Genomic DNA, 69,413 nt, shown 5'->3' on the forward strand with positions numbered 1-69,413 from the left:
GGTGCACGGCGCTGTGAAAGAAAACAGAGAAGTGAAAGGCAGTCCTTTCTCTAAGGAGGTAAAAGAAAAGCTTTCTACTCCCCGTCAGGGAATCGAACCCTGGTCTCCCGCGTGACAGGCGGGGATACTCGCCACTATACTAACGAGGAAGACACCGCACTCTCCGATCCTCGGCATCGTGTCCCGACCCAGCGTGCTGGAAGGCGACGCGTGCTGTGATTCCTTTACGGAACAGAAATGACAACCGAGGAGCCGAGAGATCATGTCAGCATTTCGCGTCTGAACGGAAAACACAAACGACCAACTCGGAATGACTTGCTTTTGACGCTTTTCAAAGCGTTCTTTGTGCACGACGACTGCGCCGCCTAGCAGATACAGATGGGTTGTACAACTCTGAACTAGCAAATGGAAGAGGGCTAAGCCCCCTCTCTTTTAGCCCAGGTTCGATCTGTCTCCCAGAATCACCAGGGCGCACGCACACACACCCGTGCCGTTGAAGTGCTCTGCCTCATTTCTAAGGGCAACTCAACATTCACTCCTACCCCGAGAACAGAAAAGACAGCGTCCGCAGCAACAACAGCTCAGGTCTCTGCACAGGAGCTAAGCTGCCCCCATCTCCTCTGCTCTGCGGCTCCTGCGGAGTGGAGTCGGCCTGGAGCCGTGTTTGCAGGCAGCGGCTCCCCGCGCTCTGTCTGTGCGTCCAAGAGCTCCTGGGAGGAAGAGAGAGCCCTCCCACTCGGGGGCTTTTCCACGGTCTGTGTGAGGAGGGGCGGGTGTGTCCAGTAGCTTATCGAGCGGAAGCCTGGGGCGGCGGAGAGCTGTGATCGTGCAGACCTTGAGGTGTCACCTCTTTGTCTGCTTTCCCGCCCCCCCTCCGCCCAAGCTCTGCTCCAGAGTAGCCCGGCAACCCCTCACACCTGCACGTGTCACAACCTAAGGTGTAGTCATGAGACACCCATGGGGTGCTGCTCTGTTCTTGCTAATTGTTTCCTGCCCGTCGCAGGCAGGAGTCCATGCGAGAAAGATGCGCTGGACAGAGCTCAGAGGGCACAGCTGGGTGGCTTTCCTTCTGAGTGACGTTCCTGCAACACTCTCCCGCTCCTCTTGGTGCGCTCATGCCCCAACACAGGAAGGCTGGAGCAGGTGGCTGTGGGCTCTGCGCACTGCCGAAACAGGTCAGTTGGGAGAGCGTTAGACTGAAGATCTAAAAGTCCCTGGTTTGATCCCGGGTTTCGGCATTTTGTTTCATCGCGCCCTTTGTTCCTCTCTCCAGCGCCCCCTGCCTAAAGTGACGCTTCCCTTTCTCAGCCCGAAACGCAAGCGAGACACCAGCAGCGGTCCCTGCAGGTTTCCGTAGTGTAGCGGCTATCACGTTCGCCTAACACGCGAAAGGTCCCCGGTTCGAGACCGGGCGGAAACAGCCTCTTTTCGCACGCTCCTGTACTTCACAGAGGTCTTGAGCGACCGGTCATTTGTTCCCAATGTATTTCCGGTGCCTTCATGCACTCTTGTACCAAACGCACGTTCCTGCTGTACGCGGAGCCGATCATTTGCAATTGGGCTGTGCCGACAGACCAGGACGAGCTCTGTCGGCTCAAAAGCAGCGCAGGACCTGCAACAACAACAGAAAGATTAGCATCCAGCGGGGGCCTCTTAGTGAGCCCAAGATCTCATCAAGAATCGGCTCCAGCAACAGGGCTGGGCGCATTGTTCCATTCTCCGACCACTCTCGGTGTAAACAAGTCCCTCCTGGTCTCTGCTTGAAATGCACTTTCCTGCGTTTGCTTTGGTGTAACTGGCTTCCCCTGCATGGGCGAATGTGAAGAAGATCCTTAGTAAGTCATTGAAGAAAACCGAGAAGAGGTCAGAGTGGCCTCTGTCGATCATCAACGATCCAGTCAGGCAGTACTCCTCTGTAAAGCGCCGTTCGTTCACATCGATTGGCTTTTTTTTGCCTTCATTCGCGCAAGTAGTAAAAGCAGACGCCCCTATTCTGCCGTGACCCGGATTCGAACCGGGGTTGTTGCGGCCACAACGCAAAGTACTGACCACTATACGATCACGGCGAGTTACCGATACCCACGTGGCAGGGCGGAAAAGGCTGTGCTCTCTTCGTGTGACCTAATTCGGAAAAGTCCTGACGTTGCATTTCAACTGAGCCCCAGTATACATCGACCCTTCGACACTCTGAGTGACAACTCTCTTGCGCGTTTTCTCATATTTATGTAGTTTGCTTGCATGATGCCCGGAACAGCAGGGGTGTATGCTCCCATATGGTCTAGCGGTTAGGATTCCTGGTTTTCACCCAGGCGGCCCGGGTTCGACTCCCGGTATGGGAACCTGTCAGTTTTGCCTCCTGCTTTCCAAAAGATCAGCACCGTGTACGAAGGAGCCGCATTAAAACCACTCGAACGTGCAAAACGCGCGAGAAGAGGGGGCGCTTGTTTCCAACCGAAGACTTCTCGCGTGTGAGACGAGCTGATCATCCCTGCAGGAGGTGGGAGGGTTACTCTGGTAGACAGGGCTGACCTTCGGCAATAGGGTTTATACTCTCCAAGATGATATTTGCACTTTCTGGAGAGGCGATTTTCTCCACTTCAGTAGCCCGATTTCGTCGATTGCGTGGAGAGGGCTGTAGAATGTGGCGCCGCCTTTCCTGCTCCGTCCATGACAGGCGTGCTGGTCTCTGGAGAGAGAGCACGGTCCATCAGCGCACTCCAATAAAGGCACTGGAAGCAGCTGAATCGCATTGGCGAAGCTCAGCGCTGGGCCGCTGGGCAGGGATTGCCACCGTTTCCGTAGTGTAGTGGTTATCACGTTCGCCTCACACGCGAAAGGTCCCCGGCCCGAAACCGGGCGGAAACAGACCGGCTTCCTTTGTCGGCACGCACAAAAGGGGATTGGGGATTCGCCTAGCGCTGTGATCGAACAGACCCACTCACCTCTTAGTGTGGCGGGATCTGCACAGTGCATGTCGCAGCGCATCCTGCTTTCACTTCAATGCGCGTCCTGATGTACCCCAGTCTCCCGCGTGACAGGTGCGGATAATCACCACTATACTAACGAGGAAGACATCGCTCTCTCCGACCCCCGGCATCGTGTCCCGACCCACCGTGCTGGAAGCCGACGCGTGCTGTGATTCCTTTACGGAGCAGAAATGACAACCGAGGAGCCGAGAGATCATTTCAGCATTTCGCGTCTGAACAGAAAACACAAACGACCAACTCGGAATGACTTGCCTTTGATGCTTTCAAAGCGTTCTTTGTGCATCGAACAGACCCACTCACCTCTTAGTGTGGCGGGATGTGCACAGTGCATGTCGCAGCGCTTCCTGCTTTCACTTCAATGTGCTTCCTGATGTCGAGTCGTGTGCCGTGCGGAGGCTCTGAAAGCGAGAGCAATGAAAAGGTGCACGGCGCTGTGAAAGAAAACAGAGAAGTGAAAGGCAGTCCTTTCTCTAAGGAGGTAAAAGAAAAGCTTTCTACTCCCCGTCAGGGAATCGAACCCTGGTCTCCCGCGTGACAGGCGGGGATACTCGCCACTATACTAACGAGGAAGACACCGCACTCTCCGATCCTCGGCATCGTGTCCCGACCCAGCGTGCTGGAAGGCGACGCGTGCTGTGATTCCTTTACGGAACAGAAATGACAACCGAGGAGCCGAGAGATCATGTCAGCATTTCGCGTCTGAACGGAAAACACAAACGACCAACTCGGAATGACTTGCTTTTGACGCTTTTCAAAGCGTTCTTTGTGCACGACGACTGCGCCGCCTAGCAGATACAGATGGGTTGTACAACTCTGAACTAGCAAATGGAAGAGGGCTAAGCCCCCTCTCTTTTAGCCCAGGTTCGATCTGTCTCCCAGAATCACCAGGGCGCACGCACACACACCCGTGCCGTTGAAGTGCTCTGCCTCATTTCTAAGGGCAACTCAACATTCACTCCTACCCCGAGAACAGAAAAGACAGCGTCCGCAGCAACAACAGCTCAGGTCTCTGCACAGGAGCTAAGCTGCCCCCATCTCCTCTGCTCTGCGGCTCCTGCGGAGTGGAGTCGGCCTGGAGCCGTGTTTGCAGGCGGCGGCTCCCCGCGCTCTGTCTGTGCGTCCAAGAGCTCCTGGGAGGAAGAGAGAGCCCTCCCACTCGGGGGCTTTTCCACGGTCTGTGTGAGGAGGGGCGGGTGTGTCCAGTAGCTTATCGAGCGGAAGCCTGGGGCGGCGGAGAGCTGTGATCGTGCAGACCTTGAGGTGTCACCTCTTTGTCTGCTTTCCCGCCCCCCCTCCGCCCAAGCTCTGCTCCAGAGTAGCCCGGCAACCCCTCACACCTGCACGTGTCACAACCTAAGGTGTAGTCATGAGACACCCATGGGGTGCTGCTCTGTTCTTGCTAATTGTTTCCTGCCCGTCGCAGGCAGGAGTCCATGCGAGAAAGATGCGCTGGACAGAGCTCAGAGGGCACAGCTGGGTGGCTTTCCTTCTGAGTGACGTTCCTGCAACACTCTCCCGCTCCTCTTGGTGCGCTCATGCCCCAACACAGGAAGGCTGGAGCAGGTGGCTGTGGGCTCTGCGCACTGCCGAAACAGGTCAGTTGGGAGAGCGTTAGACTGAAGATCTAAAAGTCCCTGGTTTGATCCCGGGTTTCGGCATTTTGTTTCATCGCGCCCTTTGTTCCTCTCTCCAGCGCCCCCTGCCTAAAGTGACGCTTCCCTTTCTCAGCCCGAAACGCAAGCGAGACACCAGCAGCGGTCCCTGCAGGTTTCCGTAGTGTAGCGGCTATCACGTTCGCCTAACACGCGAAAGGTCCCCGGTTCGAGACCGGGCGGAAACAGCCTCTTTTCGCACGCTCCTGTACTTCACAGAGGTCTTGAGCGACCGGTCATTTGTTCCCAATGTATTTCCGGTGCCTTCATGCACTCTTGTACCAAACGCACGTTCCTGCTGTACGCGGAGCCGATCATTTGCAATTGGGCTGTGCCGACAGACCAGGACGAGCTCTGTCGGCTCAAAAGCAGCGCAGGACCTGCAACAACAACAGAAAGATTAGCATCCAGCGGGGGCCTCTTAGTGAGCCCAAGATCTCATCAAGAATCGGCTCCAGCAACAGGGCTGGGCGCATTGTTCCATTCTCCGACCACTCTCGGTGTAAACAAGTCCCTCCTGGTCTCTGCTTGAAATGCACTTTCCTGCGTTTGCTTTGGTGTAACTGGCTTCCCCTGCATGGGCGAATGTGAAGAAGATCCTTAGTAAGTCATTGAAGAAAACCGAGAAGAGGTCAGAGTGGCCTCTGTCGATCATCAACGATCCAGTCAGGCAGTACTCCTCTGTAAAGCGCCGTTCGTTCACATCGATTGGCTTTTTTTTGCCTTCATTCGCGCAAGTAGTAAAAGCAGACGCCCCTATTCTGCCGTGACCCGGATTCGAACCGGGGTTGTTGCGGCCACAACGCAAAGTACTGACCACTATACGATCACGGCGAGTTACCGATACCCACGTGGCAGGGCGGAAAAGGCTGTGCTCTCTTCGTGTGACCTAATTCGGAAAAGTCCTGACGTTGCATTTCAACTGAGCCCCAGTATACATCGACCCTTCGACACTCTGAGTGACAACTCTCTTGCGCGTTTTCTCATATTTATGTAGTTTGCTTGCATGATGCCCGGAACAGCAGGGGTGTATGCTCCCATATGGTCTAGCGGTTAGGATTCCTGGTTTTCACCCAGGCGGCCCGGGTTCGACTCCCGGTATGGGAACCTGTCAGTTTTGCCTCCTGCTTTCCAAAAGATCAGCACCGTGTACGAAGGAGCCGCATTAAAACCACTCGAACGTGCAAAACGCGCGAGAAGAGGGGACGCTTGTTTCCAACCGAAGACTTCTCGCGTGTGAGACGAGCTGATCATCCCTGCAGGAGGTGGGAGGGTTACTCTGGTAGACAGGGCTGACCTTCGGCAATAGGGTTTATACTCTCCAAGATGATATTTGCACTTTCTGGAGAGGCGATTTTCTCCACTTCAGTAGCCCGATTTCGTCGATTGCGTGGAGAGGGCTGTAGAATGTGGCGCCGCCTTTCCTGCTCCGTCCATGACAGGCGTGCTGGTCTCTGGAGAGAGAGCACGGTCCATCAGCGCACTCCAATAAAGGCACTGGAAGCAGCTGAATCGCATTGGCGAAGCTCAGCGCTGGGCCGCTGGGCAGGGATTGCCACCGTTTCCGTAGTGTAGTGGTTATCACGTTCGCCTCACACGCGAAAGGTCCCCGGCCCGAAACCGGGCGGAAACAGACCGGCTTCCTTTGTCGGCACGCACAAAAGGGGATTGGGGATTCGCCTAGCGCTGTGATCGAACAGACCCACTCACCTCTTAGTGTGGCGGGATCTGCACAGTGCATGTCGCAGCGCATCCTGCTTTCACTTCAATGCGCGTCCTGATGTACCCCAGTCTCCCGCGTGACAGGTGCGGATAATCACCACTATACTAACGAGGAAGACATCGCTCTCTCCGACCCCCGGCATCGTGTCCCGACCCACCGTGCTGGAAGCCGACGCGTGCTGTGATTCCTTTACGGAGCAGAAATGACAACCGAGGAGCCGAGAGATCATTTCAGCATTTCGCGTCTGAACAGAAAACACAAACGACCAACTCGGAATGACTTGCCTTTGATGCTTTCAAAGCGTTCTTTGTGCATCGAACAGACCCACTCACCTCTTAGTGTGGCGGGATGTGCACAGTGCATGTCGCAGCGCTTCCTGCTTTCACTTCAATGTGCTTCCTGATGTCGAGTCGTGTGCCGTGCGGAGGCTCTGAAAGCGAGAGCAATGAAAAGGTGCACGGCGCTGTGAAAGAAAACAGAGAAGTGAAAGGCAGTCCTTTCTCTAAGGAGGTAAAAGAAAAGCTTTCTACTCCCCGTCAGGGAATCGAACCCTGGTCTCCCGCGTGACAGGCGGGGATACTCGCCACTATACTAACGAGGAAGACACCGCACTCTCCGATCCTCGGCATCGTGTCCCGACCCAGCGTGCTGGAAGGCGACGCGTGCTGTGATTCCTTTACGGAACAGAAATGACAACCGAGGAGCCGAGAGATCATGTCAGCATTTCGCGTCTGAACGGAAAACACAAACGACCAACTCGGAATGACTTGCTTTTGACGCTTTTCAAAGCGTTCTTTGTGCACGACGACTGCGCCGCCTAGCAGATACAGATGGGTTGTACAACTCTGAACTAGCAAATGGAAGAGGGCTAAGCCCCCTCTCTTTTAGCCCAGGTTCGATCTGTCTCCCAGAATCACCAGGGCGCACGCACACACACCCGTGCCGTTGAAGTGCTCTGCCTCATTTCTAAGGGCAACTCAACATTCACTCCTACCCCGAGAACAGAAAAGACAGCGTCCGCAGCAACAACAGCTCAGGTCTCTGCACAGGAGCTAAGCTGCCCCCATCTCCTCTGCTCTGCGGCTCCTGCGGAGTGGAGTCGGCCTGGAGCCGTGTTTGCAGGCGGCGGCTCCCCGCGCTCTGTCTGTGCGTCCAAGAGCTCCTGGGAGGAAGAGAGAGCCCTCCCACTCGGGGGCTTTTCCACGGTCTGTGTGAGGAGGGGCGGGTGTGTCCAGTAGCTTATCGAGCGGAAGCCTGGGGCGGCGGAGAGCTGTGATCGTGCAGACCTTGAGGTGTCACCTCTTTGTCTGCTTTCCCGCCCCCCCTCCGCCCAAGCTCTGCTCCAGAGTAGCCCGGCAACCCCTCACACCTGCACGTGTCACAACCTAAGGTGTAGTCATGAGACACCCATGGGGTGCTGCTCTGTTCTTGCTAATTGTTTCCTGCCCGTCGCAGGCAGGAGTCCATGCGAGAAAGATGCGCTGGACAGAGCTCAGAGGGCACAGCTGGGTGGCTTTCCTTCTGAGTGACGTTCCTGCAACACTCTCCCGCTCCTCTTGGTGCGCTCATGCCCCAACACAGGAAGGCTGGAGCAGGTGGCTGTGGGCTCTGCGCACTGCCGAAACAGGTCAGTTGGGAGAGCGTTAGACTGAAGATCTAAAAGTCCCTGGTTTGATCCCGGGTTTCGGCATTTTGTTTCATCGCGCCCTTTGTTCCTCTCTCCAGCGCCCCCTGCCTAAAGTGACGCTTCCCTTTCTCAGCCCGAAACGCAAGCGAGACACCAGCAGCGGTCCCTGCAGGTTTCCGTAGTGTAGCGGCTATCACGTTCGCCTAACACGCGAAAGGTCCCCGGTTCGAGACCGGGCGGAAACAGCCTCTTTTCGCACGCTCCTGTACTTCACAGAGGTCTTGAGCGACCGGTCATTTGTTCCCAATGTATTTCCGGTGCCTTCATGCACTCTTGTACCAAACGCACGTTCCTGCTGTACGCGGAGCCGATCATTTGCAATTGGGCTGTGCCGACAGACCAGGACGAGCTCTGTCGGCTCAAAAGCAGCGCAGGACCTGCAACAACAACAGAAAGATTAGCATCCAGCGGGGGCCTCTTAGTGAGCCCAAGATCTCATCAAGAATCGGCTCCAGCAACAGGGCTGGGCGCATTGTTCCATTCTCCGACCACTCTCGGTGTAAACAAGTCCCTCCTGGTCTCTGCTTGAAATGCACTTTCCTGCGTTTGCTTTGGTGTAACTGGCTTCCCCTGCATGGGCGAATGTGAAGAAGATCCTTAGTAAGTCATTGAAGAAAACCGAGAAGAGGTCAGAGTGGCCTCTGTCGATCATCAACGATCCAGTCAGGCAGTACTCCTCTGTAAAGCGCCGTTCGTTCACATCGATTGGCTTTTTTTTGCCTTCATTCGCGCAAGTAGTAAAAGCAGACGCCCCTATTCTGCCGTGACCCGGATTCGAACCGGAGTTGTTGCGGCCACAACGCAAAGTACTGACCACTATACGATCACGGCGAGTTACCGATACCCACGTGGCAGGGCGGAAAAGGCTGTGCTCTCTTCGTGTGACCTAATTCGGAAAAGTCCTGACGTTGCATTTCAACTGAGCCCCAGTATACATCGACCCTTCGACACTCTGAGTGACAACTCTCTTGCGCGTTTTCTCATATTTATGTAGTTTGCTTGCATGATGCCCGGAACAGCAGGGGTGTATGCTCCCATATGGTCTAGCGGTTAGGATTCCTGGTTTTCACCCAGGCGGCCCGGGTTCGACTCCCGGTATGGGAACCTGTCAGTTTTGCCTCCTGCTTTCCAAAAGATCAGCACCGTGTACGAAGGAGCCGCATTAAAACCACTCGAACGTGCAAAACGCGCGAGAAGAGGGGGCGCTTGTTTCCAACCGAAGACTTCTCGCGTGTGAGACGAGCTGATCATCCCTGCAGGAGGTGGGAGGGTTACTCTGGTAGACAGGGCTGACCTTCGGCAATAGGGTTTATACTCTCCAAGATGATATTTGCACTTTCTGGAGAGGCGATTTTCTCCACTTCAGTAGCCCGATTTCGTCGATTGCGTGGAGAGGGCTGTAGAATGTGGCGCCGCCTTTCCTGCTCCGTCCATGACAGGCGTGCTGGTCTCTGGAGAGAGAGCACGGTCCATCAGCGCACTCCAATAAAGGCACTGGAAGCAGCTGAATCGCATTGGCGAAGCTCAGCGCTGGGCCGCTGGGCAGGGATTGCCACCGTTTCCGTAGTGTAGTGGTTATCACGTTCGCCTCACACGCGAAAGGTCCCCGGCCCGAAACCGGGCGGAAACAGACCGGCTTCCTTTGTCGGCACGCACAAAAGGGGATTGGGGATTCGCCTAGCGCTGTGATCGAACAGACCCACTCACCTCTTAGTGTGGCGGGATCTGCACAGTGCATGTCGCAGCGCATCCTGCTTTCACTTCAATGCGCGTCCTGATGTACCCCAGTCTCCCGCGTGACAGGTGCGGATAATCACCACTATACTAACGAGGAAGACATCGCTCTCTCCGACCCCCGGCATCGTGTCCCGACCCACCGTGCTGGAAGCCGACGCGTGCTGTGATTCCTTTACGGAGCAGAAATGACAACCGAGGAGCCGAGAGATCATTTCAGCATTTCGCGTCTGAACAGAAAACACAAACGACCAACTCGGAATGACTTGCCTTTGATGCTTTCAAAGCGTTCTTTGTGCATCGAACAGACCCACTCACCTCTTAGTGTGGCGGGATGTGCACAGTGCATGTCGCAGCGCTTCCTGCTTTCACTTCAATGTGCTTCCTGATGTCGAGTCGTGTGCCGTGCGGAGGCTCTGAAAGCGAGAGCAATGAAAAGGTGCACGGCGCTGTGAAAGAAAACAGAGAAGTGAAAGGCAGTCCTTTCTCTAAGGAGGTAAAAGAAAAGCTTTCTACTCCCCGTCAGGGAATCGAACCCTGGTCTCCCGCGTGACAGGCGGGGATACTCGCCACTATACTAACGAGGAAGACACCGCACTCTCCGATCCTCGGCATCGTGTCCCGACCCAGCGTGCTGGAAGGCGACGCGTGCTGTGATTCCTTTACGGAACAGAAATGACAACCGAGGAGCCGAGAGATCATGTCAGCATTTCGCGTCTGAACGGAAAACACAAACGACCAACTCGGAATGACTTGCTTTTGACGCTTTTCAAAGCGTTCTTTGTGCACGACGACTGCGCCGCCTAGCAGATACAGATGGGTTGTACAACTCTGAACTAGCAAATGGAAGAGGGCTAAGCCCCCTCTCTTTTAGCCCAGGTTCGATCTGTCTCCCAGAATCACCAGGGCGCACGCACACACACCCGTGCCGTTGAAGTGCTCTGCCTCATTTCTAAGGGCAACTCAACATTCACTCCTACCCCGAGAACAGAAAAGACAGCGTCCGCAGCAACAACAGCTCAGGTCTCTGCACAGGAGCTAAGCTGCCCCCATCTCCTCTGCTCTGCGGCTCCTGCGGAGTGGAGTCGGCCTGGAGCCGTGTTTGCAGGCGGCGGCTCCCCGCGCTCTGTCTGTGCGTCCAAGAGCTCCTGGGAGGAAGAGAGAGCCCTCCCACTCGGGGGCTTTTCCACGGTCTGTGTGAGGAGGGGCGGGTGTGTCCAGTAGCTTATCGAGCGGAAGCCTGGGGCGGCGGAGAGCTGTGATCGTGCAGACCTTGAGGTGTCACCTCTTTGTCTGCTTTCCCGCCCCCCCTCCGCCCAAGCTCTGCTCCAGAGTAGCCCGGCAACCCCTCACACCTGCACGTGTCACAACCTAAGGTGTAGTCATGAGACACCCATGGGGTGCTGCTCTGTTCTTGCTAATTGTTTCCTGCCCGTCGCAGGCAGGAGTCCATGCGAGAAAGATGCGCTGGACAGAGCTCAGAGGGCACAGCTGGGTGGCTTTCCTTCTGAGTGACGTTCCTGCAACACTCTCCCGCTCCTCTTGGTGCGCTCATGCCGCAACACAGGAAGGCTGGAGCAGGTGGCTGTGGGCTCTGCGCACTGCCGAAACAGGTCAGTTGGGAGAGCGTTAGACTGAAGATCTAAAAGTCCCTGGTTTGATCCCGGGTTTCGGCATTTTGTTTCATCGCGCCCTTTGTTCCTCTCTCCAGCGCCCCCTGCCTAAAGTGACGCTTCCCTTTCTCAGCCCGAAACGCAAGCGAGACACCAGCAGCGGTCCCTGCAGGTTTCCGTAGTGTAGCGGTTATCACGTTCGCCTAACACGCGAAAGGTCCCCGGTTCGAGACCGGGCGGAAACAGCCTCTTTTCGCACGCTCCTGTACTTCACAGAGGTCTTGAGCGACCGGTCATTTGTTCCCAATGTATTTCCGGTGCCTTCATGCACTCTTGTACCAAACGCACGTTCCTGCTGTACGCGGAGCCGATCATTTGCAATTGGGCTGTGCCGACAGACCAGGACGAGCTCTGTCGGCTCAAAAGCAGCGCAGGACCTGCAACAACAACAGAAAGATTAGCATCCAGCGGGGGCCTCTTAGTGAGCCCAAGATCTCATCAAGAATCGGCTCCAGCAACAGGGCTGGGCGCATTGTTCCATTCTCCGACCACTCTCGGTGTAAACAAGTCCCTCCTGGTCTCTGCTTGAAATGCACTTTCCTGCGTTTGCTTTGGTGTAACTGGCTTCCCCTGCATGGGCGAATGTGAAGAAGATCCTTAGTAAGTCATTGAAGAAAACCGAGAAGAGGTCAGAGTGGCCTCTGTCGTTCATCAACGATCCAGTCAGGCAGTACTCCTCTGTAAAGCGCCGTTCGTTCACATCGATTGGCTTTTTTTTGCCTTCATTCGCGCAAGTAGTAAAAGCAGACGCCCCTATTCTGCCGTGACCCGGATTCGAACCGGGGTTGTTGCGGCCACAACGCAAAGTACTGACCACTATACGATCACGGCGAGTTACCGATACCCACGTGGCAGGGCGGAAAAGGCTGTGCTCTCTTCGTGTGACCTAATTCGGAAAAGTCCTGACGTTGCATTTCAACTGAGCCCCAGTATACATCGACCCTTCGACACTCTGAGTGACAACTCTCTTGCGCGTTTTCTCATATTTATGTAGTTTGCTTGCATGATGCCCGGAACAGCAGGGGTGTATGCTCCCATATGGTCTAGCGGTTAGGATTCCTGGTTTTCACCCAGGCGGCCCGGGTTCGACTCCCGGTATGGGAACCTGTCAGTTTTGCCTCCTGCTTTCCAAAAGATCAGCACCGTGTACAAAGGAGCCGCATTAAAACCACTCGAACGTGCAAAACGCGCGAGAAGAGGGGGCGCTTGTTTCCAACCGAAGACTTCTCGCGTGTGAGACGAGCTGATCATCCCTGCAGGAGGTGGGAGGGTTACTCTGGTAGACAGGGCTGACCTTCGGCAATAGGGTTTATACTCTCCAAGATGATATTTGCACTTTCTGGAGAGGCGATTTTCTCCACTTCAGTAGCCCGATTTCGTCGATTGCGTGGAGAGGGCTGTAGAATGTGGCGCCGCCTTTCCTGCTCCGTCCATGACAGGCGTGCTGGTCTCTGGAGAGAGAGCACGGTCCATCAGCGCACTCCAATAAAGGCACTGGAAGCAGCTGAATCGCATTGGCGAAGCTCAGCGCTGGGCCGCTGGGCAGGGATTGCCACCGTTTCCGTAGTGTAGTGGTTATCACGTTCGCCTCACACGCGAAAGGTCCCCGGCCCGAAACCGGGCGGAAACAGACCGGCTTCCTTTGTCGGCACGCACAAAAGGGGATTGGGGATTCGCCTAGCGCTGTGATCGAACAGACCCACTCACCTCTTAGTGTGGCGGGATCTGCACAGTGCATGTCGCAGCGCATCCTGCTTTCACTTCAATGCGCGTCCTGATGTACCCCAGTCTCCCGCGTGACAGGTGCGGATAATCACCACTATACTAACGAGGAAGACATCGCTCTCTCCGACCCCCGGCATCGTGTCCCGACCCACCGTGCTGGAAGCCGACGCGTGCTGTGATTCCTTTACGGAGCAGAAATGACAACCGAGGAGCCGAGAGATCATTTCAGCATTTCGCGTCTGAACAGAAAACACAAACGACCAACTCGGAATGACTTGCCTTTGATGCTTTCAAAGCGTTCTTTGTGCATCGAACAGACCCACTCACCTCTTAGTGTGGCGGGATGTGCACAGTGCATGTCGCAGCGCTTCCTGCTTTCACTTCAATGTGCTTCCTGATGTCGAGTCGTGTGCCGTGCGGAGGCTCTGAAAGCGAGAGCAATGAAAAGGTGCACGGCGCTGTGAAAGAGAACAGAGAAGTGAAAGGCAGTCCTTTCTCTAAGGAGGTAAAAGAAAAGCTTTCTACTCCCCGTCAGGGAATCGAACCCTGGTCTCCCGCGTGACAGGCGGGGATACTCGCCACTATACTAACGAGGAAGACACCGCACTCTCCGATCCTCGGCATCGTGTCCCGACCCAGCGTGCTGGAAGGCGACGCGTGCTGTGATTCCTTTACGGAACAGAAATGACAACCGAGGAGCCGAGAGATCATGTCAGCATTTCGCGTCTGAACGGAAAACACAAACGACCAACTCGGAATGACTTGCTTTTGACGCTTTTCAAAGCGTTCTTTGTGCACGACGACTGCGCCGCCTAGCAGATACAGATGGGTTGTACAACTCTGAACTAGCAAATGGAAGAGGGCTAAGCCCCCTCTCTTTTAGCCCAGGTTCGATCTGTCTCCCAGAATCACCAGGGCGCACGCACACACACCCGTGCCGTTGAAGTGCTCTGCCTCATTTCTAAGGGCAACTCAACATTCACTCCTACCCCGAGAACAGAAAAGACAGCGTCCGCAGCAACAACAGCTCAGGTCTCTGCACAGGAGCTAAGCTGCCCCCATCTCCTCTGCTCTGCGGCTCCTGCGGAGTGGAGTCGGCCTGGAGCCGTGTTTGCAGGCGGCGGCTCCCCGCGCTCTGTCTGTGCCTCCAAGAGCTCCTGGGAGGAAGAGAGAGCCCTCCCACTCGGGGGCTTTTCCACGGTCTGTGTGAAGAGGGGCGGGTGTGTCCAGTAGCTTATCGAGCGGAAGCCTGGGGCGGCGGAGAGCTGTGATCGTGCAGACCTTGAGGTGTCACCTCTTTGTCTGCTTTCCCGCCCCCCCTCCGCCCAAGCTCTGCTCCAGAGTAGCCCGGCAACCCCTCACACCTGCACGTGTCACAACCTAAGGTGTGGTCATGAGACACCCATGGGGTGCTGCTCTGTTCTTGCTAATTGTTTCCTGCCGGTCGCAGGCAGGAGTCCATGCGAGAAAGATGCGCTGGACAGAGCTCAGAGGGCACAGCTGGGTGGCTTTCCTTCTGAGTGACGTTCCTGCAACACTCTCCCGCTCCTCTTGGTGCGCTCATGCCGCAACACAGGAAGGCTGGAGCAGGTGGCTGTGGGCTCTGCGCACTGCCGAAACAGGTCAGTTGGGAGAGCGTTAGACTGAAGATCTAAAAGTCCCTGGTTTGATCCCGTGTTTCGGCATTTTGTTTCATCGCGCCCTTTGTTCCTCTCTCCAGCGCCCCCTGCCTAAAGTGACGCTTCCCTTTCTCAGCCCGAAACGCAAGCGAGACACCAGCAGCGGTCCCTGCAGGTTTCCGTAGTGTAGCGGCTATCACGTTCGCCTAACACGCGAAAGGTCCCCGGTTCGAGACCGGGCGGAAACAGCCTCTTTTCGCACGCTCCTGTACTTCACAGAGGTCTTGAGCGACCGGTCATTTGTTCCCAATGTATTTCCGGTGCCTTCATGCACTCTTGTACCAAACGCACGTTCCTGCTGTACGCGGAGCCGATCATTTGCAATTGGGCTGTGCCGACAGACCAGGACGAGCTCTGTCGGCTCAAAAGCAGCGCAGGACCTGCAACAACAACAGAAAGATTAGCATCCAGCGGGGGCCTCTTAGTGAGCCCAAGATCTCATCAAGAATCGGCTCCAGCAACAGGGCTGGGCGCATTGTTCCATTCTCCGACCACTCTCGGTGTAAACAAGTCCCTCCTGGTCTCTGCTTGAAATGCACTTTCCTGCGTTTGCTTTGGTGTAACTGGCTTCCCCTGCATGGGCGAATGTGAAGAAGATCCTTAGTAAGTCATTGAAGAAAACCGAGAAGAGGTCAGAGTGGCCTCTGTCGTTCATCAACGATCCAGTCAGGCAGTACTCCTCTGTAAAGCGCCGTTCGTTCACATCGATTGGCTTTTTTTTGCCTTCATTCGCGCAAGTAGTAAAAGCAGACGCCCCTATTCTGCCGTGACCCGGATTCGAACCGGGGTTGTTGCAGCCACAACGCAAAGTACTGACCACTATACGATCACAGCGAGTTACCGATACCCACGTGGCAGGGCGGAAAAGGCTGTGCTCTCTTCGTGTGACCTAATTCGGAAAAGTCCTGACGTTGCATTTCAACTGAGCCCCAGTATACATCGACCCTTCGACACTCTGAGTGACAACTCTCTTGCGCGTTTTCTCATATTTATGTAGTTTGCTTGCATGATGTCCGGAACAGCAGGGGTATATGGTCTAGCGGTTAGGATTCCTGGTTTTCACCCAGGCGGCCCGGGTTCGACTCCCGGTATGGGAACCTGTCAGTTTTGCCTCCTGCTTTCCAAAAGATCAGCACCGTGTACGAAGGAGCCGCATTAAAACCACTCGAACGTGCAAAACGCGCGAGAAGAGGGGGCGCTTGTTTCCAACCGAAGACTTCTCGCGTGTGAGACGAGCTGATCATCCCTGCAGGAGGTGGGAGGGTTACTCTGGTAGACAGGGCTGACCTTCGGCAATAGGGTTTATACTCTCCAAGATGATATTTGCACTTTCTGGAGAGGCGATTTTCTCCACTTCAGTAGCCCGATTTCGTCGATTGCGTGGAGAGGGCTGTAGAATGTGGCGCCGCCTTTCCTGCTCCGTCCATGACAGGCGTGCTGGTCTCTGGAGAGAGAGCACGGTCCATCAGCGCACTCCAATAAAGGCACTGGAAGCAGCTGAATCGCATTGGCGAAGCTCAGCGCTGGGCCGCTGGGCAGGGATTGCCACCGTTTCCGTAGTGTAGTGGTTATCACGTTCGCCTCACACGCGAAAGGTCCCCGGCCCGAAACCGGGCGGAAACAGACCGGCTTCCTTTGTCGGCACGCACAAAAGGGGATTGGGGATTCGCCTAGCGCTGTGATCGAACAGACCCACTCACCTCTTAGTGTGGCGGGATCTGCACAGTGCATGTCGCAGCGCATCCTGCTTTCACTTCAATGCGCGTCCTGATGTACCCCAGTCTCCCGCGTGACAGGTGCGGATAATCACCACTATACTAACGAGGAAGACATCGCTCTCTCCGACCCCCGGCATCGTGTCCCGACCCACCGTGCTGGAAGCCGACGCGTGCTGTGATTCCTTTACGGAGCAGAAATGACAACCGAGGAGCCGAGAGATCATTTCAGCATTTCGCGTCTGAACAGAAAACACAAACGACCAACTCGGAATGACTTGCCTTTGATGCTTTCAAAGCGTTCTTTGTGCATCGAACAGACCCACTCACCTCTTAGTGTGGCGGGATGTGCACAGTGCATGTCGCAGCGCTTCCTGCTTTCACTTCAATGTGCTTCCTGATGTCGAGTCGTGTGCCGTGCGGAGGCTCTGAAAGCGAGAGCAATGAAAAGGTGCACGGCGCTGTGAAAGAAAACAGAGAAGTGAAAGGCAGTCCTTTCTCTAAGGAGGTAAAAGAAAAGCTTTCTACTCCCCGTCAGGGAATCGAACCCTGGTCTCCCGCGTGACAGGCGGGGATACTCGCCACTATACTAACGAGGAAGACACCGCACTCTCCGATCCTCGGCATCGTGTCCCGACCCAGCGTGCTGGAAGGCGACGCGTGCTGTGATTCCTTTACGGAACAGAAATGACAACCGAGGAGCCGAGAGATCATGTCAGCATTTCGCGTCTGAACGGAAAACACAAACGACCAACTCGGAATGACTTGCTTTTGACGCTTTTCAAAGCGTTCTTTGTGCACGACGACTGCGCCGCCTAGCAGATACAGATGGGTTGTACAACTCTGAACTAGCAAATGGAAGAGGGCTAAGCCCCCTCTCTTTTAGCCCAGGTTCGATCTGTCTCCCAGAATCACCAGGGCGCACGCACACACACCCGTGCCGTTGAAGTGCTCTGCCTCATTTCTAAGGGCAACTCAACATTCACTCCTACCCCGAGAACAGAAAAGACAGCGTCCGCAGCAACAACAGCTCAGGTCTCTGCACAGGAGCTAAGCTGCCCCCATCTCCTCTGCTCTGCGGCTCCTGCGGAGTGGAGTCGGCCTGGAGCCGTGTTTGCAGGCGGCGGCTCCCCGCGCTCTGTCTGTGCGTCCAAGAGCTCCTGGGAGGAAGAGAGAGCCCTCCCACTCGGGGGCTTTTCCACGGTCTGTGTGAGGAGGGGCGGGTGTGTCCAGTAGCTTATCGAGCGGAAGCCTGGGGCGGCGGAGAGCTGTGATCGTGCAGACCTTGAGGTGTCACCTCTTTGTCTGCTTTCCCGCCCCCCCTCCGCCCAAGCTCTGCTCCAGAGTAGCCCGGCAACCCCTCACACCTGCACGTGTCACAACCTAAGGTGTAGTCATGAGACACCCATGGGGTGCTGCTCTGTTCTTGCTAATTGTTTCCTGCCCGTCGCAGGCAGGAGTCCATGCGAGAAAGATGCGCTGGACAGAGCTCAGAGGGCACAGCTGGGTGGCTTTCCTTCTGAGTGACGTTCCTGCAACACTCTCCCGCTCCTCTTGGTGCGCTCATGCCGCAACACAGGAAGGCTGGAGCAGGTGGCTGTGGGCTCTGCGCACTGCCGAAACAGGTCAGTTGGGAGAGCGTTAGACTGAAGATCTAAAAGTCCCTGGTTTGATCCCGGGTTTCGGCATTTTGTTTCATCGCGCCCTTTGTTCCTCTCTCCAGCGCCCCCTGCCTAAAGTGACGCTTCCCTTTCTCAGCCCGAAACGCAAGCGAGACACCAGCAGCGGTCCCTGCAGGTTTCCGTAGTGTAGCGGCTATCACGTTCGCCTAACACGCGAAAGGTCCCCGGTTCGAGACCGGGCGGAAACAGCCTCTTTTCGCACGCTCCTGTACTTCACAGAGGTCTTGAGCGACCGGTCATTTGTTCCCAATGTATTTCCGGTGCCTTCATGCACTCTTGTACCAAACGCACGTTCCTGCTGTACGCGGAGCCGATCATTTGCAATTGGGCTGTGCCGACAGACCAGGACGAGCTCTGTCGGCTCAAAAGCAGCGCAGGACCTGCAACAACAACAGAAAGATTAGCATCCAGCGGGGGCCTCTTAGTGAGCCCAAGATCTCATCAAGAATCGGCTCCAGCAACAGGGCTGGGCGCATTGTTCCATTCTCCGACCACTCTCGGTGTAAACAAGTCCCTCCTGGTCTCTGCTTGAAATGCACTTTCCTGCGTTTGCTTTGGTGTAACTGGCTTCCCCTGCATGGGCGAATGTGAAGAAGATCCTTAGTAAGTCATTGAAGAAAACCGAGAAGAGGTCAGAGTGGCCTCTGTCGTTCATCAACGATCCAGTCAGGCAGTACTCCTCTGTAAAGCGCCGTTCGTTCACATCGATTGGCTTTTTTTTGCCTTCATTCGCGCAAGTAGTAAAAGCAGACGCCCCTATTCTGCCGTGACCCGGATTCGAACCGGGGTTGTTGCGGCCACAACGCAAAGTACTGACCACTATACGATCACGGCGAGTTACCGATACCCACGTGGCAGGGCGGAAAAGGCTGTGCTCTCTTCGTGTGACCTAATTCGGAAAAGTCCTGACGTTGCATTTCAACTGAGCCCCAGTATACATCGACCCTTCGACACTCTGAGTGACAACTCTCTTGCGCGTTTTCTCATATTTATGTAGTTTGCTTGCATGATGCCCGGAACAGCAGGGGTGTATGCTCCCATATGGTCTAGCGGTTAGGATTCCTGGTTTTCACCCAGGCGGCCCGGGTTCGACTCCCGGTATGGGAACCTGTCAGTTTTGCCTCCTGCTTTCCAAAAGATCAGCACCGTGTACGAAGGAGCCGCATTAAAACCACTCGAACGTGCAAAACGCGCGAGAAGAGGGGGCGCTTGTTTCCAACCGAAGACTTCTCGCGTGTGAGACGAGCTGATCATCCCTGCAGGAGGTGGGAGGGTTACTCTGGTAGACAGGGCTGACCTTCGGCAATAGGGTTTATACTCTCCAAGATGATATTTGCACTTTCTGGAGAGGCGATTTTCTCCACTTCAGTAGCCCGATTTCGTCGATTGCGTGGAGAGGGCTGTAGAATGTGGCGCCGCCTTTCCTGCTCCGTCCATGACAGGCGTGCTGGTCTCTGGAGAGAGAGCACGGTCCATCAGCGCACTCCAATAAAGGCACTGGAAGCAGCTGAATCGCATTGGCGAAGCTCAGCGCTGGGCCGCTGGGCAGGGATTGCCACCGTTTCCGTAGTGTAGTGGTTATCACGTTCGCCTCACACGCGAAAGGTCCCCGGCCCGAAACCGGGCGGAAACAGACCGGCTTCCTTTGTCGGCACGCACAAAAGGGGATTGGGGATTCGCCTAGCGCTGTGATCGAACAGACCCACTCACCTCTTAGTGTGGCGGGATCTGCACAGTGCATGTCGCAGCGCATCCTGCTTTCACTTCAATGCGCGTCCTGATGTACCCCAGTCTCCCGCGTGACAGGTGCGGATAATCACCACTATACTAACGAGGAAGACATCGCTCTCTCCGACCCCCGGCATCGTGTCCCGACCCACCGTGCTGGAAGCCGACGCGTGCTGTGATTCCTTTACGGAGCAGAAATGACAACCGAGGAGCCGAGAGATCATTTCAGCATTTCGCGTCTGAACAGAAAACACAAACGACCAACTCGGAATGACTTGCCTTTGATGCTTTCAAAGCGTTCTTTGTGCATCGAACAGACCCACTCACCTCTTAGTGTGGCGGGATGTGCACAGTGCATGTCGCAGCGCTTCCTGCTTTCACTTCAATGTGCTTCCTGATGTCGAGTCGTGTGCCGTGCGGAGGCTCTGAAAGCGAGAGCAATGAAAAGGTGCACGGCGCTGTGAAAGAAAACAGAGAAGTGAAAGGCAGTCCTTTCTCTAAGGAGGTAAAAGAAAAGCTTTCTACTCCCCGTCAGGGAATCGAACCCTGGTCTCCCGCGTGACAGGCGGGGATACTCGCCACTATACTAACGAGGAAGACACCGCACTCTCCGATCCTCGGCATCGTGTCCCGACCCAGCGTGCTGGAAGGCGACGCGTGCTGTGATTCCTTTACGGAACAGAAATGACAACCGAGGAGCCGAGAGATCATGTCAGCATTTCGCGTCTGAACGGAAAACACAAACGACCAACTCGGAATGACTTGCTTTTGACGCTTTTCAAAGCGTTCTTTGTGCACGACGACTGCGCCGCCTAGCAGATACAGATGGGTTGTACAACTCTGAACTAGCAAATGGAAGAGGGCTAAGCCCCCTCTCTTTTAGCCCAGGTTCGATCTGTCTCCCAGAATCACCAGGGCGCACGCACACACACCCGTGCCGTTGAAGTGCTCTGCCTCATTTCTAAGGGCAACTCAACATTCACTCCTACCCCGAGAACAGAAAAGACAGCGTCCGCAGCAACAACAGCTCAGGTCTCTGCACAGGAGCTAAGCTGCCCCCATCTCCTCTGCTCTGCGGCTCCTGCGGAGTGGAGTCGGCCTGGAGCCGTGTTTGCAGGCGGCGGCTCCCCGCGCTCTGTCTGTGCGTCCAAGAGCTCCTGGGAGGAAGAGAGAGCCCTCCCACTCGGGGGCTTTTCCACGGTCTGTGTGAGGAGGGGCGGGTGTGTCCAGTAGCTTATCGAGCGGAAGCCTGGGGCGGCGGAGAGCTGTGATCGTGCAGACCTTGAGGTGTCACCTCTTTGTCTGCTTTCCCGCCCCCCCTCCGCCCAAGCTCTGCTCCAGAGTAGCCCGGCAACCCCTCACACCTGCACGTGTCACAACCTAAGGTGTGGTCATGAGACACCCATGGGGTGCTGCTCTGTTCTTGCTAATTGTTTCCTGCCCGTCGCAGGCATGAGTCCATGCGAGGAAGATGCGCTGGACAGAGCTCAGAGGGCACAGCTGGGTGGCTTTCCTTCTGAGTGACGTTCCTGCAACACTCTCCCGCTCCTCTTGGTGCGCTCATGCCGCAACACAGGAAGGCTGGAGCAGGTGGCTGTGGGCTCTGCGCACTGCCGAAACAGGTCAGTTGGGAGAGCGTTAGACTGAAGATCTAAAAGTCCCTGGTTTGATCCCGGGTTTCGGCATTTTGTTTCATCGCGCCCTTTGTTCCTCTCTCCAGCGCCCCCTGCCTAAAGTGACGCTTCCCTTTCTCAGCCCGAAACGCAAGCGAGACACCAGCAGCGGTCCCTGCAGGTTTCCGTAGTGTAGCGGCTATCACGTTCGCCTAACACGCGAAAGGTCCCCGGTTCGAGACCGGGCGGAAACAGCCTCTTTTTGCACGCTCCTGTACTTCACAGAGGTCTTGAGCGACCGGTCATTTGTTCCCAATGTATTTCCGGTGCCTTCATGCACTCTTGTACCAAACGCACGTTCCTTCTGTACGCGGAGCCGATCATTTGCAATTGGGCTGTGCCGACAGACCAGGACGAGCTCTGTCGGCTCAAAAGCAGCGCAGGACCTGCAACAACAACAGAAAGATTAGCATCCAGCGGGGGCCTCTTAGTGAGCCCAAGATCTCATCAAGAATCGGCTCCAGCAACAGGGCTGGGCGCATTGTTCCATTCTCCGACCACTCTCGGTGTAAACAAGTCCCTCCTGGTCTCTGCTTGAAATGCACTTTCCTGCGTTTGCTTTGGTGTAACTGGCTTCCCCTGCATGGGCGAATGTGAAGAAGATCCTTAGTAAGTCATTGAAGAAAACCGAGAAGAGGTCAGAGTGGCCTCTGTCGTTCATCAACGATCCAGTCAGGCAGTACTCCTCTGTAAAGCGCCGTTCGTTCACATCGATTGGCTTTTTTTTGCCTTCATTCGCGCAAGTAGTAAAAGCAGACGCCCCTATTCTGCCGTGACCCGGATTCGAACCGGGGTTGTTGCGGCCACAACGCAAAGTACTGACCACTATACGATCACGGCGAGTTACCGATACCCACGTGGCAGGGCGGAAAAGGCTGTGCTCTCTTCGTGTGACCTAATTCGGAAAAGTCCTGACGTTGCATTTCAACTGAGCCCCAGTATACATCGACCCTTCGACACTCTGAGTGACAGCTCTCTTGCGTGTTTTCTCATATTTATGTATTTGCTTGTGTAACTGGGTGGTTACGGAGTGGATATTTGAAATCAGACACTGAAATTGGTAGATGTCGCTTTAAGACACACACCTATAAGTGACGTCAGTTCGCCAGTAATTGTGGAAGTGGACATCGTAAAGTTGAGCTTTCTGTGTGACTCTGTGTGATGTGAATGCAGAGGTAAATGTTCAGAATTTCGTTGATGGTGTAGCTATCAAAAATGAAGTTTGGAAATCCTTGAAAGAGATGTATATTGTTGATATATGAGGGGAGGGTGACATATTAGTTAGACAAAATTGACTGATGTTTATGTATGAAGTGATCCCGACTCCCATGAGGTTCCAGTGCTGTGTGAGTGGGTTCGTGAGAATAATGTCCGTAACAGTAGATGGTCATACATTTTTGTTAGTTTGCATTTCTTTAACCATTGTTTGTGGAGGAAATGATTTGTTTTGTTCTTTGAGAATGACTTTATTCTGTTTAACTTGTTCAGAGCGTGTTAAAAGAAGACTGTGATATTCTGTGCGTCTTGGATTAGACAAGATTAAAGAGTGAGTACATTTGTTTTTTTCTATTTCTGTGATGTAATGGGACCAATGAAATGTGTGGCATTCAGACTAATGTGGAAGTATTTCTTTCCTTAGGGAAATTGCCACTACCGTATTTTTTCGTTGTTTTTGTTATTTTAGTAGCACTTTGTGCATCATGGTGTGTGTATATCTCCATGTATATCTATGTGAATCTTTCGGGTTAAAGGTTATACTGCATCCAATCTAAGTTCTGTAACAGAAAATAATACAACCACTCATTTTTATGATTTCATGCAGATCCAGAATAAAAAGAATCCCCATTTAAGTTTATTGTAGTACGGTGTTGTCTTTCCCGGGCTACAATAATAATAATAATTATTGCTTACACTTATATAGCGCTTTTCTGGACACTCCACTCAATGCGCTTTACAGGTAATGGGGACTCCCCTCCACCACCACCAACGTGCAGCCCCACCTGGATGATGCGACGGCAGCCATACTGCGTCAGAACGCTCACTACACATCAGCTATCAGTGGGGAGGAGAGCAGAGTAATGAAGCCAATTCATAGACGGGGATTATTAGAAGGTTATAACTGGTAAGGGCCAAAGGGAAATTTGGCCAGGGTGCCGGGGTTACACCCCTACTCTTTCGAGAGACGACCTGGGATTTTTAATGACCACAGAGTCAGGACCTCGGTTTTACGTTTCAGCCGAAGGACGGCACCTGTTTACAGTTTAGTGTCCCCGTCATTATACTGGGGCATTAGGACCCATATGGACCGCAGGGTGAGCGCCCAGCGTCAGAAACCAGACGGTACCGTGTGTCGGGCTCGGCTGCGAGCAGGACAATGACTTCACGGGGACAAAGTAGAGAAAATCAAAACGGTTCTATAAAAGACCTGTCTGCTGTCGGTTCGCAGTCTGGACTCTAAGTCCACCGATCCGATTTCAAATCTCTCTTACACCTGAGCTGCGGCTTTTTTCGAGTCGTTATTCACGAGATCATTATGTTAATCGTATAGATGAAACGTTTAATATATTCAGGTGGGTAGCTACGTCAGCATGCGTATCTGCAAAGGAACAAGTAATACTGTAGGCTTATTCCATGCTGAAAAGAGAAGAGAGAGAACAAACCTGAAGAAGGTTTCACAGCTGAAACGTTGTGTTTTCTCTCTTCTCTTTTCAGCATGGAATAAACCTATTACTTGTTCCTTTAATATATTGTGCGGTTTAATTCAAAATGCTTTACTACTACACGAGAGGATTATAGTATGGAGGATGAGACAAATTTATGATTTCTTGGAAGAAAATGTTTTTTCTTTGCATTCGAAATGAATCGAAACTTTAGCGCGACACACAAACCCTTTGTGTTTTTTAAAGATATAATATTTTTAAACAGACAGTTATAGAAAACGTTTTTTTTTACTTAGAAAGTTTGGACGGTGGCGATGTATTACTGGTAGTGGCGCTGAGGTCACTATGGGGCAGCTGAGCACCGTAAGATTAGTGCCAGTGATGTAATGTATAACGCATCTGACTTCGGATCAGAAGACTGTAGTTTGATTCCTGCCTGGCTCATGTTGCTTTCAAACCAATCAGGGTCCTCAGTAGTAGATTGCCTTTATGTAAATTAACTGCAGCTGAAAGCTATAGAAAACACGTTGGGTAAATTGCAATGAACTGTCGAACTGTTTTGTACGAAGCTGCAGACTACTTAACACGGTACTGTCTGAAGATCAGCTCCTTGTCTGAGCTCAATAGCAATGCAAAACTGTGCGTAACAAAGCTGGCGAGCAGCTGAACTTGTGCTCAGTAGTCAGTACGGTGCTGAGGGTTCAGTACTGGCGTTGTTCTAATTAGCACGAACTGCACAGGCTCTGAATCTGACTATTTCTATGGAAGCCCGTTTCCGCCAGAGAGTAAAAAAAAAACGCTATGTTATCTCAGAATTGCGACTTAGTAACTCAGTTCAATTAGTTTCTAATATCCGAGGACAGTGTGTTAAACTCTCTGTCAGACAGAGTACGGAACATGTGACACGTCCGTCCACATTTTCCTTTATCGAGGGGGCTGTTCTATCAACATGTAGGGCAATGAAAATAATTTTACTATTTTTCATGTGTAATTGCATGTCATATTAAAATGTGTAATACAAGCATTTCTTTGCTTCCCAGTAAAGAAATACTGATCAGCTTTTGACATGATCTGATAATAATTTGTCTGATTTTTCAGAGATTGCTTTTGCTTCGCAGCACTGAGACCCTATGGAAGCCCGTTTCCGCCAGGGAGTAAAAAAAAACGCACTATGGTATCACAGAATTGCGACTTAGTATCACAGAATTGCGACTTAAAAACTCATAAATCCGACTTTATATCTCGTAATTGCGACTTTATCGCTCACATTTGCGTCTTTGAAATAGGCCATATTTCATTGCCTATCCTTTTGTGATTGTAACGGATTCGGGTTCTAGGGCTTGTGCCCCTCGCCGCTCCCACCCTAGTTCGTGCCTCACTGTATTGGCTCGAACCCAGGCCTTGCTAGCTGAGCTAAAGAAGAGTTTATTTTTTAAGTAAAAAAGGACATACAATGGAAATATGTAAAAAGTATAAGTTTCAGATTTTATAATTTTGAATTCTTCTGGATGTGAAGTGTCTTTTTCTGTATCTTATTTCATATTCTGTCTCCTTTTTTGTATTTCTGGTGTTTAAACATTTTTTTTTAAAAGCCCACCATCCACTATTCCATCCGGGTACTATGGAAGCCTCACTACCGGAAATGGGATTCCTCAAAATTAGTGTAATTAATTTGATTTTTATCAGGGCACTGTACAAGACAAGTCATCAGGCCTATAGATCCTATGATCTTGTACGATTCATCAATATAGTGTAACAGAACGGCCGACATACAATTTGTAGTTCAGGTGGGTAGCTGCGTCAGCATGCGTGGGCTGCAAAGGAACAAGTAATAGGTTTATTCCATGCTAAAAAAAAGAAGAAAGAAAATATGTTTCGGCCGAAACGTACCATTAAACTTTACATTAACAATACCAGCCAACGATACATTATCAATTCACACCGGTTCTACAGGAATCTACAGCAGAGCCCTGAGTTGACTCCCAGAGTCCCACTGAGCCCATAGTATTTTACATCACCCCTCACTCCTGCATACAATCCGCTGAGAGCGCCTGTCCATAAACCACTGGATTGAGAATGGGATCAAATAATTCCCCATTTTCTTAATTCTACATCGAAGGACTGTTAAAGGTCTATTTGAAGGCATCAGATGAACGCCTGGAATAAGTTAATATTACTTTAAAAAATAAGTAGTCGTGCTACAATACTCCAGTTGAAGTCATTCAACTTCTAGCTTTGCGGTACTCTGGTGCGTCACAAATTTATGTTTGTTAACAGGTGTTATAGTGATGACATCTTTCTGTATGATCAGGACAGGAGCTGCAAGTCCACTGTGTTGTGGCTGCAGTACAATTTTAGCTTATTATTATAATACTTTTTAACAGCGACAGATTCTTAAGATCACGAGGTGTTAACGATATTATTTCAGTATTAAGCTGTTACTACATTCGGAACTGTCCCATAGGATTCAGTGTTCCATTAGCTTGGCACTAAACTGCTTAGTCTATTGCAGGAATTGTACTTAGTCTTGTCCTGTAGTGTCCTCTAGAGGGCAGCAGCTGTTTCCTTGTGCTCATTGCAATTGGGAACATTGTGATTACTGAGCAGGGGACTAAAGTCAGCAGACGAGCGCGTTGCAAATCAGTATTAATCTGGCGTACAGAGCTGCATGCTAATCTCTGGATCATCTCCAGTTAATGTGATACTGTTCTTACCTTGCAATTGACCCAATCTGACTACTGGCACCAACAACCCTGTTATTACAAATAAACTTCTTGTGTACCTACCATGATACATAAGTTTGGTGGAGAGGTTTGGCAGCCCATATTCAGTGAAAGATGTGTGTGCAGATCACTGTGATTTATAGGCATCAACAAACTGACAAATACAATATTAAATGTTTAACTGATAAAACCCAAATGAACCAAACCTGTATAAATTAGTGGTGGAAAGGAGTCTTTTTACATAGCAAAAGGTCTCTGATCCTTTGGTAAGAACGATGGGGTATATAACCCATTGTCCTCAATATTAGAAATGAATCCTCGAGCACTGGCGTTGTACCACCGTTCCATAAAAGCCTAACATTACCCTTTCTTGCATAAATTGTAGAACATGCCGTCACATTTCAGTTGCACCTCAGAAGCAGTTTGATCTATTATCACCCTATTCCCCACCTCATAACTTTCGCTCTTCTAATTCTGGTCTCCTAACTGTCCCCCAAGCCCGTCTACACTGTATGGGTGACAGGGCCTTCTCCTGTTATGCCCCCAAGCTCTGGAACCCTCTGCCCAAGGATACCAGGGTCACCTTCCCTAAAATCCTTCAAAAAGAGCCTTTACTGAACTGGTTCTATTCTTTACCCCTCTGCTTCTACTGTTCTGAGTACTGCCATCCATGGTCTCCTCTCTCTATTGGAATTTTTTTATCCTGTGTATTCTTATTGTAATTCTGTCAAGTGCTTTGAGAAGCCACCTTCGGAAGCACTATATAAAATAGTTTATTCTAAATCCTTGAAACTTTAATAGGGCACTGCAGTAGGGCTAAAAATTGACAGTGTTAGTGGGCCATCATGATTTGTGCAAATTATAGGTAGTCACAAAGGAAGACTAGGATTCACTTGTTATTCATGACTGGGACACTGAAACAGTGGAGAGGCTTTGTGTAGTAAGCGTTCAGTCTCAATCTACACAGTCTGTGCCGCTGGTAGAGGTGGTTGTGAACACCTGTCTTCCGGATCAAGTGCTGGGATCTCCAGTCTCAATCCTAATACTTCTCATGACTGTCCACTACCACTGCTGTGAAACCAACACCAGTAAGATAAGACCTCTGTGATTCTACCTGTACCATTATTCACTGATGTTTGCACACCAGTATTGTTCCTCTGCTAAGGAAGGGAAGGCCTACTTCACACCAAGCCCCTGTTGACAATTTCTTCCTTGTGTTTCTTTTAGTCAGTTTGTGCAGCCTGGAATAGGGCACCAGATCTCACTCTTACTGGGCACTACAGTAGTAACTCACACTCCATAAGCACTACCCATCTCGGAAATGGGAGGATTTCCGGTATATTGAACACCTCCGTCTCTCCCACAGTAAAAAAAGTCACACTGCCCTGCCCAAAGAATAGTGCGACCATCTTCCCTCAGTACAATGCTTTATTACTCCAGCCATTTTCAGTCCTCATTGGCAGCAGTACAGGAAGCATTCTTGAAAGTGGAACCCCCACAAATACAGTACTTCAATTTATTAATGGGTCTCACTTCCCTTGCATTCCTCCACCCCATTCAAACCTATAAACCATAAAGAAACAAGGGCAGACAGAAGGGTCTTTCACAGCTTTATTGAGATGTTGCCATTACAAGGCGAGTGGAGGCAGGAGAGTCACAAGGGCCAGGCTGGAGCCTTCATTCGAGCACCTGGGGAGGAAGAAGGAGAACAATCCAGCTGAACTGCAGGACACCCACCCCTACAGGAGCTCCTCCTGCCAGACCCTACCTGTCCACTGGCCAACATCTCCAAAGTCCTCTGCTCCCTCCACATCCTCACTGGTGCTCTCAGCATCTTCACTGGAGCTCTGAGGGTCTCCCTCCTCATCCTCAGTCCAGTCAGCTCCCACATCCAGAGGAGCTTCTACTGGTGCCACAGCCACCCGACTGCTGGTCACCAGGCTCCTGGTACCTGTGGACAAGCGGCACCCAGGAGTGAGGGATCTGCTATACCTAGAGACCCACAGTGATGCTACTCATCTAAACAGTCCCTTTGTCCAGCATGGGATCATTCCTCAGTTGTCCAAGCATGGTTGTCTCTTGGGCAGAGATGCATCCACAAGGGATAGAGAACCAGACCCACCTTCATTCCGGCTGCCAGCACACCTGGACTCACAGCAGGCACAGACCTCATGGTCACCATACAGCTCCTCCCACCTGGAGGAGAGGAGGACAGGTGAGGCCTCCACCTGGCATGTCCCAGAGCACCCTCAGCAGGCTCCTTGCAGAAGTACCTCTTAGCCTCCCTGTTGTAGGTACAGGACTTGGTCCCTGGTGTTGCTTTAGCAGGAGCCACAGCCATGACACAGTGCATGTACAGCTCAGTCACTTCATGCTGCAAGAGGGAAGGTCACAGCATTAAGGGATCAAGGCCAATAGAGGGACAGAGAAGGACCTTCTGCCATCAGTGAAGTCAAGCTGGCAGCTCTAGGCACTACAGCTGCCACAGTCTAGTTCACATCTAGATCATATCTAGATCATGGATGTGAAAGCAGACCATGGATCAGTAGAGCAAGAAGGCTGAGCAGCCTTTGAGAGCAGTACCTTCCTGGACAGCTTCTTCTGGAAGAGGAAGGCATCAATTGTGAAGCGGAGCACATCCTTCTGCTTGGAGGGGACAAACCTGGACAGGCAGCCATCTGCCTTGCTGTCCACCATGCATCTGGGGACAAGGACAAAGATGAACCCCTGCAGGCTCTCGGGGCTCCTGCCCACCTCCTCTCCCAGAAGGGGCCGTACCCCAAGTTGTCGATCACGGGGAAACGGGGCTGTGAGTGCTGGTCTGGTTTCTCCGTTACGTAACACGAGTGGATGTACAGCCTCTGCTCCACTGTGGCAAAGTAGGCAGTGGCCTGGAAGTACATGGGCTGACCCAGGAAGTACTCATCCTTAGGCGAGAGCCGGACCCAGCGGGCTGGAGAGAGAGGCAGCATTACACCTGCACACAGCGCCCCCTGCAGGCAGGAGGAGCCACTCGCTCAAGGAGCTTACAGTTGGTGGTGAGCAGCACAAAGCTGTGCTTGTTCTTCAGGTCCTTGAAGAAGGTCCTTCTCCTGGCCCACGTGGGGACATAGCCAACCTTGTAGGAGTAGTGGAACCTGCAGGACAGAGGGGATGAGGGGCTTCTGGACACTTTCCCCAGCAGCTTCTCAGCAGCAGCAGAGCCCTGCCTACCTGTTGTAGGAGCACTTGACCGGCACAGAGAAGGGAATGAAGCGATGCACAGGCGCACTGGAGGAGGGCGGGGCATAGCGGAGAGTGTTGGAGTACACCAGGTGGCCCTGGACAACCTGCAGGGTTACAGAGGAAGGGATATTCCCAGGAAAGGCAACCCCGACACTAGCCCTACAGCTCACATCGATACACTGCCTGTAGATGAAGACCCGCTTACCGATCGCTCGGTGCCGCACTCGTGAAGCCCGTAGATGAAGTAGAAGTAACGGCGTGTGGTTCGGCTGACGCTGCAGTTGCCCAAGGTCACCTCCGATGGCCGACAGCTGAAGCCGAACAGGAGCCGACTGACCCTCACGTACATCCTGCTGGAGTCGCACCACACAGCCACTCCTCGGGTGCCCCCGATAGCCGGGCGAGCCGGCTGCCGCCCTCGCTGGGGAGGAAACAGGACGCTCTTGATGTAGGCGGGTAAGGGCCGGCTGCCGGCTTCGGGCTTCATCTTCTCCTTGTCGAAGTAGGGCGAGTACGCGTCTCTGGACACGGGAAGACGGCGGAAGTCGGGAGCCAAGGGCTGCGAGTCGTTCTCGCTTGCAGACAGGTCTTCGGAGGGCGCATCTGCCAGGTTCAAGTCCTCCGACTGGGCTGCGTCTTCGAGAGCCGGGAAGTCGGCCTGGAGCGCTAATGCCCGAGAGTCCCAGCCAGCTGGCCCGGCGGAGATCAGTGCGGGGAGCCCGGCCGCTGCGCACAGGCACAGCATAAAGAGAAACGAGCGCATCGCCAAATTAACGTCCCGCTAAACTGCTACAGAAGTAAGATAAGTAAACCACCAAACTATGTTGAAGCAAAAGAGCATAAAGTGTGAACGCTGTGACTAGGTTTTTATACTGGCAGGACCTGCTACCACACACCTGGTCACACTACCGCTCAATCAACACAATCAGTTACACACAGAGACCCGGATTGTTTCAGCGTCTAATTAGAACCTGCTTCCAGTCTGAGGCGGGACTCCGTGAAGCCGCCTGCACACTTTCCCGTGTGTATCTGACCTCAGCGGAGGAGTTCCACGCAATTTCGACAGAATTAAATCACCCACACGTATAAATTTGCTCAGATTAATTTATTGTTCAATTAGTTTCTAATTTCCGAGGACAGTGTGTTACGGAACACGCGACACGTCCGTCCACACTTTCCTTTATCGAGGGGGCTTGTTCTATCAACATGTACGGCAATGAAAATAATTTTACCATTTTTCATGTGTAATTGCATGTCATATTAAAATGTGTAATATAAGCATTTCTTTGCTTCCCAGTAAAGAAATACTGATCAGCTTTTGACATGATCTGATAATAATTTGTCTGATTTTCCAGAGATTGCTTTTGCTTCGCAGCACTGAGAACCAATGGAAGCCCGTTTCCGCCAGGGAGTAAAAAAAAACGCGCTATGGTATCTCAGAATTGACTTAGAATCTCAGAATTGCGACCTAAAAACTCAGAATTGCGACTTAAAAACTCAGAATTCCGGCTTTATATCTCGTAATTGCGACTTTATCTCTCACATTTGCGTCTTCGAAATAGCCCATATTTCATTGTCTGTCCTTTTGTTATTGTAACGGATTCGGGTTCCAGGGCTTGTGCCCCTCGCCGCTCCCACCCTACTTCGTGTCTCACTGTATTGGCTCGAGCCCAGGCCTTGCTAGCTGAGCTAAAAAAGACCTTCTTTTTTAAGTAAAAAAGGACATACAATGAAAATATGTAAAAAGTATAAGTTTCAGATTTTTTAATTGTGAATTCCTCTGGATGTGAAGTGTCTATTTGTCTATCTTATATCATATTCTGTCTCCGCTTTTGTATTTCTGGTGTTTCAATATTTTTTTTTAAAAAAGCCCACCGTCCACTATTCCATCCGGGTACTATGGAAGCCTCACTGGCGGAAATGGGATTCCATAAAAAATAATGTAATTAATTTGATTTTTATCGGCTGAAACGTGTTTTCTTTCTTCCTTTTTTCAGCATGGAATAAACCTATTACTTGTTCATCTGCGACATACAATTTGTACAATCTGGTTGCAGTGTGGTGACGGCACCGCCCTCCCCTGCGCATAACAGGGATGCTGGCCGCCGGGGCTAAAGAAAGTGTTCTTTAGCTCAGCTGGCAAGACGTGGGTTCGAGCCAATGCAGTGAGGCACGAACTAGAGTGGGAGTAGCGAGGGTACAAGCCCTAGAACCCGAATCTGGCATAATAACAAAATGACACCCAATTAAATATGGGTTATTTCGAAGTTGCAAATGTGAGATATAAAGTCGGAGTTCTCAGTTACTAAGTTAAAATTCTGAGTTACTTAGTCGGAATTCTGCAATACCATAGCGCGTTTTTTTTAACTCCCTGCCGGAAACGGGCTTTCATACATTTCAATTAGTCTGATCAGTGTAGGACAAGTTAATGTAGAATCATTACTATGTCTGTCTGTCTCTTGTTTGTATATAAATGAATGTCTTTGACCACTTAATGTTAGTTTTTAATTTAGTTTTACGATGTAGGTCATGCGTTAACATATGCACGAGCATACGAAATGTCTCACTCCTGATTCAGCTCATGCTCCATAGGAGAGAAGAAATTCCTCCTGCTTCTCGTACAATCATATCAGAACAGAAGCCCGTGTCACCCAGCTCTGATTCAAGAGCGACTCGCATCTTCAGCCCTTTTTTTATTCGTGATCCTAATTTTCTTTAGTTATGATCAATATTGAACTTTTTCTAAATAAAACGACAATAACCAAACAGTTAAAAAAAAAGTTTTAGGAGCTGACAGGGTGCCCCTTTGGAATAGTTGTCAGAAAATGTGAGAAAAGGAAAGGTACGTAAGCTCTCACACACAGCATTAGAGATTGGCATCTGATTGAAAAAAAAAACTACCTGTCTCCCCAGCATTTAACGGTGCTGTTGTTTTGATTTTACGTATTGTTAGCATTTTAATGAATTTTTAAAAGATTGATACACAAATCGCTAAATAAGAAAACGTAAAAACCCTAGCTGTAAGCAATTGGCCATTCATATTCCTGAATTTTAAATCCCTGTGTTTATCTGTATCCGAATGCCTGGTGCAGCTATTTTGAAAGCATAGTCTATGATTTACTGTATTGCAGAAGCGTATTGTTGCCACCAAAGAAAAAAAATCCTGAGTTTACAGGAGAGAAAGAGGAAACAAATGCGAACACCGTTTAGAAAAAACACACGTCTCAGGCCTTAACCGTGACAAGGATGGGATTTGAACCTAGACGAGCAGAGCACAATGGATTAGCAATCCAAAAAGTGACTCCTGTTTAATTTTCTTTTTGCTTGCTCGATTTGTAGTACGCTCCTCAATCCTTACAAACGATAAACAAAACGGCTTCATGTGCCACAGCACTCTGCTGCAGGTACGGTTTGCACCGTGTATTAGGCGAACCCGAATTAAATATTTCAAATATGTGAAGAATTTCATGAAACCTGAAAAAAGATCACAGCCAATGTCAGCAATTCGGAGCCTGTAGGCAGCTTCAACAGAACAAAACGATCTGAAGCCGCAATACTTTCATAGAGTGTATTGTGACACTCTAACCACGTTGTTGCTATTACTGCTACTTCTGCTGCCGTTGCTTTAACCTCTACTCAGCGGGCAAGTAAAGTTGTACAAGGAATCTTGAAGACACGCCCTTGAAGAGCAGCTTGTAGAGCTTGTAGAGCAGCCTGTGATGATTTGTACTACAAAAGACCAAGTGCTCAGTGACGTCTGCGTTTACCGTTGAAACTTTTCTTCTCAGGTGCATAAGCAGTTGCCTTAAACATAGCTGAGTGGCACAGCGGAAGCGTGCTAAGCCTATAACCCAGAGGTCGATGGATCAGAGCCATCCTCTGCTATACACATTTTATGCACGATTGATAAGCAAACCATCAGTTTAATGAAGTGCATTGAAACTGATTTCTTCTCTCGTGTGTGCAAACTTCACACTTACGGCGCTCTTTAATCTTTACAAATACGCAGATGCCCAAATGTTTCTTTGGTTGTTCTGAGATCCTTTATAGATTCCTCAAATCCTTCAAATGAACATCCATATCAGCACAATTATGTTTATATATTTTAAAATTAAGGTACATACAACAAAAATATCAATGTACATTTGTACAATGCTCATTTAATAATGATTGTCAAGGATTGTCAAGTTCCCCAACAACTCTGTGTTATAATTTTAAAATATTTTTGCTAAGGATACACAACGGGTGTATAAGGCATTCTCCCTACAGCCAGCTGAAGATAAAATTCCACACGTGAAAATGGTTTAAAACACGCTCATTTCCTGCAAAGTTCAAGAGGGTTTTTAGCGGAGATTATGTTCACATTGAAACAATCCGAAGCGCGTCCCTGAGTGGGCTTGAACCACCAGCCTTTTGTTTAATAGCTATACAGAGACACACTCCCGTTGCTTTTCAATATTCACACGTTTGTAGTTAAAGAAAATAAAATGCTGACATTTTCCTGCCAGCCGGCAGTATTTCTTCGGCACTGACCAAGAATAACCAAGAACTTTATTTCATCTTTCGCAGGCTGTAATTTCCAAAAAAGGAAGTGAATACTTGTATTAAACTAAATCAAGCCGACGGAGATGCACTGCCGTTGTTTTGCTCCACTTTTCATTAAAAGGAGAAAAATTACCTGCTTTTTCTTGCAGTATTTCTTCTGTCCTGATAAGCAAGATTTGTATTTTATCTTTCAGAAGTTGTATGAATTTCTTGAAGTTCAGAAACAACTTGTTCCAGAAAAGAAATGAACACTTGCTTCAAAGTAAATCAAGAAGTATGTCTCTCTCGCTGTGTGTGCTCTTATCTGTCCATCTCTCTCTCCTCTTCTCTCACTCTGGCAGTCTGTGCAGAGTATCTGAAGGGGATGTAACACCACTTGGCAAAGAAGAAGAATTCTCAGAGGCAGAATAAAAAATCATTATTCTCTTCTCAGTCAGATTCACAGCTTAGACTCACACTCAGACTGACACTTAGCTCCATACTGGTCTCCATCCTGACAGTCCAGAACCAGAAGATTTTCAGACAATCAGTGCTGCTACATGAATAATATCAGACAGAACAGCCTGGACTCGGGTCACATCTCCCCCTTTTCTCCTTCCTCACAGCCGCTTAGAGACAGAGAAGAGCTCCTGGTTCTCCTCTCTGTGAACTGGGCTCAGGGGTCACTGATCTGGCAGCTGTGGGCTCTGTTCCAGGGCAGAAGCAAGAAGCTTCTATTAACCCTTTCCAGGACTTCCAACCCTTTAGTATTACTTTCTTTACTGTATATCAGCCTCCAGACATGTTCTATAAATGTTTTATAACACACGTGAGTGTGGAATTATCTTAGTATTTATGTAATTAACACCAGTAGTGACACTCTGATCAGTATATTGAGTATTAGTAGCCAATGGTCTGATGGTTGTGTCTCCAATAGTGACTAGTTGACCAGTCTGTAGCTCTGAGCAGTGGTACTCAGATCACACAGAAGAAGACCTGTCTGTGTGTGATTCCACACCAGCCCTGGGATTCAGCGTCTCCCACACATCTCTCGCAGACAGTCTTATAAATTTACAATTAAATGAAGTCTTGTAACAGTTATACAGTTAATTTCAATCATCAGACTACCTATGAAACTGAGAGCTGGCTGGAAATAAAGCCAGGATACACATTTTAACCTCCAGGATCAGGAGTCTGTTCCTCCTGGCTCCTATACTCTGATGATTCGTTTAAAACATTTAAAAGCGCTTATTACAGGGACTTGTGCTCGTTCTCTACTGCTCCACACGGGTATGCTTTGTAACACATTAATCTGCGAAGTAAACTATTTTTTTTTCCTGTTTAATGATTTTCATTCCTCGGTTTGTCGCTCTCCTTCTCCAGCTGTTATAAATCGCTTCTCTTCACAGCCCGGTGTGTTCTTTTTGGAGATGTTATATCTGTAAGAAAAGCCCCCCGGGCTCCGGACAGGAGTCTCGTCCAGCGGAGACGCGCTCTGCTCTGTCAGAAAGAGCGCTGTGACGTCACAGACACCAGCCAGAGCGCTGGGATCAGAGAACGAGACCGCGGGAGGAGCGCGGAGCGCACGGAGGAGAGTTATTGATCACTTATCTGTCGACAAACAATTAATTCACCTGAAGAACTGTAGAATAATCGATTAAATTCACCGATTGGTGACTACTGATTCTTTTCCCGTTCTTGACCCTGTTTTAAATATCTAGAAAACAGTCAATAAAGATTGTATCGATCAATTACCATAGTTCGTTTAATGTTAATAATGTTCAATCTGAAATTAAACAATGATTATTCATATTATTATTTAGGTAACTGTATCCTAGAGCTAGAAAATTATTTTCCAAGTTGATAAATGTATGTAAGTAACAGTTTACATGCATACCAAGTATGGTAACCACAGCAACAGACGTCAGGTCACTGTGCGCGTCTAGGTGTCTCGCGTTCGTCACAAAGAGTGATGTGACGTCATGGGTAGCAACTAATACTAATACTAGTGTATTCATGTTAATATTAATGAGAGTACAACTGGTAGTTTTAATGCTAGTGTTCATGTGAGTATTAATGATGATAGCGCTACTGATAGTTTTAGTTTTAATGTTCGAATTCATGTTAATATTAATTATAATTATAGTGTTACTGTTAGAGTATTAACAGTAGTAGTAGTGTTAGTTTTAATGATAGCATTACTGTTATTATTTGTAGTTTGTGTCAGTGTTAGTGATAATGATAGTGTATGTCTTAGTGATAGTGTTTCTGTTGTAATATGAGGAGTATTTGTTTTAGTGTTAGTTATTGTGTATCTGTAGATACGTGTGTATGTGGTGTCTGTGCATGTGTCTGTTAAGTGTGTGATATCTGTCTGTTTGTGGGTGTGTGTCTGTGAGTGTGTAGATGTGTGTCTGTGAGCTTGTTGTGTCTGTTAGGGTGTGAATGTGTGGGGTCTCTGAGTGTGTGGTTTCTATAAATGTGTGTCTGTGAGTATGCGTAGTGTCTCTTTGTTTCTGTAAATGCATGCCTGTGAATATGTGTGTTGGTGTGTGTCTGTGAGTGTGTGGTGTCTGTCAGTGTGTAGTTGTTTATTTGTAAGTGTATGTGTGGGTATGTCTGTCAGTGTGTGTAGTGTCTATTTGAGTATTAATGATGATAGTGTTACTGATAGTTTTAGTATTAATGCTAGTATTCATGTTAATATTAGTGATAATTATACTGTTAGAGTCAGAGTAGTCATCATGTTAGTTTTCATGACAGTATTACTGTTATTATAAGTATTATTAGTCTAGTAGTAGTTTGTGTCAGTGTTAGTAACCATGATAGTGTATGTTTTGGTGATAGTGTTACTGTTGCAATATTAGCAGTATCTGCATTAGTGTTAGTTGTAGTGTATCTATACCTAAGAGTGTATGCGGTGTCTATGTGTGTATATAGTGTCTACGTGTGTGTCTGTGAATGTTTGTGAGTGTATATCTTTGAGTGTGTGAGTGTCTGATTGTGTGTATAAATGTGTGTTGTGTCTGTGAGTGTGTGTAGTGTCTGTGAGTATAAATGTGTGTGAGTGTGTAGGTGTATATCTGTCAGTGTGTGTGAATGTGTGTGTAGGTGGGCTTGGGCTCCACTGGTGTGTCTGACAGAAGTGACCCATCAACAGGTGTTGAGGTCCAGAGCCGCTTGCGAATAGAAACACTTTCTAGAGTCCAGACCAACATCCAGAGAGCTGTGAGTGCTCTGTTTTTATCACAATTAGTAGTAATGACAGTAGTAATTCCCACACGAATCATTATTAACCGAAATAATCATCAGAAAATATTGCCTTTGCAATGATGTCATTCCTCTTGACATTGAATTCTTCATGAATTTTCTTTACTGACAGGACATATCTGTGTCTGAGTGCCTGCTGCGATAAGTACGACAAGCCATTGATCTCCAATATTTTCTGGTGTGGTTATTTATTGCATACGAAACATTATTCTCATTAAGAATATTTTACCTGCAAAGTCACAGTGAAACTGCTACGGCAAATGAACTTTTTATGGGTGGAAAACGTTCAAAAGACTTAATGGCTACAGGGGAGGCTTGAACACACAACCTCAGTATAACTCCACTGTGCACAACTGTATATGTACCACACACTGACCAATTGCACCACTTGACCTCTGTAAGCCAGGCTCCTACACAGATTGTAAAATTTCCACAAACGTAGGGTGAAACAGGGTTTTTTGGCTGTGGATACATCTCCACATGGGGGAAAGGGACAGTAAAATAGTAAGAAAAAAACAAGAGAAGAAACTGAAAGATATGTGCTCACTGTAATGTGGGAAGAGGTGGTCAGACAAGCAAAACAGCTTTGCGGATAATGTGAAGTGACATTGTTTTGTGTCAATCAGCTCACGGATTCAGCTTCATGTGTATGGTTGTTGAGCGAGATTGGTTTCTTCACAAGCCCAGTCAATTGCCAGTGGAGAGCTTTCCGACGCACACCTTCATGAATACTCTCGTTAAGATGATCACACCTTTCATTGTCAAGTCACCTCCTTTATATACAATAGTTGCACCAACACTAAGAGAAATGGCTTTTATCAAGCGATTGCAGTGTTTGTTGAGGATCCTTTTTTGCTGAACTGGCCTCTGGAGAAGTGTTGTAGAGGTGCAGTAAAAGAGAATGTTTGTGTCACTCAAGACTGTAATAGAACACTACAATTACAATACTTTTATAAGAGTAAATATTACTGGTGCATCACAGTTCTTATAATGGTGAAAACAGGAGCACCTTCTCAACATTTTTGACTGATGTTCTACTCTGATGAAACAGTGTATAGAATTAGGTGACAATATCGGAATTCATTCAAACGCACAAGATTAATTTTCAGCAACAAAATGCGCTCGAAAATATTTTACAAGAAAGAAACCTTACATTCACCTAAATAAACATTCACCCTCTATGTTAGCAGAGAACAGTAGGACAGATAGTTAGTGTCACTGGACACTGCATCACAGAGGCCAATCTCTTCTCCCTCATTATGCCGGCTTACTCTCTCATAATAAACTGTCCTCCAACGATAGTCAGCTGCCATCACCGACTCAGACATGACGTTCATGTACATATTATACCTTAATATGGCACTGCATTACAATAATTTGATCAAAACAACTGGTGAAAAAATAATAATCAAATATTTCTTTTCTTCTTTTAGTAGATAAAGACTTTGTCCAAAAAAGAAGCATTTATTCCTTTCGTCTCCTACCAGCCTTTACAAGTCACCTAGTTTTCTGTGAGCCAGTGTGAGGTATGAGGCAGTCGAGGCTAATGCAGCCGAGCGCTCTAAAGAGGTGGATTAAAGCTCCAGTCTCTTTGGGGGTGTGAGTTGGAATCCCACTGCTGCCAAATATCTCCAACTATCTCTGTGTTAAGAAGCACTTCTTTTTTTGTTGTTATTTCCCTGCAGTTTAAACCAATTTCAGACCAATTAATTTAAACAACCACGCTGTTCTTATGGCATGGCATTGTCTGGCAAAAAAATAACATGACACTTCCTTTAAAACACACATTTTCTGTGGAGGGAACAGGAGAACTTGTGCCATTCAACCGTATAGCATGATGTCATTTTCTCATGCTCATTTTTAGATGCTTGTCATCGAATCTATGATCCTTATGAGTACAGTCACCCTCCATTCAGGTAGCACAGATATAATGTGCCACGTTTTCAGAGAATCGCATCAAATACAGGTCAGAAGAAGACGACAAAATGTCCACTAGGCAGTTTCCCAGTTGATTTTTTTTTCTTGTTTTGTAAGACAAGGAGACCGGCTGTTCAAAAAGTTACCTCACACTGGAGCCACTCTTTTCTTTCCAAAGGCTCAGAGAGAGATAATACCGCAGGTAACACCAAGTGAGAAACATCATGAGCATTTGTAAAAGCTCTCTACCTGCCCACTCCCCACACTGACATGTGTCAGAGCAGAGCATTTCTAAAACAGGAATTACACATTTCGGAATGTGCCCTCCTTTATACATTAAATAAAAGGTCTGAAGCCTGCTCCAAAGAAGAACTATATTCAGAGCTGCCAAAGAAGTAGAGATTTCACCAAGTGACAGGAAGCATCTCAGAAAACGATGGTACAGTCGTTTCCACACGTCGGACAAGAAGAGCTGAAGCCACCCGGCGTTCTCCGACCAAGTAATGTGAGGATGGAGGGTCTCATCAATGGTAGTGTGGCTGAGTGGTGCGTTTTAGGCTCCAGTCTCTTCAGAGGTGTGGGTTTGAATCCTACCACTACCAGGTCTTTCTGTGTTAAAGCCTTGCTCACTGAGCTAGGTTTTTCACGATTGTCTTTGTAAGCTTAATGTCAAGGCAGAAAAAAGCTTTAGTTTTCTTCTCAACAGAAATGCTCATTGGATTGCTCATTATGCAGGGAACAACTTTTGAGTCCGTGCGAATCGTAGTGTGCCGTCAATTCCATTTAATAGTGCTTTTGTGTGGCTTTTCTGTGGTAGCGTTTTTGTCAGTGAAACTTGAACGCTCTGCTTTTTCACGCTCAATTGTCGGTAGGAGTACAGTTTATTTAATCTTTGCGCACAGTGCTCCATCAGAAATACTTTGTCCAAATTTAGAAGAGATTGGGATTTAGTGCATGTGTTTACAACGCATACCTCAAACAACAACACCATTTAATGGGAAATTGATTCGCTTCTTGCTGTTGTTCCTGTGGTTGCGGTAGTTAGAAAGTTGAACGCTCTTTGATGTTCTGCTATACTACTCACTGGGTCGGCTTTATCAATTGGCTCAGAAAGGTCAACTGTGATTTGGCTCTGTAAAAATCATTAGCAGTGTCGTTATTTTTTTCTGTGTGTATGGGTGTACTTTTAAAGCATGTGAAAACACGAGGTTGTGGATTTCTCCAAATAGCAACGGCAAGTTTTAAACCTGTGATAAACATTCTTCCAGTTGAATAGTTTTACTCCAAGGAAAAGGCAGCGCAAAATAGAGAATCGATATTCAAAGACTTCAGTGTCTGTACTGGACTGCTTGTATGCGGACATCACTCAAAATCCCTAATATGTTTCTTCCGAATTCAGTTTTGCAGTGCTTTAGTGCTTTACTGTTTTCAGAGGGTCTTTTACTGATGCTGCTGTAGTAGAGAAGTGACAATCTTCTGTCCATTGCAGTTGAGAACGGATTTAATACGGAGCTGCGGAGAAATGTCTGCGGCAAATATCGCTGCAGAACTTGCCTGTGCACAACACCGAAGAGAAAAAGAAATACCACAGGGTTGCCCATAAGAGTGAAAAATAGACATCCATTGTTCAAAGAATTACAACACTCTTCCTCTTACAGTGGTCTCATGTTATTTTTCTTGCAATAAGAACAGTGGGATTGTTCGACTGTGTTGTTCCCCAACTGGTTGAATAATAATAACAATAATAATAGTGGTGGTAGCTGATCATTCTTGTCCGTGGCCGAGTGACCTGTGCAAGTATGTAGGTTGAATTCTAACCATTCGGTGCTTATTTCAACTAATGCCACGTTCCTTTTTCTAGGTCTTCAAATAATTCACAATGTAGAGGTATCTTTAGTAATAAGAAAAAAGGTGCACCTCGGAGATCCATCTCACAAAAGCAAAGACTTCTTAAAGTGCACTTCTGAGCTTTAGAACCCGAAGGAGTTATCTCTCCTAGTTATTAAATGTGCAGATAATGAAATCTGTAATTTCGATTTCCAGCACAGTTCTCTCCAAGGTTCTGCAACCTTCCAGTAAGCGCGGTACTTATACAGCAGTACACGGCGGAGTAATGCCGAGCTTGTGAGTTCAAGACTCACATGGAGCAGTTTTGCCTGTGTTTTCAGCTGCAGAAACTTAACATCCATTGCCCTAAGATTGTCAAAAAGCAATTCCTTCTCTTTCATTTGAAGTCAGATGAAGAGGAGTCCCAACAAAAGCAGCTAGCAGCAGTGGGATTTGAACTCACACCCCAAAACAGACTTACGCCTTGACCCAGTGTCTTAGACCACTCAGCCATGCTACCTGTCATAGTAGGCCTCTTTGTCTCATTACTTGCTCGGAGAAAGCCGGGTGGCTTTTGCTCTTGTCACCCGACTTAGTGGCATTATGACCGTGGAAACGACTGCACCTGCTTTTTTCTGAGATGCTTCCCCTCTCATGGGGAGATCTTGACTTCTTTAACACTTCTGGATAAAGTTCTTCTGTGGAGCAGGCTTCAGACCTCTGCGTACAGCACCTTTGATGCCATTTTATTTTTACAGCAGCCACATCTGAAAAGTTATGTTTTTTAATTTTTATTTGAACAACAAAATTAAATTCAATACAAACAAGAACACATATAACATATTAAGAAAATCGTCAGGGGCACATGCTATAATACAATTACACTTTATGAAAAACGATTACACAAGGTAAATAAAGATAAGGTACGCACAGCTTGTTCTTACATTTCAAAAGAGTCCGTAAATACTCCTTTACGTCTATTTTGAACTGTTCAAACGTAGGACTCTTCCCAGACCATTTCACTTTATACCACATTCCTAAACGAGGATACATCTCCTGTTTTAGAACTATTTTGGGCGATATGGCTTATACAACACACCCACAGTATTCTAATGGTGGACTGCAGATCTGTGCTATAGTTCAGTCGAATTCGAAGGATCCAGCAATCGTACTGGATTTGACTGGGATTCTGAAATGTCTCTTGCAAAAGTATTCGGGTGTAGTGTGCTCTCTGAAGGCACCAGTTCTGTAGGGTTTGGGCATTTACTGGGACAATTATTAATTGTAGCAGTAAATCACAAAATGATTCTTTTAATGGCTTTAGAATCCAACCATGCGATATAACTCAAACAACGCACACACACAGGTACTAATACAGGAGGATACATTTATTAATACATAGAATATGCATGTAAACCCTAACAGATCTTATCGAGAGGGTTATCAGAATCCAAAAGGTATATATTCAATGAGTTACGAAGAGTTACATATATCAAGAGGACATACGTTCAGTATATCATTCATTTAGAACGTTTCGTAAATGAACTTGGTTATAACATCTACATTGGATACTCAAAACAAGTACATAACTCTTAGGAATTAAATCGATATCAATTGGTTGGGATAACAATTGAATTCTCGAGCTGTAATGCATTGAAGTTGAATACTCATCCAATCTCTGGGGATTCAGATCTCCTGAGGGCTCTCTGGCTCCGTGCCAGGCTGTGCTGTGCGGCTTGCGACGGTGCGCTGCTGACGCTCATTGACCGGCTAGTTAGTGTTGGCTTTAACTAGCAAAGTTTGTGCACAGGAGAAAAGATTACTGTGGGTCCCAGCAAGTCAGGAAGAGGACCGGTTCGTTCCTGATGAAGCGCTAGTTCTGAATAGTGATTCAGCTGTCCACAGTTCCGACCTGTTCACGAGGCTTGCTGCTGATGCTAACCTCGGGTGGATCCTCTGGTTACTCTCTGGCAACCTCCGCTCTAGACTCTTAGAACAAAGGAAAGTTCTGGCACTCGGACACACTGGCCGTTCCGTGGTTGTCCGGGCTGAGTCTCAGGATGGTCAGGAGGCGCGCTGCGAGAATGCCTTTCCCTTGGGAGCCTTCTGCTCCTGGGCTGTCCTGCCCTGGAATTCTCCTTTGAATTGTCCGAAAAAGTTCACAGAATTCTCTCAGGCTCTCTGTGTTGCCTGTTTTTACCTGGAGGAACTTCAGCTCGTTCATTGGCTGAAAGTTCCATGGGCATCAGAGTCCCACGTGGGTTACTCGGCCCTACCAGTCCCTGATTGGTTGATCAAGGTGAGATATGAGTCACTTACTCCTGACACTTAGGAATGCAGTCCAGATGTCCATCTGGCACTCCCTAGACAGATAGGCGCCAATGGATGACCATTGATCATGATAGCCAGGCTTAGCTAAGTGCATCCCCCTTTGGGAGCTGTCCCTTATCAAAAGAAAATATCTTTAAATCAGCCTGCATGAATAGTTTCTCTGTGGCTGCACCACAGAGATGAACAGAGATTTGAGGCCTCATTTGGGAAAGCACCGCAATACTTAATTCTGTCTTCCTAACAAGCATTGCCGCTACACGGGTTTGCTTCAACCTTTGATAAAAAAAGTGATCTGATCTGAAACTACCCAGCTTACAATCTCTGAGGTAGTTGTCACTAAACTCGGACGTGATGTGGCACACATGTGCCGTGTGCCTTTACTTTTGTAAAAAACTGGTATCGGGAAAAGTTTCTTAATATTTCTTTTGATTAGCATGGAAGAAAATGTGATCATTACCTATGGAATTTCCCGCCAGCGTGGAGCTTGAATTCACAACCTTGAGATTCAGTGTTCAAGAGTCACAGAAGAGGTCGGCCTGGTCTTCAGTTTGCCAACGATAAGCTCCGGCAGTGCTCCTCTGTAAAGCAGATTGTTCGGATCGGTTATGTGGGACGGCACTTCGATACTAAGATCGTTTTCAGCACACACATGGTTTCCCCCCTTCACGCAAAAAACATAGACGAAGGAAGCTCTCTTGTCTTGGGCTGCTGACTCCCGGATTTAAAGCGCTCTGGGTGCCAGCTAAGTCTCTAACAAGCACACTATAAAGACAGGAATTACACTTTGCTCACGTCACGCATGGAATGGCGAGGCTACTTGTTCCAATATTATCTAGTCTCACCTCATATGGTGCCGATTCCTGGTTTTCATTTAAGAAAGAGCACTGCAAACACCGTAAACAGTGCAAAACGTGTGATGAAAGAAGTCTTTTCCCCCCTTTGTCTAACGCAGAACACAGCGGAGTCATGCCGAGGGTTGTGAGATCAAGATTTCAGTGGAGCACTGTCGTCTACGTCTTTAGCTACATGAGTTGGACATCCTCTTGTACACGGAAAGCAGATTGAGATCCTCTCACATGAAAAGTGCCAGATAAAAGCCATTTCTCTTCCTTTCTCTTAGTGCTGGAGCTATCGCATGTAAATGAGGCAACTTGCAAGGCGAGCAGGCTCGGTGCACACCGAACGCAGATGTCTCAGAGCAGTTGAGACGTGTCCAAGTGGCTGTCAAAGGACAGCCCTTTGCCGGCACTGTGGCTTAGTTGGCTAAAGCGCCTGTCTAGTAAACAGGAGATCCTGGGTCCGTTTCCCAGCGGTGCCTTTCTTCCTGTCTTACTGTACAGAATTTATCCTTACGGGCAAATCCCATGCCTTTTAATTCAGGTGAATGCAAGTGTTCGTTTCCTTTCTGGAACAACTTGTTTTGAAAGAAATCTATACAGCTTGCGAAAGATGAAACACAAATCTTGCTTATCAGTGAAGAAGAGGTACTCCGAGCAGGCCAGCTAATACCAGCAAAGTTTTTTTTTTCACCCTAACCCAGAGAATGGAGAAAAGCGAGGCACCTGTGGCTCTGCAGTGTAATCAGTTCGCGAGTTCCGCGGTTAGCTGAAAGAGTGGTAAATGGAGCTCGCCCCAGCCCGTCCTTATTCTTTTAAAGAGGATAAAAAATTAACTTTGCCGCCATTACTACCAGCTTTAAAAGACTGCCATGGGCACAGAAAAAAACACACTACAGATGACTTTTCTGGAACCGAAGCAGAGATTCCTTTACGAACCAACTGATAAAGCTCAGCCAGTGAATACTGTTAACAGAATGTGAAAGCACGATCAACTTTGTAACTGCAACCACAGGAAAAACAGCAAGAAGCAGGCTCCATTCCCCATTTAAATCTGTCGTGCGAGGCATGCTTTTTGAACGCATGAAGTAAATCCCACGATCGCTTTTGAACTTGGACAAAGTACTTCCAAAGGAGCGCTATGCGCAAAGATTTAACAAGCTCAACCCCCGCCAACGATTCGGTGTGAAGAAGCAGAACATTCAAGTTTCACAGACAGAAGCAGCACGCCAGCACAGCCAACATTAAAACGGAGGGCACACTACGATTTGCATTGACACAAAAGTGATCTGGGCAGACGTCGTTCCCTGCATAACGCAAAAAGTGGCAAAGCGCTTTTGGGTTGAGAGGACGCAAGAAGGTTTTTGTTTTGTGCCTTGATGTCAAGCTGAGAAAGTATCTTTAAACACTTTGCTTAGTTTCTCGAGAGACTGCCAAAAAGCAGTTCCCTCCCTTTCGTCTGAAGTCAGCTGAAAGGGGGTCTCGACAGAAGCACCTGGCAGCGGTGGGATTTGAACCCACGCCCCCGAAGAGACTGGAGCCTTAATCCAGCGCCTTAGACCGCTCGGCCACACTACCCGCTGTGCGCTGTCTCTTTGTCTCATTACTTGCCGGGAGGAAGCCGGGTGGGTTTTGCTCTTGTCGCCCGACTTAGTGGCGTTATGACCGTGGAACCGACTGCACCTGCTTTTTCTGAGATGCTTCCCCTCTCATGGCGAGATCTCGACTTCTTTAACACCTCTGGATAAAGATCTTCTGTGGAGCAGGTTTCAGACCTCTGCGTACAGCACCCTTGATGTCATTTTATTTTTACAGCAGCCGCATCTGGAAAGTTGTGTCTTTTACGTTTTATTTGAACAACAAAACTACATACAATACAAACAAAAGCACATATAACGTATCAAGAAAATCATCAGGGGCACATGCTATAATACAATTACACTTTATGAAAAACGATTACACAAGGTAAATAAAGATAAGGTCCGCACAGCTTGTTCTTACATTTCGAAAGAGTCCGTAAATACCCCTTTACGTCTATTTTGAACTGTTCAAACGTAGGACTCTTCCCAGACCATTTCACTTTATACCACATTCCTAAACGAGAATGCATCTCCTGTTTTAGAACTATTTTGGGTGGTATGGCTTATACAACACACCCACAGTATTCTAATGGTGGACTGCAGATCTGTGCTATAGTTCAGTCGAATTCGAAGGATCCAGCAATCATACTGGATTTGACTGGGATTCTGAAATGTCTCTTGCAAAGGTATTCGGGTTTGCTTGAACCTTTAATAAAATAGTGATCTGAAACTACCCAGCTTACAATCTCTGAGGTTCTTGTGGCAAAGCACAGTCATACCTGACCTGTCTGGAATGACTACTGAGAGTCTTTATCCAGAAGCGACGGCACCACTCCCAGTAGAATGAGAGAGAAATACAGCATGACATGGGGAGTCATGGGGCTCCCACAGTTTGTTTTTCCTCATGTTACTGATTTTTTCACTAACATTTTGATCTTTTCACAATCAGACCTTTTTTCACATTTAATCAAATCTTTTAACCAGCAAACCAGTTTTATCGGTTTGTGAGGTTTGTGAATGCGTGCAGTAAGTCCTTATTGAACTAGGACAAAATATTCCTGATGGAGTGCTGTGCGCAAACATTGAATAAACTCGACCTTTGCAGATGATTCGGCATGAAGAAGCAGAAGATTAATTTTTCACAGACAAGCAGCACACCAGTACAACCAATATTAAAATTTAATTGACAGCTCACAAACATTTGCACTGACACAAAGGTGATCTCAACTAAATGGAGAGAGGATTCTGTGTTAATTGTGCTTCTCCTGGGAGAGGTCAAGTTGAGAAGTTCATGATAAAAGGGTGGTAAATATCCTGTCCAGGAATATCGGGGCTGTAGGGGGTCAGATCTATAGATGTAGTAAACACATTAGTGGAGACGGTGTGTCTGGTCTCTGTGAGAGAGCCTGGCGGGAAGAATAATCTGTGGTCTGGGAAGAAGAGACCCTCGGAGGCGCTCCACACAGGAGAGAATGAAAAAAATATATATTTTTCAGGGACGCTGATTTTTCTCTTTGAGGGAATTAAAAGCATGTATAGCGAGTGACTTCGTGGCGCAACGATAGTGCGTCTGACTCCAGCTCAGAAGATTGCGTGTTCAAATCACGTCAAGGTCAGCTGATGGGTTTGCAGGTGCTGCTGGTGCCCAACCCGGAAATTACACCACGCTGTTCAGTTTTATCTGTACACCACATAGGTAATCTGAACGAAATAACAGAACAGTACAGAACACGCAGTCAGGAGCTTATGCAGCGTTTCATCTTGAACACGACAAGAGAAAAGGCACACTGCACGTCTGCGAAACATCACGTCTGACTTTAGAGAAAGTGACATCAGAGAATGGAAGTTTCAGACCGCTTTTTTGTTACAGGTTCAAGCAAACCTGAAAGTTAGGGAGTGTTTGGTCACTTTTGTATGAAAAAGTGTCTGAAGCCTGTAATTATAATTTGCCCTTTTTTAATTGTGGTTGAAATCCACTCCCATGTACCAAGACCTTACAGTATATTCATGTTTACTTAAATGACTAACTATTGGACATTAGTTGGTGTTTTTTTTGTAACGATTTGCTATTTCATGCAGGAAAGAAAGGAACCCAGACCCAACGTTTGCTTTCAGGTGCGGTTCATTTACATAACGGACATATATTTCTGAGGAGCCTGATTTAAATCACACAACCCCGGTAGAAGTCGAATCGACAATCTTATAAACCGAAATCAGACGCGTTATCCATTAAACCACTAGCCCGTCACGTAACTCAATTGCACCATGGTGAGTTCAGCGCCGCTACTAGTAATACCCCACCCCCATCTTAAATTTCTACGTGAGAAACGTGTTTTCTACATTTTTATCAGTTTTAAAAAATCATCACTTTTAAGCAGACAAAGCCTTTATGTGTCGCTCTGAATTTCTAATTGATTTAGAATTCCAAGAAAAAAGAGTTTTGTTCCACAACGGCGTGAAATGATCACGTCTTTCACTCTACTTCTCTCTAGTAGTAAAGCAGATCTTGCTAGGTGAGCATTTGCTCCGGTAAATTAGGTCACTTTTCATGTTAACTCACTTCTTCTAAACACAACATTTCCTGGTGCATGTTTTCTCCATGAAAAAAGACATTTTCCCTTACATGATTTCTCGTTTTGTTTCATCAAAGAGTACAGAAAGAAGAAAGAAAGAAAGGAAAAGTGTCGTAAATGAACTCTGTCGCCCTTGGGAGATGTCAAGCGCATTGGACATGAAAAGTGCACAATAAAAGCCATTTCTCTTCGTGTCGGGACTCCTATTGAATGTAAAGGAGGGAACGTGCTCAGCCAGCCGACTCAGCGCTTACTGAACGCAGGTGTCTCAGAGCGGTGTGTCCAAGTGGCAGTAAAAGAGGAGAATTCTGACGGCGCCGTGGCTTAATTGGTTAAAGTACCTGTCTAGCTAACGGGAAATCCTGGCTCCAAATCCTAGCAGTCCATCGCCTGTGTTGCACTGGACACCCTGTAGATCATCAAAAGCATATTGAGCTCCTTGGTAATGAAATTGCCGGATAAAAGCCATTTCACATCCTTTCTCAACATGCTCAGCGAGAAGGCTCACCGCACACCGAACGAAGATGTGACAGAGCAGTGTGTGCAATTGGCTGTAAAAGGGTACTGCTTCGCCCTCGTTGTGGCTTAGTTGGTTAAAGCTCCTGTCTAATAAACAGGAAATCCTGGGTTCAAATCCCAGCGGTGCCTTTCTTCCTGTCTTCTCGCACCGTTTATTGATATAGACAACATGCTTCTGCATTATGTTTAAAAGAAGTGTTCATTTCCTTTTTGGCACAGCTTATTTTTCAAGAAATCCACACATTGCGAAAGATAAAGTGCTCATCTTTCTTATCAATGCAAAAGAATTACTGCCAGCTGGCAAGAAAATGACAACGATTTGTTTTTACTTTAGCCAAAAATCTGTGAATGTAGAAAAAATACGACATGTGTTAGTTTCTATGCCACACTCAGGGTGTCCTTCAGTTAAACACAACGTTGGTAGATCAAAGGCACGCAGAGACACACTTCGAATTAATCCGATCTAAACATTACCTTCTCTAAATGTGATTGAGTTTCTTTCCACGTCCTTAGCCATCTTGATGTTTGCAGAGATTTTCAACTTTTGACACGAGTCAAACTACGAGTAAATAGTTGAGTACCTAAGTCAATATCACCGGGAATGTGAAAATAAATGTAAACATCAATATTTCTGCTGTCTCCTGAGAAACACAAGTATAGAGTCAAAACACAATAAATAATGCTAAAAAATTATTCAGTTACATCCCCTTTAAATATGTATTTCCTTAATATCAGTTCTCTTCCCTCCCCAGGACACTTGCAAATTCACTATAGCATATTAAAAGCTGTGTGTAAGTCTTACATGTGTTCTGTCACATCTGGGTGTTAAATTAATAGATGTGTTGTGTTATTTAATATGATTTGACTCCACGCTTGTGTTTCTCGGGAGACAGCAGAAATATTGGGGATTTGCGGCTACAGAAAATAATGTGAACTTTACAGGCTAAAGTAAGGTTACGTTAAAGAAACAAAAACTTATTGTCACCCTTTTTAACGTGATTTTTTAAGACATTTGTTCGGAATAGTATATCTTCTCGTGTCTTTGGCTGTTATCCTACAATAACGGTGGTGAAATAGCAGGAATGTGCGGAAAGAATCGGAGATTGAACAGAAGACTCATCCAGTCGATAGTAAGGTTGTGTAGGACCGCACACACTACGATGTCAGTGTTGAGTAGCGTGGTTTAAAAGCTTCTTCACGAACCAGGAAGGAGTAGAAACCTAAAGTCTTCTGATCCGTAATCAGACACGTTATCCAGTGTGCCATTGGCGTTTGCATCGCGTTCCCATACAGCACCACATTCAGTTCAGAGCCGCTACTATTCATGTGTTTTGTACGTGTGTCTAGTTACTACGTCTTTCATTATGTCTGGTTTAAAATAATGTATCTTTAAAACAGACAAAGAGTTTATGAGTCTCCCTGAAATTCACACACGAAGAATAAAAGATATCGCGTTTAAAAAGAATACAGAGATGCCGGCGATAGAAAACGGAGCGTCTTAAGTGCGCGCTATCACTGAACTAAACTCCCGATCGGTAAGTTTGTCGGCGGCTTTTTAATTGTGTTAGGAAGAGCAAACAGTCCACAGTGTACATTTTAAAGGTCTAAGCAAAACAGTCAGACGTGAGGATTATTCAGAACAGGAGCCTCTACTTCTTTGTATACTGAGCTTTCGGGTGAACATCAAAGTGAAAGACAAATTCGCAATTTTCACTTTTTGATTAAGGAACAAGAAAACACCATCCTTCGAGCTGGATTCAAACCAGGGACATAAGAAATGCCCACTGTTTTTGTTTACAGTCTTAAGATCTAGTAACTGAGCTATCGAGAGGTCGAACAGCAAATGCTTTGTCACACGTGTAGCCCAATGTAGTTTAGTGTTCCTCTTTATTTAAATCCCAGTTCGACATCAAAATACTCACTCCCATAGTCTCGTTCAGAAGAAGAAATGGACCAGGCTTCCACTGTATAAACGTCCAGAGTTCTTAACGTAAAACGTTTGAAGGGACATCAGTGCTGGCGGAAATTGACCCTTTTTCTAGTGGGATCAGGATCATATAAAACCATTCTTTTGGCTTGAGAAGAGGATCATGGAGACACTCAAAACATCCCTGTCTTTGCTTCTTTCAAGGACGAATGGAGTATTGAGCTGCAAGCATCGGTTCAAATCAAAACTCTCTGCTACTGCAGTTGCTTGTCTGAGAGTTTCTTCAAATCTTTCAACTGAACGTTGATATCAAGGGATATTGACGGTAATATCATACGGATTTTGGTTTTCTTTTGATCGAAAATTGTATTAAAATACAAGCCTCTTTCACATTTGTATAATACTTTCCCTTGCATCCTCAGATAAAAATTCTAAATACCACAAAGTTACAATATATGGAATAGCATTTATTTTAAAATGTATTTTAAAATTTGCATTTAATTAGAGCTATATTTAGAGCTTAGTAAAGATAACATTGCTAATATTGATGGAGTAGAAATGTAAGATGAATTGATAGCTTTTTCTGAGCTAAAAAGTCCTACAACGCCTCCTGTAACAGGTAAGGACTCATAGCAAGACATTGCTATTGCATTGCGCATTTTGCAGATACGACCAGTTTCTGCTTCTGGTGAGTGCATTTTTTCCAAACTGAAATTAACAAGAACATTTTCAAGATGCGCCATGTCCCTAAATCGTTCATCAGGACTACTATTAATATCAGGTGAAAGCAGTACAAAGCATAAATTTAACCTATTAAGAGACTATATCTGTCAGCTACTGCTGTAAGCCATGTTCAGCCAACGCTAGAAATATTACTGCTCTACTACAGTAGCTAAAGAAAGCAAGTCAGACTTAGAAACGGATCACAAGTCGAAGACATAAACCGACGAGAATGGGATTCGAACCCACGCGTGCAGAGCACAATGGATTAGCAATCCATCGCCTTAACCACTCGGCCACCTCGTCACGAAAGCTATCTACCCTTGGGCATGATTTTGGTCGGCGACCAGGCTCAGCGCACATCGACCTCAGATGTCTCAGAGCGGTGTGTCCAAGCGGCTGTATAAGAATAGGTAATAGGTTTATTCCATGCTGGAAAAAAGAAGAAAGAGACAACAACGTTTCGGCCGTGGAGCCTTCTTCAGGTGTGAGAGAGACAGGGCAGTAGGCAAAGGTAAAGTAGCGGGAGAACAAAGGTTTGAGGGTGGGTACCCACCTGTATAAGAATAGTGTTCTGCCGGCGCTGTGGTAAAGCTGGTGAAAGCACTTATTTCATAAAGAGGAGATCCTGGATCCGAATTCCAGCGGTACCTTTTTTCCTGTCTTGTTTTACAGAACATGTAATTTGGGACACTCAAAGAGGTCTTGATTTGGTTTAATGCGTTTATTCATTTCCTTTGCAGAACAACTTGCTTTTTTTAAAATCATATAGCTTGCGAAAGATGAAATGCGAGCGAATTTTTTTGTTCACCAAAAGTATGTAAATGAAAAAAAGCAAGGTGTAAGCATTTCTGTGGTGCAACCTGTTAGCGTGTTTGGCTATTAACTCCAAGGTGGGTTTTTTGATCCCACCCAGGGACGCACTTCTTCCTATAGTAAACATCATCGCCGCAAAAATTTAATTGTTCCGCAAAACCTGAACTATTTTGATATTTGCAGTAGTAAACAATTGAGTACCAGAGTCAACATTACCGGCAATTTCCAATAATTACGGACATTGGCAATTTCCAAGCAGTTAGTATTCACCCATGGAATTATAGGTTCCAGTGGGTGGCGGGAGAATTCACTTATGCTCCCGTTGCATCTTCAGCTAAAGTAATTTAAAATACATAGCAAAATTGTTTGAGAACTTGACAAGCAAAAACGACAGATCGCCGAAGTTGTATTTTAATATTTTCGTATATTTACTTTAATTTGAATAGAAATGTTAACATAAACGCTGTTCAATATAATGTAATTTTGTTGTACTTTTAAAATATTTTAGCTGAGGATGCGAGGGGGGCTATTACACCTTGCCAAATATCTAAATAACTGTAAAATAGGCTGGCATTTTAATAAAACAGGCGATCAAAAGAAAGCTACAAATAGTACGGTATTATGCTCAATATCCCTCGATATTGAAGGTCAGATGAAGAACTTGAAGAAACTCTCAAAGAATCAACGGCAATAGCAGAGGATGTTGATTTTGAACCAACGTTTGCACCTCAATTATCCAGCAGTCTTTGCTTGACAGACTTCCTCAAGATATTCGGTGTTCTATACAGAAAATCGAAAATTAAAAGTGCTAATGTGCCAAGAGGGGTGGCCCGAGGCAAAGACTGCGGTAGAGGAAGAATAAGCTCCGCACGATAACGCGTGTCTAATACTCGGCCTCTGAAAGGCATCATATTCGTTGAACTGCCTCCCAGCTGTGACTCTTACACGAATTTCGCGGTACGTGTGTACGAGCTTATAATTCAGGAATATCAATGGTCAGACGTTTATGGTGGGTTTGTGTTTTGTATTATTTAGTGAATGGAAAAAAACATTTTCAAAAAAAGCTCGAATGAAATAATAAAAAAAGTTTATTTGCCTGTTTGTTGTAACAGCTGTGCCAAAAATATTCATCTACATCAGAATAGTACCTGAACGTGACTGGACCTTGTTGGATTTTAGGAAATTTATTTTTGCACATCTTCGCCTACGATCAGGAATACCTTCCTGTTTTCAGCGTATTTATTGTTTCTACCTGTGATCTCGGAAAGGAAGACCCACTACCTGTGAAATAGGTAAAACCGAAATATTCTGGGAATTTGCTGTGGTTTGAGAGGAGTGTATGAAGGTATTAAAGGAGAGAAGAGACGCGCATTCCGCAGGGGGAGCACAAAACCATGAACCCCGCCTGTGTCTTTTCTTATATAACCGCTGAGCCCGGACACAGCGTCTCCAGCCAGTGAAATACAGGATAAACCGCAAGGAAAACAATGTTTCTTTTAATAAGTCTTCTTCTGGTTTTCTATTTCGGTCTTTCACATTTGAATGCATACTTTGCAGTTAATCTTTCCTCGATTACAGGCAGCCCAAACAGTTCTTAAGGCAGACATCGAAGCCTATTTGACTTTCTGCTAATCACATAAGTGTTCAAGAAGTACTTCCCTGACCATCATGTGCCCCCAAGCCGGTTTCTCCGTTTTCCTCTTCCTGTCGTTGTCAGCAAGCACAAGAAGACAGGAAAAACGCAAGGCAGGGAAAAGACGGTAGCTGTCAGAAGTGGGATTTGAACCCACGCCTCTATTCAGAGACCAAAACACCCAAGCAATGGAAAAACATGAGCCCTTAAAACTGGCGCATCAGACCACTCGGCCATCCAGACAAGCTACAGAAGTTGGTGTGCTGGAAGCACAAGTCATTCACAAAACTGAGAAATGGTTTGCTGGAGAAGCGCCAAGTTGCCTGTTGTAGCCTAAACGGATCGAGGAAATCAAATTTTCGGATCGATTCAGAGTGTGCTTTACAGCCATTGTGTTATATTTTGATCTGCTAGGGTGCAGTCGTCTTCACAATCTGGATTATCTCATAAAGAGCGACGTCAGTGTAAAACAGCTATCATTTTTAAGAACAGACGTTGTATTGCATATTAATAATTGATTTATTTTCCTGATTACAATACAGTATACTTTCCTGATTGCAATGTATTGTGAAGCATAAAAGCCAGCTGCATCAATCTCTATTACGCGTCATTTATGAAGGCGTTTCAAATAGCAGCCAGTGCAGTACTTTTGGAGCATGTATTACATTGTAAATAGTCTTATTTAAATTCACACACTGTTATTTAGACAGCGCAAACCAGTCTGACCTCCTTCAACTTTCTGTGCTCGCTGAGTAGATCTTAAAGCAGCTGCAGCCAGAGTAGCCGTAATGGCAACACAGTGCTTGGAGTTCGGCTACTCTTATTTCTTCTGCAGAACCACCGGCATCGGAATATACTGATCCGCATAAGAAGCGCTTTCGGTTTCTGATCGTTTTTATTGAGCGCTGCTCTAAACTTGCTCGTACTTGTTTTTCCCATGAAAAAAGACATTTTTCTCATTACATGATTTCACTTTTTTTCTTTTCAACAAGTAGAAAGAAATAAAATATAATTCCGTATAAGAGACACAGGTTGGATGGTTGGTGGTCTAAGGCGTTGCGTTTAGGTTGCAGCTTTTCCTGGAGACTTTTGTTTAAACCCCACTTCTGACAACGTAGAAACGATAAAATCCCTAGGTAGAAAGCATCTCGCATTTCACGTGTTCAATGTTAATTGTCTCAGTGGTTGCCTCAGTGAATGATGGACCTTCTCTCTTGCAGGGTGACGGAAACTTCTTCAGAGAGGGAGTCTCTGGAGTTTACAGCCAGTGCAGTTTCTCCTGGAGACGTATGTTCAAATCACACTTCTGATGAAAAGCTTTTCTCGTTAGAGTAGAAACGATAGAAGCCTTAAGTGGGAAAAAAAATCACGGCACGGCTTTTCTTCATCAAGAGCCGAGACAACAGAAACAGACTTCAAACTGACATGAATTACTTCATGAGCGTTTATGACCGTCTTTAAAAAGCTGAGAGCAGGCGAAAACGTCATTGGAAATGAGGAAATGTCTGCTGACTGTAAACAGAGCTCACGCTCAGCTGCGAATAAGCGCTCCTCTTTAGTACAGTGCTGAGTGCCTACGTTTGCTGCGGGGGAGACCGGGGTACTTTTCTGTGACAGGGCGCTGGTTTAATTTTTTAACAACCTGACTCCACTTAAAAGTGTGTACTGTGTACTAACTTTCGAACTACTTAGTGCGGTAGAATATGGAGATCATCTCTAGCTCTGAGCTCAACTGCAACAAGAAGTCGTGCTGAACAAAGTCAGAGTCCAGCTGAACGTGTGCTCAGTGTGGTGCTCAGGACACGGGAGCATTGTTGTGGTTCTAATTAGCACGAACTGCAGGGGCTCTGAATCAGAACGTTTCAATTTATCTGTTCAGTAAATTAAAATGCAGGACACGTTAAAATCGGATTATGACTATATAACCGAATGTCCCTCACAGTTTAAAAGATACCAGTAAGGACACACAATTACTAATGCGATACTTATTGGAAATAGTCCCAAAACAAGCACGTATCGCAGCTGGTAGACCCCTGTAATAATTTTGCAGTGACAGAACACTTTGAAGATTTGCAATCTATTTAAATATGAATTTTCTAAATTTCAGTTCTCTTCACTCCCTGGCATAACTGAACTCTCACCTTCACATACTAAAGGCATTACATGCATTAGCTGTGATAATGCTTCTAAGAAGCACAGAATGACATTTAGTTTTGTTCCTCATTTCCCCCAAGAAAAAAAAAGGAGTCAATTTCCGCCTGGAATGATTGATGCCCCATCAAACATGTTTTAATATCCCCGGAAGTTTATACGGTAGAATCCTGGTTTGTGGCTTAAATTCAAGGTAAAAAAGACTAAGGAAACGAGTTGGAAACAATGTCGATCTGGGATTTTACTCATCTGGAACATTTCACTACATTGGGCAGTATGTGTCAGAGTGCAGCTCCTGGTATCCCTTCGATAGCTCAGTTGGTAGAGTAGGAAACTGTAATGGAAACACTTGGGAATCCTTAGGTCGTTGGTTTGACTCCAGCTTGAAGGAAGGTGCCTTTTGTGTATTTTAATCAAAGAGTTAAAATAGTGAATCTGTTTAATTCAGTCGTTGATCAAAAGCTCAATAAACGACGAAGCAGAGGCTCCTGTTCCAAATTCAGCTCCCATCTGATTGTCTTGTTTTGGCCAAGATCTGATCTATGAATTAAGGGACTTCTCTGTCTGCTTTGTAATTCAAAAATACATTTTGTAATGCAAATGTCAAGTTTTTTGTAGATATAAAGGTGTTCTCTGTTTTCAAAGGATAGCTACTTAATTGGCTTTATGATTTGGTATTGATTTTGTATCGTTGTATTATTAACTTTGTGCTTTCTGTGTTTTTATCATTCTCACTCCCTGTGCTGAAAACAGAATTATCTCTTCCCCGAACATCGTCTACAGATCACTTGTGTGCTTTTAACCTTCTCCCAGCTACAGGCGAGACTGAAGCTGGAGATGTGAAGGCACCCGCTGGTGCATCTTCTCCAAATTTCACAATTGCAACAGACTTCTCTTTTTTTTTTAAAAGTAGATATAGCCCTGAAAAAAGCATTAGCTTTATCAGTTTTTACATTAATCGATTTTGAAACAAATATTCTATTTTTATTGCAATTTACATAATAATAATTATTATTATTATTATCGCTTAAACTTATATAGCGCTTTTCTGGACACTCCACTCAAAGCGCTTTACAGGTAATGGGGAATCCCACTACCCCCACCAATGTGCAGCCCCACCTGGATGATGCAACAGCAGCCATACTGTGCCAAAATGCTCACCACACATCAACAATCAGTGGGGAGGAGAGCAGAGTAATGAAGCCAGTTCATAGATGGGGATTATTAGGAGGTCATGACTGGTAAGGGCCAATGGAAAATTGGGCCAGGATGCCGGGGTTACACCCCTACTCTTTCAAGAGACGACCTGGGATTTTTAAAGGCCAGAGAGAGTCAGGACCTCAGTTTTACTTCTCAGCCAATGGACGGCACCTGTTTACAGTTTAGTGTCCCCGTCATTATACTGGGGCATGAGGACCCACATGGACCGCAGGGTGAGCGCCCAGCGACAGAAACCAGATGGTACCGTGTGTCGGGCTCGGCTGCGAGCAGGACAATGACGTCACGGGGACAAAGTAGAAAAAATCAAAACAGTTCTGTAAAAGACCTGTGTCAGCTGTCGGTTAGCAGTCTGGACTCTAAATCCATCGATCTGATTTCAAATCTCTCTAACACCTGAGCTGCGGCTTCTTTTGAGTAGTTATTCAGGAGAACACTATGTTGATTGTATAGATGAAACGTTTAATATATTCAGGTGGGTAGCTACTTCAGCATGCATATCTGCAAAGAAACAAGTAATGTTTGTATATAAATGAATGTCTCTGACAACTTAATGTTAGTTTTTAATTTAGTTTTAGTTTTACGATGTAGGTCAGGCGTTGACATATGCACAAACACACGAAATGTCTCACTCCTGATTCAGCTCATGCTTCATACGAGTGAAGTGATTCCTCCTGCTTCTCGTACAACCATATCAGAACAGAAGCCCGTGTCACCCAGCTCTGATTCAAGAGCGACTCACATCTTGACAGGGTGCCCCTTTGGTCAGAAAAAATAGTTGTCAGAAAATGTGAGAAAAGGAAAGTTATGTACAGTAAGCTTTCACACACAGCTCTCACACACAGCATTAGAGATTGGAATCTGATTGTAAAAAAAAAAACTGCCCGTCTCCCCGGCATTTAACGGTGCTGTTGCTTTTATTTTACATATTGTTAGCATTTTAATGAATTTTTAAAAGATTTATACACAAATCGCTAAATACGAAACGTAAAAAAACCAACTGTAAGCAATTGACCATTCATATTCCTGAATTTTAAATCCCTGTGTTTATCTGTGTCCAAGTGCCTGGTGCAGCTATTTTGAAAGCATACCTCAAGGAGGGCTTTACACGCAGTCTGGGGTATTTTCTCCTTTTACATTTTTGTGATTTTATATCGAACCTGGTATACTCCCAAAAGTGCACAGTAGCTTGTACTGTGTGCCCTGTTTGCCTTTGTAAGCGTTTGTTTAAAAAATAACTTCACAATACGATAAAAACAGAGAAAGCACAAACTTAATAATATAACGATTCAAAATCAAAACCAAATCATAAAGTCAATTAAGTACCTAACTTTTGAAAACAGACAACACATTATCTATAAAAAACTTGACATTTGTATCTATTTTTGAATTACAAAGCAGACAGAGCAGTCCCTGAACTTAAAGACCAGATTTGTTAAAATCCCTTGTACCAATTTAGATTGATCTTGATCAGAACACGACCATCAGACGTGAGGGGAATTCGGAACAGGAGCCTCTGCTTCGTCATTTATTGAGCTTCTGATCAACGTCTGAGTGAAAGTTATTTATTGTCTTTGATTAAAGTACGCAAAAGGCACCTGCGTACACCTTTTAGCTCATAAATTCATCGTACATTTATATCCCATCAATATAAACAATGTTATCTTTACCTAGCACTAAATGTAGCTCTAAATAAATGCAAATTTTAAAAAACATTTAAAAATAATTGCTATTCCATATATTGTAACTTTGTGGTATTTAGAATTTTTATCTGAGGATGCAGGGGAAAGTATTATACAACTGTGAAAGAGGCTCGAATTTTAATACAATTTCGATCAAAAGAAAACCAAAATCCGTAAGATTTTACCGTCAATATCCCTCGATATTGACGTTCAGTTGAAAGATTTGAAGAAACTCTCAAAGAAGCAACTGCAGTTGGAGAGATTGGATTTGAACCGATGTTCGCAGCTCAATAATCCATTCGTCCTCGAAAGAAGCAAAGGTTAGTATGTTTTGAGTGTCACCATGATCCTCTTCTCAATCCAAACGAAAGGTTTTATGTGATCCTGATCCCACTAGAAAAAGAGTTAATTTCCTGCTGCACTGATATCCCTTCAAATGTTTTATAAGAACTCTGGAAGTTTATACAGTAGAAGCCTGGTCCATTTCTTCTACTAAACGAGACTATGGGAGTGAGTATTTTGATGTCGAACTGGGATTTAAATAAAGAGGAACACTACACTACACTACACTTGGGCTACGCGTGTGACAAAACGTTTATTTTCTGACCCCTCGATAGCTCAGTTGCTAGCTCTTAAGACTGTAGAAAAAGCAGCGAGTATTTCTTATGTCCCAGGTCTGAATCCAGTTTGAAGGATGGTGTTTTCTTGTTCCTTATTCAAAAAGGGAAAATTGCGAATTTGTCTTTCACTTTGACATTCACCCGAAAACTCAGTATACAAAGAAGTAGAGGCTCCTGTTCTGAATAATCCTCACGTCTGATTGTTTTGCTTAGACCTTTAAAATGTACACTGTGGACTGTTTGCTCTTCCTAACACAATTAAAAAGCCGCCGACAAACTTACCGATCGGGAGTTTAGTTCAGTGATAGCGCGCACTTAAGACGCTCCGTTTTCTATCGCCGGCATCTCTGTATTCTTTTTAAACGCGATATCTTTTATTCTTCGTGTGTGAATTTCAGGGAGACTCATAAACCCTTTGTCTGTTTTAAAGATACATTATTTTAAACCAGACGTAATGAAAGACGTAGTAATAAGATACACGTACAAAACACATGAATAGTAGCGGCTCTGAACTGAATGTGGTGCTGTATGGGAACGCGATGCAAACGCCAATGGCACAATGGATAACGTGTCTGATTACAGATCAGAAGACTTTAGGTTTCTACTCCTTTCTGGTTCGTGAAGAAGATTTAAACCACACTACTCAACACTGACATCGACGTGTGTGAGGTCCTACACAACCTTACTATCGACTAGATGAGTCTTCTGTTCTATCTCCGATTCTTTCTGCACATTCCTGCTATTTCACCACCGTTATTGTAGGACAACAGCCACAGACACGAGAAGATATACTATTCCGAACAAATGTCTTAAATAATCAAGTTGAAAAGGGTGACAATAAGTTTTTGTTTCTTTAACGTAACCTTACTTTTGCCTGTAAAGTTCACATTATTTTCTGTAGCCGCAAATCCTCAATATTTCTGCTGTCTCCCGAGAAACACAAGCGTGGAGTCAGATCATATTACAGTACACAGCTGATAGTAATTTAAGTAGGGAGCTGCGTCACATAAAATTGCAGTAAAGCGCTTTAAATATGACTCTGAAGTACTGGGAAAGATGATTATTTTGAGCGTGCCTCCCAGGGTCTGCTACGAGGCTGAAGTTGGCTTCTTATTCGCCAGCTTCTTCGCGTTTTTCGTTCCACCTTAAATGCTGCTGCTGTGATGTTATGTCGCCTTTCGCCTGTAGATGGCTCTCTTCGATCAGTACTAATACGGCTGGAATACTGCAGACATCCTCAGTGAAAGGAAATATCCAAATAAATAGCGACTGTTCAAATCATATTTTTGTATGCAATATATTTCAGAAAATCGCAAACCAATTTTGAAAACTCACCATAACACGGACTTACACTGGGAAAAGGTGATTGTACTTTCTGCTTATTGCTACGGCCTTCCCCCCCAATTATGAAAATGTCTCACAGTTCTGACACCGACGTGTGAAAGACAATGTAACAGACTATCAAAATCCTGAAGTACAAAACATTTTAATGCACCAGTTTTTTTAAATATGACCCTCTGATCTTGGCATGTCAGAATACATTGGGAAAAAGTATGGCACGAATTGCACGAATTGCAATGGCACACATTGTTGAGAATATCACTGACCTTGCCGATATTTGCAGGGGATACGAATATTTTGTACATGTTGAACTACAACACGTAAAAATTGAGCTCCTTAGTCAATATCACCGGGAATGTCCAATAATGACGAACGTCAGTAGCTCCAAGGAAACTTAGAATCGCACATGGAGTTTTATCTTTGAATGGAGGGTGGGAGAATTCATTTATACTCTCGTTGCTCATTAGCTAAATTATTTTAAAAATATGAAACAGATTTGTTCGAGAAACTTGTAATCGCCTTAAAGAGAATCTTCTTGAAGATGTGCACCAGCTAGCTCTCCACTGTCAATTGACAGGACTTTAGAAGAAACTGTTCTCATACAACCAACATACAAATTACACATCTTAAGTCACATGAAGAGAAATCCTTGTACTAAATAACATAAAACTGTCGCTGTAAATTATCACCAAGCTGTTTTATGTGTCTGACCACCTCTTTCCTACTTTGCAGAGAGCACAATTCTTTCTGTTTCTTCATCGCTATTTTACTGTCTCTTTCCCCCACGTGGAGATGGATCCACAGCAGAAACTTTTGGTCCGTTCCTGTTACTCTGTCCGATTGAAAGAGCTGTATTAAAGGCACTCCCATCTCTGCAGGAAAGTTATTGCTGCTCTCAACACAATATACTGCAGCCAAATGTGATAGCGATACTGTCACTGCCTGTGGGCCACGTGTTCCTGTTGTCAGCCTATTATGTCATGTCCATCCACACCCAGAAACATTACTGCTGTAGCACAAGAGTTATACAGGCGCAGTCAATAGAGCATGAATCTCTTAATCTCAGAACTGTGGGTTCAGCCCCCACATTGGGTCCCTCTGTGTCAATTTGATCCCCCCAATCCTCCTAGCAGGACCTGATGGCGTAACAGTGATACCCAGTGCCTTATATGACCTTTACGTAATTCAGCTTTCTTTCCACTTGATTCAGATTTTGATCTGAAATCATCGGCCAAACAAGAGTTTGTCTAAATCGAGGGAGATCTGCTCACAAGCAAGTATTAAACACTTCAGCATTTACTGTTCGAATACCACATTTTGTCAAAACACTGCCGCTTCTTTAGCTAATAAGTAATGGTTTTTGAGCACGCATTGTATTGTTAATGCTTATATTAAAAAAGCATAAATTCACATAATGGAATTTGGACTGAACAAAGTAGTCCAGCCCCTTTACAACATTACATACCCACTGATTAAAGCTTAAAACTACAGCAGCAGGAGTAACAATAATGGCAACAACATGTTTGGAGTTCGGCATTTCATTTATTCTGCGGAAACATCGTATCGGAATGAACTGCCCGAGATAAAAGAGTAATTGCGGCTTCAGATCGTTTTTACAGAGCATTGCGTTGTTCTGTTCATGCTGACTACACGCTTTAAATTTGTCGTTTACTGCAAGAGTTGTTTTTTCTGAAATTCCTCGCATTTGAGCCAGCACTAAAATATTTCATTCCCGTCGCTGAATACATCGTGGAAACGGTATTTGCAACAGAATGCTGTCACACATGAAACCTTTTTGTTATTCGGTTCTGAAGTTTGAAAATGAAAATAAAACGGGGATCACTTCATAGACTTGAAAGAAGTCCAAGCAGCATAAAAACCCGCGAATTCTCACAAAGGCTGCACCTTTCTTCTGCTGCTTTTATAAATCAGCCTTAAACATTTGAATGCATACCTTACTGCTGCTAATCACATTCACGTGTTTACGAAGCTTTTTTCTGTCCGTTATGTTTTTGCTAAGTAGTTTCTCCGTTTTCCTCGTACTGTGATTGTCAGCGAGCACAACAAGACTGAAACAGTGTAAAGGCAGGTAAAAAAGACAGGGTAAAACGCCTGACTGTCGGGAGTGGGATTTGAACCCGTGCCTCTATTTGGAGAGCGAAACACAAAGCTTAAAAGACACGAATCTGTGAATTTGCTGTTTTAAAACGCTCGACTATCCTGAAGAAATGGGTGCTGATTGCACCAGTTGCATCCGATTTTCCGTAACTTTAGGACGATTGATACGACTGGACGAACAAAATTTGTGGCGTTTAGCATGACATGGAAAACGGTACCGGAGCATTCGGGTCCGGACTACCAGACTCAGAAACAGTTTTTACCCCCGCACTATCAAACTATTAAACTCCTAGCCTCTCTCACTCTCACCTATGATCTGAACCTCACAGTGCCTTCTTTCTTACCAAAAACCCAAACACACATTGAAAATCTACCTCTACCATACATGTCAAAAGCTCACTCCCCATAATTTCTATCCCTTTATTTCATTCTTTTGATGCATGTTTTTGCACATAACCTGTTACCTTTTTGTTGTTTTGCACACTGCCTGTTGTTGTTTTTTGCACATCGGCTGTTGTCTCTGTCTTTCTTTTGTAATACAATTGTATTGTTGTTGTGTTGTTGTGTTTTTTTCTTTGTACTACTTATGTCCGAGAGCTAGCTAAATAGCATTTCGTTATACCATATACCTGTGTATAAGTATAATGACAATAAACTTGAACTTGAACTTGACATAGTCTTGCAGGCAGTATATACGCATGCTGACGCAGCTACCCACCTGAACTATTATTTTATCGTTTACTCGTTTAAAAAAACACGGTCTTCTCGTTCCTAAGTCAGATTTTTAGTGCTTTCGAACGTTACTTCCAACCTGGACTGACAGCTCACCCGATCTGTTTGTGATCAGACCATGGAGTGGGGGGCTGTACCAAGCGCACGTTCCTTCCCAATGCTGAGGTGATCATTCGGAAGATGGGTGTGAAGAGAAACAAGCTTTGTCGACTAAAAAACAAGGCAGGATATGCAAGAATACTAATCACTGGCGACAGTTACGCTCTCTTACTATTCAGACTCCTACATTGCGAGTTTTTTGAAGACTTTGAAACTAAAGGAAAGCAGTGACAAATGAAACAGGCACAGGTGGGGTTTGAACCCACGATTTTCGGTTTACGAGACCGACGCCTTACCACTTGGCCACCGCGCCTTCAAACAACATAGGAATAATGTTGTTCAAATTATTTTTTTTCTGAATCTGGTTTACATCGCCTGGAGGCAGCAACAACAATAAAAGGGATACTTAACAAGGAGATACGCTGTAGCAGTGCGACTCCAACAGATGCTCCTGAAGAGACTGGAGGTTTAAGCCAGCTCCTTAGAGCGCTTGGCCGCGTTACTCTCAACAGCGGCTCTTCAGCTCTTGTTGTTTGACCTAGTGGTTTTATAACGCGTGGAAACGACCGCAACTTCTTTTTCTGAGATGCTTTCTCTCACGTGGTGAAATCTCGACCTCTTTGGCATCTCTGGCTATAGTTCTTCAGTAGAGCAGGCTTTCACACCTCTGCTTATAGTACCCTTGAAGTCATTTTATTTTTACAGGAAGACGCATTCCCTAACGATCTCTCCTGTTTTAGAAATGCTTCATAAGGCGTGTTTGATTCAACGGACAAACAGTATACTAATTGTACAATGCAGATCTATGGGGCATTCGTACTGGATTTGACTGGGATTCTGAAATACTTCTTGCAAAGGTATTCAGACTTTCTTGAACCTAGAATAAAAACACAGACCTGAAACTCCTTAGCTTCCAATCTCTGATGTTGCTCTCCTTAAACTCGGACGTGATGTTCTGCAGACGTGTGCATAATGTCCTGTTTTCTTACAGTGTAGACATTTTGCTGTTCACGCTCCGCATTCATCTGCTTTGTGCGTTGTCAACATGTAATGTCAGCCGTCCCCTGTTCTTCTATATCTCTAGCATGACTGCGTCCTGCTGCTCGGCTTTTGTTTGTAAAGTTTGAGCGAGCACCCCGTTCAGTGTCACTTTGTCACTGTGGTCAGAAAGCATTCTTGATTCTGCTTGAGCTGCTTCATGAATTCTAGCGACTTTAAGAGCTCTTTCTAAAGTCAGCCCTTCCTCCTGCAGCTCCGAGGTTCAGTAGAAGCGGTGGAAAAAGATGGGCATAAGCAAAGCTTCTCGGCGCGGCTGCCATACCCAGTGGGCATTGATTCGTCGAATATACGTATATTTACGGCGAAAATACGGCTATACGTATATATACGTCGCCTCGACGTATAATCAACGTCGAATTGCAACCGTAAAATCGACGACATGAATAAACGCATATATAACGTCGAAAACACATCTAACACAGTGCCTGAGGCTTTTTACTGTATGTATCGTGTGTGCCGCAACTAAGAGTATACGGCACTCTGCACAGTGTACGAAGTAAATTATTTTCGCAGTAATTAATTTATTATATTTACTATATTTATTATACACGTGTAAATTAATTACTGCGACACGATACATACAGTAAAAAGCCTCAGGCACTGTGTTAGATGTGTTTTCGACGTTATATATGCGTTTATTCATGTCGTCGATTTTACAGTTGCAATTCGACGTTGATTATACGTCGAGGCGACGTATATATACGTATAGCCGTATTTTCGCCGTAAATATACGTATATTCGACGAATCAATGCCCACAGCTTGGCATACAAGGGTTTTGCTGAGGGGGTCTTGCCACCTGCCCGAAAAAAAACAGTAAAATGTTTGAGTGCCTATAGAGTTTCTATTTTTATTTTCTTGAGAAAAGTTGATACCATTTCCTGGACACCCCGTCCCCCATCAGAGCTGGTGCCCAGGGAAAAATCTGTAGGGGGGCGTCTGAAATTCTGAGGGGGGGTGATATTTCGGTTGAAACGGAGCTGTACGGTGCAGCTACCCAAATGAAATCTCGTAGCTATGCCATTGGTTAGTGCTTCATGATAGAAGATAACGACTAGCAATCTGGTATTTGCGATGAAGTTCAGTTTCACATTTTTCGTCACTCTCACGGTTTGTATTGCCTGGAGCGAAAAGTACCATAAGCGTTCATTTTTGCAGCTACATGGACGTTCTGAATCGTTAAGAAAAAAATGTTGTAAAACCAACAGAAAGCACAGACTGCTATAACTAGTCCTAGTTATATAACGATTTTAAGTATAATGATAAACTACTGCAAGGAATCGGTCCACATGAGCAAACAGGATCGTGATGTTGACACTCAATAACAACACTGATATGTGCAGTTCCTGGACGGATAGCCCTCCTGCCCATCAAACAGACTGAGTGACTGTTCGTGTCATTTAGTGTCGTCTGACCATTGACAAAGTACAACTATTTTTTTAGGACGCAAATTAAGTTAGGTAAATCTTTTTGCCCAAAACTGAAGGGGCGACATTCCTCCCTCCCCCCGTGACGCCAGGCCTGTTCCCAATCCTATTCCATAATGTCATTATATATAATACCATACAACAGTGACCGATCCTTACTAACTGCATGCGTTAAAATTGCACATCAGCTCATAGCAGGGGGCACATAGCCGCGATGTATTATCAATGTTAAATTTCAACCATAATATCGACAACATTAATAAACGCATACGTTGAGAAAATATCGAACCCAGCATATTTTCCGGTTATATACCACAATGCATTGCTAATATTCGTTGGTCACCATTTTGGACACGTTTTTCAAACGTAGAAGTATATCCGCAAATATCTCAGCAATCCTCTTTTGACGAGTAAGTATGAACAATAATAATAGTATCTGAATACATACAGATCTTTCTTAATATTATTTTGATTAAAATAGTACGTGAATAAGCAAAAAATGGCACATAAAAATAGTGTGAATGGGGAAGATGACACAAAATCGTTTTGCCGTTTCTCTATTCTTATTCTATGTTGTACTTTCAAACTTTGGGTACTCTTTAATTAGGACAGACTTTATTGCTCAACTGCTATGATGCAAGCCAAATTTTATACATTTATTTCAGCTTTGAGCTTAGTAAACCGTTCATTTTTTAGATTATACTAAAGAAGATATTAATCATCATTTATTTGGGAAGTAATATTATATAATTTTCTCCTAGCTGCGGTGCTGAAGTCCCACCCTACATCGACAGAAAAAGAAATAAAGGAGCACGCAATGTGTTACTTGAAAAATGCATATGCAAGGCAGGGGGCCAGGAGATCTGGACACTGAAAATAATAGGTTTTTGGTTCTAACTGTTAGGACAATTAGACAGGGTTTGCAAATACATTGCAAATATTTGTAATATTTGCATTGCATTGTAATATTTTTTTTCTTGGAAATATAGAAGTTGTACATTTTAAAATGTATATTTGAATCAAAATGTGGTTTTGAGTTAGTGTGTTAATGTAATTAGTTTGTGTTTGTCATTACTATACTGTATATTGCCATGTTACCAGAATTTGTAGCTGAAGTTTAAGACTAGTTGTGTTTTTTATGATTATTGCCCATATGTTGATTGTTGATTGATTGTATACAATGTATAATTTGAAATACATATGTTTCAGGTGTGAATGTGTATTTTCAGAATACATTTCTAAACCTAATCATTGGCTTGGTTTACTAGTTTCTACACCTATAAAACCTATCTTTGATGTATAATAGACCTCTACCTATATACGTATCATAGACCTCTAATGTTATCCGTATAATAGACCTCTTACCATATACGTATAATAGACGTCTAAAGTTATCCGTATAATAGACCTCTAACCATATACGTATAATAGACGTCTAAAGTTATCCGTATAATAGACCTCTAACCATATACGTATAATAGTCCTCTAAAGTTATCCGGAACTCCAACCATATATGTATAATAGTCCTCTAAATTTATCCGTATAATAGAACTCCAACCATTTATGTATAATGAACGTCTAAACATAGACGTATAATTGACGTATAACTTTAGACGTATCTTAGAATTTCATTCTAGACGAATTGCAGACCACATTTAGACGTCTAAGGTATGCGTTTAATAGACGTATATTATACGTCTTTTGCCCACTGGGAAGGTTGTGTAGGACCGCACACACTACGATGTCAGTGTTGAATAGCGTGGTTTAAAAGCTTTTTCACTAACCAGTAAGGAGTAGAAACCTAAAGTCTTCTGATCCGTAATCAGACACGTTATCCATTGTGCCATTGGCGTTTGTATTGCATTCCCATCCAGCACCACATTGAGTTCAGAGCCGCTACTATTCATGTGTTTTGTACATGTGTCTAGTTACTACGTCTTTCATTATGTCTGGTTTAAAATAATGTATCTTTAAAACAGACAAAGGGTTTATGAGTCTCCCTGAAATTCACACACGAAGAATAAAAGATATCGCGTTGAAAGAGAATACAAAAATGCCGGCGATAGAAAACGGAGCGTCTTAAGTGCGCGCTATCACTGAACTAAGCTCCCGATCGGTAAGTTTGTCGGCGGGTTTTTAATTGTGTTAGGAAGCGCAAACAGTCAACAGTGTACATTTTAAAGGTCTAAGCAAAACAATCAGACTTGAGGATTATTCAGAACAGGAGCC

The 69,413-nt window shown here is 46.1% G+C and overlaps 1 protein-coding gene and 20 non-coding genes across 21 annotated transcripts; 12 read left to right on the forward strand and 9 right to left on the reverse strand.

Moving 5' to 3' along the window:
* The first annotated feature begins 1,347 nt into the window (after positions 1-1,347).
* Positions 1,348-1,420, forward strand: trnav-aac (transfer RNA valine (anticodon AAC)). The gene has a single exon. It is a non-coding gene; the product is annotated as a tRNA-Val (tRNA).
* A 574-nt stretch (positions 1,421-1,994) lies between these two features.
* trnah-gug (transfer RNA histidin (anticodon GUG)) lies at positions 1,995-2,066 on the reverse strand. The gene has a single exon. It is a non-coding gene; the product is annotated as a tRNA-His (tRNA).
* A 201-nt stretch (positions 2,067-2,267) lies between these two features.
* Positions 2,268-2,339, forward strand: trnae-uuc (transfer RNA glutamic acid (anticodon UUC)). Its single transcript has one exon. It is a non-coding gene; the product is annotated as a tRNA-Glu (tRNA).
* A 2,415-nt stretch (positions 2,340-4,754) lies between these two features.
* On the forward strand, positions 4,755-4,827 carry trnav-aac (transfer RNA valine (anticodon AAC)). The gene has a single exon. It is a non-coding gene; the product is annotated as a tRNA-Val (tRNA).
* A 574-nt stretch (positions 4,828-5,401) lies between these two features.
* trnah-gug (transfer RNA histidin (anticodon GUG)) lies at positions 5,402-5,473 on the reverse strand. The gene has a single exon. It is a non-coding gene; the product is annotated as a tRNA-His (tRNA).
* Positions 5,474-5,674: 201 nt separating this feature from the next.
* Positions 5,675-5,746, forward strand: trnae-uuc (transfer RNA glutamic acid (anticodon UUC)). The gene has a single exon. It is a non-coding gene; the product is annotated as a tRNA-Glu (tRNA).
* Positions 5,747-8,161: 2,415 nt separating this feature from the next.
* trnav-aac (transfer RNA valine (anticodon AAC)) lies at positions 8,162-8,234 on the forward strand. Its single transcript has one exon. It is a non-coding gene; the product is annotated as a tRNA-Val (tRNA).
* An 847-nt stretch (positions 8,235-9,081) lies between these two features.
* trnae-uuc (transfer RNA glutamic acid (anticodon UUC)) lies at positions 9,082-9,153 on the forward strand. The gene has a single exon. It is a non-coding gene; the product is annotated as a tRNA-Glu (tRNA).
* Positions 9,154-11,568: 2,415 nt separating this feature from the next.
* On the forward strand, positions 11,569-11,641 carry trnav-aac (transfer RNA valine (anticodon AAC)). The gene has a single exon. It is a non-coding gene; the product is annotated as a tRNA-Val (tRNA).
* A 574-nt stretch (positions 11,642-12,215) lies between these two features.
* trnah-gug (transfer RNA histidin (anticodon GUG)) lies at positions 12,216-12,287 on the reverse strand. The gene has a single exon. It is a non-coding gene; the product is annotated as a tRNA-His (tRNA).
* A 201-nt stretch (positions 12,288-12,488) lies between these two features.
* Positions 12,489-12,560, forward strand: trnae-uuc (transfer RNA glutamic acid (anticodon UUC)). The gene has a single exon. It is a non-coding gene; the product is annotated as a tRNA-Glu (tRNA).
* A 2,415-nt stretch (positions 12,561-14,975) lies between these two features.
* Positions 14,976-15,048, forward strand: trnav-aac (transfer RNA valine (anticodon AAC)). Its single transcript has one exon. It is a non-coding gene; the product is annotated as a tRNA-Val (tRNA).
* A 3,324-nt stretch (positions 15,049-18,372) lies between these two features.
* trnav-aac (transfer RNA valine (anticodon AAC)) lies at positions 18,373-18,445 on the forward strand. Its single transcript has one exon. It is a non-coding gene; the product is annotated as a tRNA-Val (tRNA).
* A 574-nt stretch (positions 18,446-19,019) lies between these two features.
* On the reverse strand, positions 19,020-19,091 carry trnah-gug (transfer RNA histidin (anticodon GUG)). Its single transcript has one exon. It is a non-coding gene; the product is annotated as a tRNA-His (tRNA).
* A 201-nt stretch (positions 19,092-19,292) lies between these two features.
* trnae-uuc (transfer RNA glutamic acid (anticodon UUC)) lies at positions 19,293-19,364 on the forward strand. The gene has a single exon. It is a non-coding gene; the product is annotated as a tRNA-Glu (tRNA).
* Positions 19,365-21,779: 2,415 nt separating this feature from the next.
* Positions 21,780-21,852, forward strand: trnav-aac (transfer RNA valine (anticodon AAC)). Its single transcript has one exon. It is a non-coding gene; the product is annotated as a tRNA-Val (tRNA).
* Positions 21,853-22,426: 574 nt separating this feature from the next.
* Positions 22,427-22,498, reverse strand: trnah-gug (transfer RNA histidin (anticodon GUG)). Its single transcript has one exon. It is a non-coding gene; the product is annotated as a tRNA-His (tRNA).
* Positions 22,499-28,780: 6,282 nt separating this feature from the next.
* On the reverse strand, positions 28,781-31,029 carry LOC148812177 (zona pellucida sperm-binding protein 3-like). The gene is made up of 8 exons (XM_088908641.1): positions 30,472-31,029; positions 30,255-30,370; positions 30,072-30,178; positions 29,820-29,994; positions 29,625-29,742; positions 29,315-29,415; positions 29,164-29,237; positions 28,781-28,992 (listed from the first exon to the last, which is right to left on the reverse strand). The coding sequence occupies exons 1-8, from the start codon at positions 31,027-31,029 to the stop codon at positions 28,781-28,783; spliced, it is 1,461 nt and encodes a 486-aa protein (XP_088764767.1).
* A 15,438-nt stretch (positions 31,030-46,467) lies between these two features.
* On the reverse strand, positions 46,468-46,549 carry trnal-aag (transfer RNA leucine (anticodon AAG)). The gene has a single exon. It is a non-coding gene; the product is annotated as a tRNA-Leu (tRNA).
* A 5,965-nt stretch (positions 46,550-52,514) lies between these two features.
* On the reverse strand, positions 52,515-52,596 carry trnas-gcu (transfer RNA serine (anticodon GCU)). The gene has a single exon. It is a non-coding gene; the product is annotated as a tRNA-Ser (tRNA).
* A 12,345-nt stretch (positions 52,597-64,941) lies between these two features.
* On the reverse strand, positions 64,942-65,013 carry trnat-cgu (transfer RNA threonine (anticodon CGU)). Its single transcript has one exon. It is a non-coding gene; the product is annotated as a tRNA-Thr (tRNA).
* Between the last annotated feature and the right edge of the window lie 4,400 nt (positions 65,014-69,413).

This window comes from Atractosteus spatula, assembly GCF_055471065.1.
Source record: "Atractosteus spatula isolate fAtrSpa1 chromosome 10 unlocalized genomic scaffold, fAtrSpa1.hap1 SUPER_10_unloc_3, whole genome shotgun sequence".
NCBI lineage: Eukaryota > Metazoa > Chordata > Actinopteri > Semionotiformes > Lepisosteidae > Atractosteus > Atractosteus spatula.

Excerpts from the sequence above, each read along its gene's own strand:
- LOC148812177 (XM_088908641.1), bottom strand. The coding sequence starts at position 31,029 with ATGCGCTCGTTTCTCTTTATGCTGTGCCTGTGCGCAGCGGCCGGGCTC. Across the intron at positions 29,416-29,624 it reads AGAAGAAGCTGTCCAGGAAG|CATGAAGTGACTGAGCTGTA; the intron begins GTACTGCTCTCA and ends TCCCTCTTGCAG. Across the intron at positions 29,238-29,314 it reads TACAACAGGGAGGCTAAGAG|GTGGGAGGAGCTGTATGGTG; the intron begins GTACTTCTGCAA and ends CCTCTCCTCCAG.